Raw genomic sequence first — 72089 nt, 5'->3', positions numbered from 1 at the left:
ATAACACCACAGAAATCCATAAACTTTCCCATAGCTTTGCATTGGAAAATATGACCATTATAGTTTAATATAGGAGAACATAGAGTTCATGGAGAATTATATGATAGTTTCCTTATTTTTGTTAGTAAATGTGTATGTTAAGTCCTGGTTATACTTATATTAAATTATTCAAATCTTGAAATTCATCAAATGTTAGTTTAATATGTAATTAAATTGAATGAAATCAAATTCAATAAAATTTTATTAAATTGAATGAAATCAAATTCAATAAAATTTAACACAAAACATTGTATTTTTCAGTTAGATACAAATAAGCGTGCTTGTAAGAACCTTGTACTGACTGTAATCCAAACAAAGCAAAAAAAAATCCAACTGACAGACTGTAATAAAAAAAAAAAAAAAAAAAAAAAAAAAAAATATATATATATATATATATATATATATATATATATATATATATATATATATATGTTCAGTCCTAATGTTTTGTTACAATTCTTTTAAAACATGGAAGAGCATACACTGTGTGTGAGCGTGTGTCTGCAGGTGTAAATTCCTTCCTGCCCCTTATCATCTTGCTTTGTCAGGACCTCACCCAAAAGACAGAAAGTGACACTTGTATTGTTCCACACCAAAATGTACGATGCCGTCCCGGCTCAGCGAAGCTCGTGGGCGACTGTCTGCATTTCTCTGAGCGCTCCATTTCTCCTGAGTTTCAGCCAGGGTGTGGGGGTGTGAGCAGTGTGTAATACAGGTATTCAAACTGATTGCTCAGCAGGTGTCCGCAGCTGAAGTGTGCAGCTTGCTTTTGTAGGCCGCATACCATTGGGTCAATTTAATGTTGGCCATTTTCACCGCCTCTTATGACTCATGTGTGGGGTTATGTAGTTCTGTAATCATACCGGAGGTCAGTGTGAGGCCTCACAGTTTTGATGCATTTCGCATGAAAAGAACACAAAATGTCAGTTAGACAGTTATTAATTCCTCCAGGATTGGGCTGCAGAGCTGTGGAATTGCATTCTCCAGAGTGATGGGGCTTCAGCCAATACTCTGGACTCCTCTGTAAGGAGGAAGCATGGTGTACGTAATTCGAACTAATCAGAACTAATTATCAAACATCAGTATCTGACCTCACAAGTTCTTTTGTGGATGAATGTAATCAAACCTATATTTGATGTAGTATTTAATGTTGTAGAATTCCAGAAGTGCAGAATTTTTAGGCCATGCTCAGCTACTCCACTACAAAATCTGCATTTGTTCATTTTACTGCATTGGTATTATTATTATTTTTTTTTATTTTCATTTATTTATTTTACATTTCACCATATTGATAATCCAGGTATTTATACTCCCAATTTGGATGCAAATTTTGGCATCTACCTAAATTCCCATATTGGTGCTTCCCTATTGTTAACTATAGTTCCATCTAATGTAATGTCTTTTCAGAGAAGCATTGCTGTTGCTGCGACAAAGGGAGCAAATTTCCTATTAATAATAGCATTAATACCCTTGATTTGCGGAAGTGCTGAAGTGTCTATAAACTTTTGAACATATGGACAATGTTTGGACAGTTTCTTCAAACCCCCATTATGGCTAAGTCTGTACAAAACATAATTTACACAGTGAAACATTGTTTGCATCGCAGTTAAGATCCAACATAGCATAGCTTGTCATATCTCCAAAAGGGCAACTTTCCAGAAGAAGGACAAAATCTTAGTTAAGTTTTATTTCTATGGGTCCATTCATTATGAAATTGTGAACTTCCAGATCCAAGATACATATACTTAACTGGAAAACTGTTCTAAAATGGTACACTGTGTTAGGGATTCAGTGGAATGTACATATACAGTAGTTGGAGACAAAACAGTAGATTATGTTTGTATGTATAGTCTGTTGGATGGCTGAATGAAGGTAATGTAACCTGAAAAACCGGAAGCCTCCAGAGGACATGTACTGTTCTGAGAGAGAGTGAGGGAGTGACAGTGGGAGGAGAAAGAAAAACCTTTCACTTCCAATAACAGCCTGAGGTAACGTGCTTACACTAGTACAACATGCTCACACATTAGCAGATACATTAATGCTGAAGTAATGCATGTAGACAGGAGTGTTGTGTTAGTCACAAGGTACCAGTCTTATAGACAATTACACAGTGCTTTTAAGACAGATGCATTTTAATCAACATTTCATCTCAAAACACCATACTGGAAGTCACCTATTTTCACTATTTCTTGATGGGATTTGTGTTGTGGTCACATGCAGATACTGTAGCACAGTAGCGTAGTGTCATCATATCACTGGCACCGTAAGGGGTATTCCATACCATAGTTTTATAGACATACCGGTATATACTTTTTTCAATCACATGACGTTGATTAAATGAGCTTTTGGAGGGGTGAGGGATTGAACAAACAAAAGTGTTGACTTTTGACAATTTGTTTTATTGTTTATAAGCCATAACAACAAGATACTATAAAATGCTTAATATTTCAAAAGCGCAGCATTCAAACTGTTGGTTTTTAGGTTGTAAACCTCTCTATTTGAAATGCAATTGCTGTTCCAACTTCTTACCATTACTTTTCTGTGCCAGGTTGCTAATTAGCACGCTAAAGGCTACAACAACAAAAATAGCTGTGGCCAGGCAAAGTTTCATTTATGTGATGTTAAAACAGCCTGGAAAATGTGACATTGCACGTTTTGCTTGGCTAGCTGATTTGCAAAGTGAGGCTAATCTAGCTGAGGGTCAGTGTATTTCAGTTAAACTCCTCCTATTGTGAAAACAATATATTGATTATCTTGATCCACAGTGGCATCTGTCAAGGAGTGGATATATTAGGCAGCGAGTGAACAGTCAGTTCTTGAAGGTGATGAGGTGTTAAAAGCTGGAAAAATGGGCAAGCAGAAGAATCTGAGCCACTTTGACTAATGATGGCTAGACGACTGGGTCAGAACATCTCCAAAACATCATGCCGGGCTTATGGGGTTTTTCTGGTATGCAATAGTCAGTACCTACCAAAAGCCAAAGAAGTCCAAAGACGTCTGGTGAACAAAGTGTCATGGGCACCCTAGGCTCATTGATGTGATCCACGGAGACACATTGACAAGATCTGCTGCCAATGTCTTGGTGCCAGATATCACAGGATGCCATCAGAACACCATCGGTTTTGGTGGCACAGGGGTACCTTCTCAACATAAGTCAGGTGGTGTTAATGTTATGACTCATGGGTGCAATTTGAAGATTGGTTTACATTTGTTGTTTACTTTCCTGCAAAATAGCCAGTGTGTTTATTTCCTTTCTGTTAGTTCAAGATTCTCAATATAACGCTCCTATAAACCAGCGGGTCGTTTTTGTGACTTTGGTGTGAGAGTGTTGTTCACGTGTCTTGGAATGATCCACTTTTGGTCACTTGGTGTAGTGAGAAGCATTTCAGCGGTTGCTCTTGCACAAACTTATGTATGGTAGATGTTTACGCTACGCCGTGGGCCGATGTCCATCCAGGGCCTCGCTGCTTGACCACACGCAGTGTCCCCGGCGAGAGGGCTTGAGGTATGTATGCTATGGGAGATGCTTTGAAATAAACGAGTGGAAAACTTGACGACTCTTCAGCCCCTTTTCCGCCCGTCCATAACTGGCGTGATTCAGTGAATCAGAATCTTGACATTTAAACCTTGGGTCAGCTCTCAGTGTTATGTACACACGTTATGCTTACACGGCAAAAGGACTAGGATATTGCTCACAGTTTCGAAATATTAAAAGAAAAGGTTATGTGAGGAAGGGTGATGTAAGTTCACCGGGAGTAACACACATACAGACATATACACGTGCACTTGCTGCGTAGGTTTTGGAGCCCTACCTGCGGCTACCATTGTCAATTTCCCATCAAGGCGTCGAGGCAGGATAGACCCGTCTTGCGCTTCGCTGGAAGTGACTGAGTGAAATCAGACATATTCCATCTTTGGCTCAAATCCCTCACCGAACTGCATGCCAACGTCCCTGCCACACCCGCTTTCCAAACGTGTGCTGCACTAGCTCTTTCATCAGGGGGAGTTGTGACATAGACCTGATTTATATAACTCTGACCTGGTGATGCAAGTAGGTTCAAAAACTCCCTGTTGGAAAAAGGAAATGTACAGGCAAAAAAAGACGGAAATCCAGTAATCCAGTCTCCTCAAGTAACATGTTTAAACTTGTGCCAATGCTAAAACTCTCTGGGTTGTTGTAACTCTTTAGAAGACTAGTGCTATTTCTATCTTTTTGCTGTAGTGGAGAGCAGACCATTGCACATTTTGTTGTTTGCTGAATAATTTCAAAAGAATTTGTGCTACATTAAAAATATTTTAACTTATTTCTTTATATATTTTTAAACACAAGACACTTCACATCTCTGCTGCAAATTAAAATGTAATCATTGTTTTCAGCACTAAAGCCCATAGATGAGATTAATTGTAATAAACAGAGGAGACACAGTGCAGTGCTATATTATTGGAACTAGGTGAGCTTTCCAAGCTTAATACAAAAACATACATACATCAAAATAAATATGACCAGCAAAAAGAGGCTCAATTGTTGTGCATGTAAAATTTCTTTGTGGATTGGCTAAAATCTGATCGATAAAAATGTAATATTTTATTAATATAGTGTGTTTTTTAATGAATATGTACATAAACACCAACATTTAACTGTTTTTAACTGTTTAGAGGAATCTTGTCACTGTCACACAAAAACCTTGTATCCATATGCAATATTTCATGATGAATGGACCAATAGGACAATAGTTTTTTTTTAATTACAAAATCATATTTACATTGACTTCTGCTAAAAGCTAAGAATTCTTTTCTCCTGCTTCTGTAAAGTTGCCAGTGTGAAGATACAAGGTTTTTGCATGAAAGAGATGATTAAAATGTATACTGCTTACAAATTACATCTCTCTGCTAATCTCAATGAGCTATTGTTGCTGAAATGATCATATTTAAAAATAAATAGTCATATTTATGTCAGTAACTTTAAGCTAAACTTACATTGTTGTTTAATATACAGCAAGATTTACTTCTAAACTCTGATTGGTCCAGTCCATTCAGATTTTCTTAGTTGTACAGCTACCCCCACCTTAAAGGATTTTTTAGGCACTAATAATACTAAAGGCATAGCTAGCTTTCACTGTAAGTTGTTTATTAGCTTTACAACTCAGCTGTATTTCAGCAACAAAATAGGAGATTAAACATACTGGAGTGAATTCTGGTACTGGTATACATAGCTTAGGTACTGAAAAACATTTTTGGAGAAAAAGATAATGAGTAAATCTAGAGAAATATCTGTTTGAGTGCGGTGAGAATTTAGAAATGATTGTGCTATGGGAATACCCCATGGTATTTTTTTCTGACCTTGTGTACAATGCAGATTTATTTGTAATTTGTACATTGTTATATAATAAAGTAGATTTTCATTCAGATGACATTTCATATTTGCAGATTCTGTTCATCTGACCTTTTGAATGTTTCTGACTGTTTAAAAGTTTCAGTGTCAGCAAATTATAAAAACATAAAAAACAGCTGCAATCAAACTACATTAACATTTCTGCTGCTTACAAACAACATTTCTCAGCTAATTTCAGTAAACAATGAATGAGAAAAACTTATATAACTCATATAACGTTAATATTGACTTTGAAACTGATAGTAAATTCACAGCTACATTTATTTCTAGGCTTACATTGTTGCTGAAATTACAGTCATATTTATGTCAGTAACTTCAAGCTAAATTTCTATCGAAACTTACATTGTTGTTTAATATACAGCAAAATTTCAAATACAGCTACATTTTAATCTGAATGACATTATTTGTTATCCCTTAAGGCAGTGGGAACCCTCCTGATTGGTCCAGTCCATTCAGATTTTCATAAATACCATCAAAGGGACACCCATATTCCCAGATATTAGCACACTTTTGTAAAGGTGAAAGGGAACATGTGCGTGCAAACACAGACACACACACTTGACATGTAGACAAGCAGACATACATTTAAACACTCAAATAAAGAATAAATAGTTTAACGCCCTCGGTTTACAGATGACTCAGCAGATAAGACTGCTTTTGAAAGAGGGATTCCCCAGAGTATACTACTCACCCACCCACACACTCATGTAGCACCACTCACTGATTTGTGATAAAGGAAAGGTTACCTTTACAAGACAGTCATCTTTTGAAATAAAAGGCTCGCAAAATACCAGACCAGGTTCCATCAAATTCATTACGGTGTAATTTTGAATGAATTAGAAAGCTTATTAGATGCCAGTACAGACATTCAAGATTTTTACTTCATGTTGTAATGTGAATGTGGTAAAAGGATTAAACTCAAATTTGCTCTTGTTTTCTTAACCTGTATTATCTTGTTCTGGAACTGTCCTGAGATGTTTCATGTGATGTCTGTCTTGGCTGACTCAGACAGCTTTTTCTTGTGGCTGGTGAAGATGTAAAGCCGTCCAACACCATGCAATTTGTTCTATTAACTTTGTACTCGCCCAAAAGTGCCCGAGGGTTTTCTCAGAAACGGAGTGATTTGAGCACTTCCAAAGAAGCATCTAAGTGACAATAGGAATTTTAATAGATAATTAGAGTATTATTTGTCTACTTACGTGCTGATCATGTGCGTGTGAAACTCATTTTTTAGATGACTTTAGGTTCACTTAATTAACAGCTTTTGATGTTTGTGGGGTGCTGATGTAGTTCAGTGACTGGAAGTTGGTAATCAGTCTCAATGAGTGGCACTAACAGTAAACCAAGCACATTAGTTATGTAATATAACAAGTTCTCTGGAAAAGTATCGTAAGGTTATGGGCAGTGTTGTTTTACCATTAGTCTGACAGTTTAGATGTGTCTTCAGGTGAGAGTTGTGTGATAGTGTACAAGTATATATACAAGTACACATTAAGATGTAAATGTGGGGACCAAATTATTAGGTAATTGTAAATGTAAATTTAGCTACAAGTAAGATTAACATGTAAATTTGTGAATAATTTAATCTAAACTTATAACTAAATTTACTGCTATAAATACTCACTAAATCTATAAAAACTATCATCAATCTATAGACACTGTCATTAAATGTGTTGCTACAATTATATCTACATTTATATTGTCACAAAGTTTACTGCAAAAAAAAGCATATAGAATTGTCACTACATGTACACCTAAAGTTTTAGTGTCGCTAAAATAACAATTTATAAACTGTAAAATATTTATATACTTATACTTATTTTGTCACCAAATTTACAGATAAATCTGTATCTAAACTTGCTACATATGTAGCTTAATTTACATCTAAACTTGTATTGCTATTAAATTTAAAGCCAATTTAAATACACGGATGGCTTAGTTTGTTTGTAAACTGCATCTATAAAACATGTAAACCTCCATTGCCACTATGTTTACAGCTACATGTGTAGCTGTAGCTTTTGCTAAATGTGTAGCTCAATCTACCACTAAACTTACATTACAGTATTAAATCTACAAATGTAGCATTCTCACTAACATTGCTGTTAAATATACACTTACATTTAAATGTATGCTTAAATTTACATCTAAAAATCTTCAAAACTGACTGCCACTAAATTTTCAGCTAAATTTGACAGTGTAAATTTAGCAGTAAGGTCAATTTAGATATATAAATGATTAATGGACTTGTAAATGTGCATGAGTGAATATGTATGAGACAGTGTGTGTGTGTGTGTGTGTGTGTGTGTGTGTGTGTGGAACTGTGCATGTCTATGTATATGTGTTCACATTCTCTCAGGATATGATTCAGAAGTTGTGAACAGCGAGCCATGTGGCGTTTCTCTTATCTAAATGTTTGGACATAGAGGTTTTTTTGTGTAATAAATAATCTCATTAAGCGTGACCCAGGCATGCTGCGAGATTCCCCCGCCCGGACATACACTCACACATACACACACACAGGCCCGGCACTGGCCTCTCTCACCCTAAGTTCCAGCATGTGGTACAGTGCACTAATGAAGTCCATGAGCCATTACAAATGTTATGGTCACTACAGACCATTCATGTTTTGGTTCTCCCAGTATGGTACTAGATAACACAGCAGTATTACTGTATACGTGTCTTGAATGTGTAGTTTTAGTTTAGCTGACGTGTCCTTTGCTTTCATATACTTCCATTTCTAATGTTTAAATAAAGTTTTTTCATTAAATCTTCAATATCAGCCGCCTGAGTCTGAAGCTTCTTTACCATCCTTCAGAGCCTTGCCATAAGCTCTGAAAACCATCACAAAAACCCAGTGTTTCCCTTTCATGATAGAATACTTTGATAAAGCTTTAAATTTTCAGTTTTCCTGAGAGAAACCAGACACAGCCGCAATGAAATGGTAACAGATGCTTTGAAATAGCAAAAGGAAAGAGGCGTTTTTAATATTAACAGTCAAAATGACCGCTTTGGCTTTTCTAGGTAGAAATGCTGCATCTTTTTTTTTGCTTTGAAATGTTACTTTGGCATTATTTTAAACATTAAACATATATTAAACATTGGCAGACAAAAATGCATTAATATAGTAAATGTCAGAGATGTGCAGGAAGGTGGTAGTTAATTAGATGTTAAAAAATAAAAATAGCTATTAAACAATAAAAAGGCCTATACAGAGCCAAATCAAAAGCTATACCAGCTCACAAACAAGGGATTCCAAATTACAAGGACTCAAAGATCCCAGTCAAGCCCCCAAATGTGATCGTAACACTTTTTCAATTTCTCCCACTCAGACTGTGTTATATTTTGCTTTCCTTTATCTTGTCTTCTTGTTTCTTTTTGTGAAAGTTTAATAAAAATCATTGTTTAACCCTTTTACAAGTACAGATCCACCTACAAAATCCGAATGGTTAGCCATGATTAGCTTTAAATCCACTGATTTATTCCTTCTGTCTAAGGTAAGATTGGATAAAATCCTTAATTAGTGGGGAAATTCACAATTAGTCAATTAGTCTACTAATTAGTCTTCCGGCAACATACTCCGCATCCCTAAAAAACAGTAATTTTCCATCCCACCCTAAATTGTCATTGTGTCCTGTCAAACTCATTTCTTTCTCCCTGTCTCTCTTCACCCCTTTCCTTTCCCTCCCTCTCTGTCTTTCTTCCTGGTTCTCTCTTTCTCTCATCCTGTGTTTATTTCTCCTTCTGTCTGTCTTTGTCACAATCTCTCTCTCTTATTTCTCTCTGTCAGTCTTGCTGTCTGTCTCTCTCTCTATCTGTCAGACTCTCACACACACATCTACAGTTGTGAGTCTGGGAAATGAGCCTTCTGCTAAAGTGGCTAGCTGGCTTATCTGTGAGAGCTTGTCTCGGAGCTTTAAAGAGAGCGTGAGGTATTGAGTTCGCCTTAAAACACAAAACACTTACTCACAGCAACAGGGAGAAGTTGGGAAAAAAAGGAAAGAGGGAAGAAAAAGAGAAAGCCCTCGCACTCAGCTCTCTCGTGTTTCCTGTGTTGAGGTCTGGAGGCCGCGGGCCGTTGCCGTATCACCGGAGAAGTGGCTGCGTGCCGGTGTGGAACAGAGCGAGCAGATTACAGTGTGTGTATCAAAGCCATCTCCACACACTCTCAGGGTAGAGGGACTTTCCCAGCCTCTGCTCTTTTGCCATGGTCCTCATTAAACCCCAGTTTATTATTCAGTTATTAATCCTAAGCCCTACTGCTACCTCTACCTTTAAGTAATGTTCTGAACATCACAGCCATGTGCTAGTCTTAGGCTGTGTTGACAACATTCAAAATCATTTTCAGAATGTATCAACCTATCGTTGGATCAACTGATGCTATTCAAAATATTAATGGCACTGTACTGCTACGTCTATGTCAAAACAACATCATATAAACTGGGTATAGACGATTCTGTGTTCTTCACTTAAGATGAAACCAAAGGGCACCTTTCAAAGTACTGTCAGCCTTATTTAGACAGCAAACTGATTTCCAGAAAGGAAACATAATATATTTTGATGTATTTTGAGCTTTCAAATCAATCTGAAGCTTTTAAGTGACTTTAAAATTGATACCTTCAGCACCTTGGGCAAACCATGCTGGATGTTTTTTCATGGGAGCAGGGGTGGCACCACACCGTCAAAAGAGGTAGGGCACATTTTTTGTCTCCACCAAAAAAGAACCAAGGAAAAAAATCCTCTAAGACAACTTTCTTCGGCTGACACTGACAAACACACATATAACAAGTCCTTGAACAGGCAGAAAGAGAACTTGTTGCCGTGTTGAAAGCAGTGTTGGAAGCATAAAAAAAAGGTCAAGCATGAGGATCTGAGGAACTTTGACAAAGGCCGAATTGTGATAGCTAGAGAGTTGGGTCAGAACATCTCCAAAACATCAGGCAGGTCTTGTGGGGTGTTAAGCAGTGGTCAGTACCTACCAAAAGTGATCCGACAACAGGGTCATGGTCTCAACAGACTCATAGATGCAATCTATGGAGGATGTGAAAGATCTGCTGTTAATGTTTTTGTGTCCAATACCAAAAGACAGGCATATAGCTGTAACATCATGCGCATTTGTAAATTCCATCCCACACAGCAATCAGATTTCAGTTTCACTAACCTGCGACACATTTGAGTACCAATTTGAGTGTGAATGCATGTGGCAATAATTTAATCAGGAATACAAACACTAGTCATGTAAAGTGACCAGGTGTATGCAGGATCTAATATGTACATTATGTAGTTATGAGATTGAGGAATTGAAACGTAGGCCATTATACATACCTTTTAAATTTAAAAAAAGGTTAACCCTATCATTCCATGTGTGACACATTCACAGACTTTCTCTTTGTTTCTTTTTAATTATTTAAAACCTGTCCTCTGGGCAGTTAGGCTGGCTGCATGACCACGTTGCATGACATGACCACAGGATCAGCATTGGAATTTGTCTGTCATTTTTACTAGCTACAGCATCAACATCACTGAAATCATATTACTAAAGGGAGAGTAGATTAAAAAGCAAAACTACACACCTCTTCTTGGCATTACATGGTTAACAGCTAAACAGGGCTATGCAGCTACTTTTTTTTTTTACATAAGTAAGAGACAGGAAATATGGCCACTATGTAAGGCAATAAGTCTCTAAATATGCCAAAGTGGCCTGCTCAATATGAATTAGGACACCTAATGTGGTCACGGCTGTGGATTCACACACGTTGGCCCGCTTAAAGGGGTTTGGGGTCAGTCTCGGGGTCAAACTCATCTCTCTTTGCCCTCAGACTTACCAGACTGGAGCCTGATTGGAAGCCTCCCTGCCGCCCTGGGGTCTGATTGGCTGAGAGGCCGTCTCCTATCTCATCAGTCCTCAAGTCAAGCCTGATATCAAGTGCCAGTGCTGCCACACACTCTAGACTCAAAGGCTTTTCTCTTTTTTTGCTCTCTCTTTTTTCTCTCTCATTTCCTCATCTCTTCTAGCACTGTTGCTGGTTCACTGGTTGTCTTTTCTTGGACCACATTTGGTAGATACTGACTACTGCATACTGGGGAGACTCCACAAGACCCAGCTGATGTTTTGGAGATGCTCAGACCCGGTCGTCTAGCCATCACAATTTGGCCCTTGCCAAAGTGGCTCAGATTTTTATGCCTGCCTATTGTTCACATTGACTTCAGAAATTGACTGTTCATTTGGTAATAATATGTAGATCCCACCCCTTGACAGGTGCAATCGGCACCAGATAATCAATGCTATTCACTTAAGTTATGGCCAATTGGTGTATTTGCCTTATACTGCATAATTACCAGTCATATTAGAATATTATGACCACTTGTATTGGGAATAACCACCCTTGGCTCTAAAGACACTAGCGGGACAGAAGATGTTCATTATAGAGGTTATCTGCTCCACAGTGGTCCACAATTGCTCTGTACCCCTTGTCCAAATTGTCTGTCCCCTCTGGTATCAGTGATTCGTGGGGTACCACTGTTATGTTGTTGGGAGGCACTCCATGTACATAAAGTCAGTTTTCTGTACACCTTCACTACGGCGGCTCTAAAACATCCCATGAAGTTATCCCACCTTTGCCCACTCTGCTACAACTGACAATTGTGTTCGCTTATTTATACATGCAGCAAACCCTGTCACATGGCATCTGCAAGTGCCAAAAAATGCAAGTGTAAATGCGCCCAAGACTTATTTAGACACAAATCTGACTTCAGGAGGTGGCCTGAGACACATTTGCGCCACATTATAGCAGTGTTAACGTCCAAAACCCCTCCCAGTACAACCAAACCACCAGTAATAATTGCAGTGCAACAAGCAAATGTTCAAATTCCGTCTCACACAGTGATCAGATTTCACTATGTCTGACTGGATACATACTTGACTACCAGTGTAAATGCTTTAAAATTTTACCAGGATACAATCCAGAGACTAGTCACCAGACCCAGGCCAAGCCCTAAGTAGCAATGATAGAGATGCTATTCCTAATACCGCAGGTCAATTAAGCATCACAATGATGTTTAAGATAAAAGCGCTACATAGTGTTGCTTTAATACTTGGTAGAACAAACCATATACCCAAGATTATGATCACTCAATTAGGGTGCCATTATACCATTATTCATACTTTGTTTCTCGCTGATTTATTCTTTTAAGCTACACAGTATTTTGGCACCTCGTTCACTCATGCTTTTACACCTTTCACTGTATTACACAAGAGCTCACACTCACTCACAAATACAGACAGGAAACAGGCCACAGTGGAGCTTTTGTCAGCGCTGAGGCTCCAGTGATTTTGAAGTGTGGTCCGAGAGCTGCTCTATCGTGCCTGAGCACCTTTGCCAAACACACAGAAACAACACGGCTTTCCTCTCGCTCCATTTTTATCCCTCCTTTGCCCTCTATTCCTCGTGCTGCTTATCTGATTTCCATTGTATTTGAAAAGTGGACGGCTCTCTAATGACCCTTCCCATTTAACGGATTGAATGCAGCCAGCCAGCGCACTATTCAACAGCCTCTCATCATACACACTCTCATTCTCCCTCTCTCTCTCTCACTCACTCCCTCGCCCGCTCTCTCTCTGAAGTGTATTTTAGGGCATCAGAACAGCTCTCACTCTCTTTTATATATTATTTTTTAGGCTCAAATATTTCTTCACAGACACAAATGCACACTACGTTTTGTCAGTTTAGCGAAGACACACAAATGGAAGGTGACAATCAGTAGAATGTATGATAAATGAAACGCTGGCTTACAGGTCCAAAAACTCAATGTGCCTAGTTTATGATGAATTGTGGGGGCAGGGAGGCATTGTGTGCCTCGTATTGTTAAGGGATAGTGGAGGCTAATTCAGCTAATATGATTTAGTGTTGTTTTAAGCAGTAAGTGTTTTGCTAACCCTGTTAAACTGCAGGCTAATTTTTCTATTATTAACACTGAGATGTATTATTCGCTAAACAATATAAGTCATTTGTTTTAATGTGCATAAATGACAAAAACATGTCAAAGATGTTTCTCTTCCACAAAACAGAACATATGAAACTGAAGGTAGCTGCTCACGCTGTCTTAAAAAGTCAGTAGTGATGAAGGTACCTGTAGTCGAATCGCATTCGAGACACATTTTGAAGGAAGGAGTATTGTTGCTTTACAACTGGCTAAAAAGAAATGAACCGGGGCTCATACATTATATGGACAAAAGTATTGGGACACCTACACATTACACCTACACCTACCTACAGGTTTTAATGTGGAGTTGCTCTCCCCTTTGCAGCTCTAACAGCTGGTTTGTTGGCGATTTTGTATGCACTCTGCTCCTCAACACTCACAACACTGTGACTCTGCTCTGTAGCTTTACATGGTCTGACACTTCATGGCTGGTTTGCTGTGGTTTCTAAGCACTTTCACTTTTCAATAATCATTGAAATGTCTATCAACTGTGATGGTGAAATTTCTAGGAGGGAAGAAATTTCACCAACTGACTTGTTGTTGCAACTGTGTCATCCTATTACAGAACCACGCTGGAGTTCAGTGAGCTCTGGAGAATCACCCATTCTTTCTCTAATGTGTGTAAAGGCAGACTGCATGGCTAGGAGCTTGATTTTATACACCTGTGGCAATGGGACTGAATGCAACACCTGAATTTAATGATTAAGAGGTGTGTCCCAGTACTTTTGTCAACATAGTGAAATCCTGCACCTAAAAACTCAGCTTACACATAGGGACCAGACCATCTCCTCCCCTCATACTCTAATTACTCACTACATCTCAAGCTCTATTAGGTAGTCAGTCACCTCCTTTTCTATGTTGCTGTGGTCATTAATGATTTCCTGTCATTACACATTTAGCTTTTTGAAGTGAAATAATATGCAAAAGTAACAATATCCTGCCCCTACAAGTTAAGGCTGCTGTGGATGTTTATGATCTGATCAACAAAACCTCCACTGGTGTATTTATGACTTTTATTTTCTATAACACATCCATGGAGGCTGCTGTTGATAACTTTAACAGTTATGAGTTTTGTGGTTTTATTTTTTATTTTATGGTTTGTATTGATTTAACCATGTACTGTGTCTACATGTTGACTGGTCTGATGGACTGCTGCAGGAATCCTGCTTAAAAGCATAGTAGTGGTACAATACATACTATTGACAGTGTGAACAACCTTATTTATTTGTACTGACTATCATTTATTTGTACTGACTATCATTCACTGAGGTTGGAGTTCACATCCTGACTTTCCAAGTAGGGATTCCAAATTAAGGGGGCATTATTTTTATCTTTTCCTTGTGAAGCCCTATTTGGACAGGGTTAGTTTTACCAGCGTTTCTCAGTGATTTTTTGTGTCGTCTGAATCCATCAAGTCAGTCATTTTTGTGGATTGCGAGTCTCTGCATCAGTAGAGATTGTGGTGCCTTTTTACCTAAAAAGTTATTACTAGAAAACAACTCATAAAGACCAACCCCAGGATATATTTATCCTGTGCAAATTCTCAAGTTAGTAATAATTGATTGAATTTTGTGGTGTTTCTCAAGTACGGAGTTGCTTGAGTAGGCAAGTGAAAGTAAATGAAACCTGCAACATTCAGCATAAATCAAGTGTGTTACTGTTTGTGGTAAATGAGGAAAACCTCAAACACTGTATCAATCAAATCTTAAAGAACTACACTTCTGGCAGATTTAGTAAAAATGTAGTCTGCTGCACTAAGTTAGAAGGGTACAAAACTGCCAAATGGGCTTTTTTGGCGAGCTGGTTATAAATCAAGGAGCCCCTCCTGCCATTTATGTGAGAATTTCTTTTACCTTTACATTTACATTTAAGGCATTTATCAAACGCTCTTATTTAGAGTAGCTTACATAAGTGCTTCACTTTTCACTCGGAAAATGTTTGTAGTTAGTTCGTAGTTATCGGCTAGAATCCAAAAGATCCCTCTAAGCTTAGAGACTATTAAATGCAAAAGTTAGTATGGAGACCACAATAATCAGCACTACACTTTGCCCAGGTACTCTTGGAAGAGGAGGGTCTTCCGTCAGATGAGACACCCAGGGGAAGTTCGTTCCAGCACTTCGGTGCCAGAACAGAAAAAAGTCTGGATGTATTCTGTGTAACTTGGAGGATGGTGTGGTCAAGCCGAGCTGTACTTGAAGCTCGAAGGGCTTCTGACTCATTTCAGATGTCCTTTAGTAAAATTACCCTGACTTCCCTGTGTAACAATATTCCAGAGGGTTTCAGAGGCTGAAAAGCTGAAAAGGTTACACGGTCCACACAAATACTGCTAGCTGTTCACCAGTGGTAGCATTAGACAGGTGGAATACTGGGTTTATTAGGCTAGCATTAGCTTACTTTCAACTTTCACCTCAGCCTAATCATAAAGAGTCTGGAAAATGGTTTGTACCTTGTCAGTTATATATATGATTTATGAATATATGTTTATTATTCAACAAAACACTTGTGGCATTGATTAAAGATTTACTCTTTAAATTGTAGACAATTTAAGAGATTCAGTAAATGTAATCTTTCTCGCTATACAGTTCCTTTTCTGTTACCTTTTCATCTCTCTGCACCGGACTCCTTTTTAAGCCCCTTAAATGAGTCTAGTATAAAGAGACACCACTAGAGTATGTTTGAGTAAAGCAAGAAGAAAAAGGAGAGCAATTTAGTTCTACTGTGGGAAGCGAGTGGCCAGGCCGTGGTGATGTGGCTGCGGTCGGGGTAAGGGTTGATTGGCGGCTGGTGAAAGAGCTCACTCCAGGGCAGGTCAGCAGCCCTTCTTGCCTGAATCCTGTCTGAATGACAGCATAGCATTTTGCCGAGAACAGGCTGGGCTAAATGGTTCCGGAAAAGTCTGTTTCTCCATAGGAAGAGGGAACGGGCCAGTGGGACATGCGGCTAATGGACCAATACAGTCAGCCGGTGGAAGGAGTCAGTGCTTTCCAAACTGGGACCCAACCCGGCCGTGAAGGGTAAAATAAACTGCACAGCCCTTTATATCCCATGATTTTACAGTTTGGTTTTTATATGGTGTCAGGACAAGGGGTCATACATGTAAATGTGAATTAATTATAGTGTATCTAATCTAAATTACCTTTAAGCCTAAACTTAACCCTAGTCTGAATTAACAAAACAGACACTTACATCTTGAGCATGTATTTAAACAAACACAGGCATATACACAGTCAGAATGGACAATCCACTGGGTAGATTTAGCATATGGACGGACATACGGACAACTAGGATCGGGTTCACTTTTCATGAAGGGCTTGATTGCACCTTAGAGTACAAGAGAAGGAGAACATGAACAATATCTGACAATACAATAGTATGTGTGTGTGTGTGTGTGTGTATGTGTGTGTGTGTGTAAGTAAGTGTAAGCGTGGCACTTTCTTTGGTTCCTCTGTCTTCCATTTAGGAACTTCCATGACCCAGAATAAGGCTCCACTTGGAAAATAAGCGGACAAGCTGCTTCTGCCGTTCCATTCACACTCACGCAAAAGATCAGTGTCAGTGAGAACTCAAAGGAGGACAAACGAGAGCTAAAGGGGAAAAAAGAAAGAGAAAGGCTGGAAAGTAAAAGACTCAAAGATGGTCTGGGGGAGTCTTATGCCTACAAGAAACCTAAGAAAAGACAAAGGCTGAAAGAGAAAGCACACTTTGTTGACTTTTCAGACACATCCTATATATTAGTTTAGTTTCCCACTGTTTGTAGCCTGTCCGCTACTGTAGCTTTATATGGGACATTTTCAGCTATGTTAACTGTGCTGGTTGTGTACAGTGTACAGGTGTACACTTTTTAGCCTGGCTGTTTGGTTAGCTTATGTATAATTACATAACTAGCAAATAAGTTTACTGTTTGTGTTAGTCTCTCTTGCTTATGTTAGATTGTGTTAGCTAGGGTGACCATAGTTTGGTTTTCATTAAATAGGACATGCGGACGTCCAGTGTCTTTGGAATGTTGTGGCTGGAGGTTTTGGGACCATGGCAATGTGTATGTGTAAGGGAGGGAGTGAGTTAAATACCTCAAACATCATGCAGCTATGATAATGAACATTAACACACTAACATTTACTCACTGTTTAAGACATAAAAATAGCATTATAATATATATAGACAAAAAATCTCTTTTCACTTCCAATCAACAGTGTTAATTTTACATAACTAGATAGGTCAGAAATTCATTTCTGAATATTTAGTCCATCTGGTTCCACTATATAAGAAGAAACCACAGATTTCTTTCTTTTTTATTTTTTGAATAGTGTTTTACAGTAGCATTGAATCATCTTAGGTTGTGGTAAACAGTGGGAAACCAATGCTTGTGTAGGTACATGTAGACCACTTGTGGTGGGTGAGAAGGCAGGATTTGTTTAAAGCTGTATAAATCTGCACACATAATGTTTGATGTGTGCATGACTGTGGAAAGAAACGCAGACGTGAAATCAAGGCGAAAACCAAGATATTTGGCACTTAAATCCTGACTGGACATGTTTTTTAGATACGAAAACGTTTTTATTATTAGCATTAATTCAGAAAATGTTTCAATAATTTCCCAATTCTTAAGTTGATGTTACATACGATTTATTTCTACATCTTATTTATCAGTGTGATTATCAGTTTAATCGGTGTTTTTATGTATTGTATTTAATTTCTTGTATTTTTAGTATAGGGAAAGTTACATCAGATGTTTCCATAATGTTGTTTTTTTTCATTAACTGGGATTGTTGTCTAAGAAACATTCTAATAGCATTATAATGCAAACCATTATTACACCACACGTTTTCAAAACGGTCCTGGAACATTATTTCTGTAAAGTTTCCTGGAACCTTTTAAAAACATTGCTGAATGTTCCTGTAATGTTCTCTGCTAGTTGGGATGTCTGGGAAAAAGAGGAAACCTGGCCGTTCTGGTGTTAGTCTCTCTGTTTTATTAACATGGCTGTGTTCACGTACATGACTAGCAAAGATCTATGCTTTTTTGTTAGCCTGTCTGTCGTATTAGCTTTTGTTCAAGTACATAGCTGGTAAAGCTATCTTGGTTATATATGTATATTACCATTACCATAGGACTTGTTTAGCTACATGAATCGCACAGATCTTTGCTTTTTGTGTTGATCTGTCAGTGGTATAAGGTTGATTGTGAGTGTACAGAACTTTTTCAGGTATTTAACTAATGCAGAAGTTCAGCCTTTTGTGTTCCTTGGTCAGTTTAGGATGGTTGTGTTTTCAGCTGTGTAAGTTTCTAATAAGATTCCAGTAAGAATCTTTTGTAAATTTGTGTAAATTTCTGTAGTTTACCTTAGGTTACTACATAAGTATTAAATATTGCTATGGAGGTAAAAGTAGTATTACTGTAGTTTAGTACAATAAGACTTATTCAGCTAGCTAAGAACTTTGCCACAATGTTAGTCTTTAAATTTCAGCAGCTTGGCCGCCTGTAAACCAGATATTCAGACTCACTCAGCTGCTGAACTAGTGAAAAAGCTGGCCACTGTTACTGTTGATTTGTTGGTCTGTTACACCGACTGTACGTATACAGTATTTGTTCAGCCACAGAAGAAGTAAACACGTTTGTCACAGTTTATGCTATCCTCTCAAGTTACATTAGCTTGGCTGTGTGTGCACTGTAATGAAACAGGACTCAGCCAACTCTGGAACTTCCAGTAATCGGTTCCCTTGCAGTCTGCAGTGGAATATTCAAATCAGCTGCTCCGCACACGCTACCTCACTGTACGCTCCCACTTTATCTGCCCGTCCGCCATGAGACGCAGTCCCATTCAAATTGGATCCCTTAAACGCTACTGATTACCTGGCGCTATTTTTGGCTGCCTCTTTCTGACCGACCGTCAGGTAGAATGACCCTCAGGCTGCGTTTACGTGCTGATAACCGACCAGCGGCCTACGCAACACAGCCCGCACAGGCCTATTACTGGGCCTCGGCATTCAAATCACCAGGAATGTCCAGCAGCTATTAGATCAGAGGTGCGCTGACATCACCAGCAGGTTACTTTAACCACTGGAATGGCATTTCATTCAAAGGTTCAGATTGTGAGCATACTCTGTTACATCACCAGGCCATGACATCACGCCTTCTCCTTCGCGCCGCATAGCTAACCAAGCACCCACTGTAACGGGTCAGCCGGGCTCTAAATATTCCTCTACTCGTGTTCCGCTCCAGCCGTGCCGGGTATATATTAGGAATCTAATGTTTGTTACAAGGAGAGTAAATGAACTCGGTTTGTTTATCTTTGCTGGAAAGGAGGAGAGAGAGCGAGAGAGAGAGCGAGCGCGAGAGGTTTCTGTATTTAAGCACCGTTTCATCAGTGGGAAATGTGTGGAATGTATTAAGGGATCCGTCTCTCTAGAACTTACTTCGGCCTACTAGAAACAGACGTAGTGTCTCGTTCTAGTGCTCTCTCACTCTCTCCCACCCACACACACACACACACACACACACCCCGACACAATCACACATGGGTCAAAGTCTCTTTTTACCAGCCTGACGTACACACACATATTAAATCACTCATTGTTTACTACACGCTCTGTGTGTGTGTGTGTGTGTTTGTGTGTGTGCGCAAGGGAAGTAAATCTAGGGTAGAAATCATCCAAAAATCACTTCATTTATGTAGCAGCTTTTGTACTTTTAAAGTATTGACTTTACAAAGTATAAAACATTAAGTATTCACTTGTAAATTCAATAGGCAGAAGAGTATGAATATGATTGCAGTGACAGGGGGCAGGACAAGTGGACAGGACAGGATTTGACCAGCAGACAGGGCAGTTTTGGCCGGCATTTGACATCTGGACAGCCTGTCTGACAAGGCAGATTTTAATGTGTGGACAGGGCTGGTTTTGACCACTGGGCTGTCTTTCCAGCAGGGCAGATTTTGACCGGTGGACTGGCTGTCCAGCAGGTCAGTTTTGACCACTGGACAGAGTAGGCTGGGTATACAGGACAGGGTTTGACCCTGCTTGTCCAAGAAGGATTTGTTTGGGTGAACTGGCTGTGAACTGACTGTCTGACAAAGCAGATTTTGACCAGTGAACAGGGCAGGTTTTGACTGGTGGACTAACTATGCAACAGGATAGTTATTGAGCGGTGGACAGGGCACAGTTTGACCACTACACAGTGCAGGTTTTAATCAGTGGACAGGGTACAGTTTGACCACTACACAGTGCAGGTTTTAATCAGTGGACAGGGTACAGTTTGACCACTACACAGCGCAGGTTTTAATCAGTGGACAGGGTACAGTTTGACCACTACACAGCGCAGGTTTTAATCAGTGGACAGGGTACAGTTTGACCACTACACAGCGCAGGTTTTAATCAGTGGACAGGGTACAGTTTGACCACTACACAGCGCAGGTTTTAATCAGTGCATAGGGCAGATTTTGACTGATGGACAGTGCAGATTTTGATCAGGGCAGGACTGGTGGACTTAATATCCAACAGGGCGATTGTTGATGAGTCAACAGGGCAGATTTTGAGCAGTAAACAGGGACGACTTTGATCAGTGGAGAGGGGAGGTTTTAACCAGTGCCCTGGCTGTCTGACAGAGCAGATTTTGACTACTGGCCTGGGCATCCAACAGGGCAGTTCTTGACCTGCAGACAGTCTGGGATGTGAGTGGTGGACAGGACAGGTTTTGAATCTACCCCAACTGGGCAGTTTTGCTTAAAAGAGGAAGATTTCTTTCTGAAGATCTATCCTTTTTTGCACTGATGAAGGATCATCCATTATTAAATTGTTTCCCTTAACTTTTCCCTCCATTTTAGGAGGAGCTTAACAGCCCTAATATAGAGAGCTACATTAGAAAATGATGAGATCACTTTTCCTTTTAAAATAATTATTCAGCTAAGATGAATCAGGCACAAAATAGTCATCTGTGAGACAATATTGTGATTGATGTTGCTCAGAAATACAGAAAAGTTAGTTCAAGGGGAATTTCAGTGAAAATAATGATAATAATTTAGTCATTATGATTGGTTCAGTCACTGGCTTGATATGAAATGGTTTCAGTGGACAGGACAGATTTTGCTCTTTGGGCAGGGTGGTTTCATGCACCAAGGGCACCATAATGCTGCCGCCTGAAGGCCTCCTTTGTTACAGTGCCAAGACAAAAAGCGTAGGTACACTGTGTTCATGGAACTCTTCGAATCACCTTATTTTTAAAGCAGTGCAGCCTTGGCAAGTTTCACCACATTGTAACGTGGGTAATGTAGTTGTTTGTGCTTTCGTCCTTTTCAGATTCTATCTCGCTCTTTCTCTCTCTAATCCTTCTCTTTTTCTCTCATCCAACATTAGTCGCTATGGTGAATCAACCCATCATCTCCATGACAACTCAGGTTCTCAACAGCCGCGTTCGGCACCAAACACGCAACAGTCTCCTACGCACGGCTGCCTAAAACACGGCCGTGTGTGTGTATGTGTGTGTGTGTGTGTTGTTAATACACAAGGGGTGTTAGAGAAACAACCTAATTACAGATCTGTGATTTATGCAATAGCAGGGCCTTGTTTACAAATGCTACGTACTTCTGTATTTATATGAGACATAATAATAGCCGTATCCGTTTTGCGACCTTTCTGCTTCGGTCGTATAATTAGCTGGGCTTCTGCTGCCACATGCAAAATCTTTCCTTATTGAGAACCATCGGAAATGTTTGATAACTGCGATGTACGGAAGCTAATCTTAGAAACGGATGGAACCGAAAGTAGGCCGCAGACTTGGGCTGAGAAATCAGCAAGTGTAGCTGAAGTTGAACTGGTCCCTGTTCCTCAAAACAGGTACTCCTGCGGTGGGTAGTGGGTTCACACTATGACATACAGTAGGATGGGGGGTGGGGGGGGTGTAAAAACAGAGGTTATGTAATATGCTATAGGTTATCATCAAATCAACTGATGTTCTGAAATCAGACAGGTGAGCCACTGTTTAAAGCTAGCAGCAGTGTTGCTAGTATGTTAACCTCCGTTTCTGCAAGCTCGTTTTGTAGGAGAAAAATAGCACACAAAAATAGACTCTGTACAAAGACAAAAATGTGTTTTCCTGTGGAAATTAGTTTACAGTTATCAGTTAAAGTTGTAATTCATTTGTTTCTTTTAAAGCTCCTGTCTACTGTATACTACAACACATTTTAATACTAAAGCTATGCCACAGAATGAGCCATTACCAATATTACATTCAGTATATATTTATATGTTAATGCAGTTAAATTGTAGTTGAACTCATAAAAATCGTGACTTGCAGCCCGTTCTGAACTGTGAGAGTGTGTCACAGAACGATTGGTGGTGGCTGTTTTTGCATGTTTTAATTAAGTGGTGGTTCTTCATGACTCCCATTCATGTATTCACTGGATCTGACCGATATAAAATGTTATAAATAAACAACACTAAAAGTTTGCAGTGCTCTTATCTTGTAGCATGAAGCTGAAATTTCACCTTAAAACAGTGCTGCAGTTACAGTCTGCCTCCATTTAAGGTTCTGCTCCACTTAAAATCGAAGAGGAAATTCCTGTAAAAAGCTGGAGAATAACTCCAGCCTCGTTGGTGCAGCCATGTTGGTTTACATAAATCACCGCCTCCTGAATTTAAATGTTTGACTGAGGTTATGAGACAAGAGAATGGTTAAATTTCCAGTAGCACGGCCATTATCACAGAACAGGTCTACGGTGGGAGGTGGGAAACACATCACAGGAGATTGGGAGGGGAAAATTTAGGCCCACCCAACTTAGATTCAACAGAGGAAAACTTTGGAAAAACAGAAGGAAAAAGTCTAAATGTTGGCAGTGTGAAAATATATGAAGGTGGAAAATGAAATTTGAATATTTGCAGTGCTCATGTTTGTGTTGTGTTTGCTAGCTGACTAAGCAATCACGTAAAACATATTGCTGCATGTTATCAAAACCATGTACAAAATACCACCCCGTAACATTCCTTTCGCAAGTTTCAACTAATTTAAAGAAAACAAAACTGGCCAAAACTGTAAATACATAGTGACATTGTGCATATACTACACATGAAGGGATTAAACTAATTCAGTATAGTTCACGACTGAAGATATTCAGCCAACAATGGCCCTGTGGTCAAAAACTTGCCACTAATGATGGGCTGCAGGGCGACAGATGACAAACATTTAGACATTTAAGATTGTGTGCATTGTTTTGAAATGTTGGAGATTTGTAATGTCTTACAAAGGTATTAAATAAAAAGCTAAATTTAAATCAAAAATTATTTTTTACATTGTACGGCAGCCACTTCCTAATGAAATGCTAGTAAAAATTAACAAAGAGTTCACTCTAATAGGCACAGTTCACCACAACTCAATAGCCTTGCACTGTTTTTTTTTTCCAGCGCATCCTGGCTCTATCACTTTCCCAAAAAAATTGGGCCTTTGTCCATAGCTCCAGTTGCAACCCATAGGCCTAGTTGAAACACTCCTTTGTAGGTGGACAGGGGTTAGCATAGGCACTCTGACAGGTCTGAAGCTACTCAGCCCCATACAGAACATAATGGGAGGCACTGTGTGTTGTGACACAGTCCTCCATTAACCATCATTAAAAACGTCTGTAGTCTTTCTGTTGGTTTGGACCAGTTGGGATAGCCTTTGTTCCCCTCACACATAAATGAGAATTGGGTGCTCAACGTACTGGACCACTTCTCGGACCACTGGCTCTCACTACTGCTGACTGGAACAAGCCCCGACAAGCCTTCCTGTTTCTAACATGCTCCAACCCAAATATCTGACCTTACTGATCTGGCCTTAATGGTCTTCACCCACATCCAACACATCGATTACGAGAGCCAACTCTTTATTTAACAACAAATATGTCTCATCCCTTTACATGTGCCATAAACAGGAGATAAACAGAGTTATTTTCTTCATCTGTGAGTGGATCATCATGTAGGATTTAATATGGGGATAACTATTATGGCCTAGTAACCAGAATGTGGAAGGCATTGGATATCCATTTCCCTTGATTCATTTCTGCTCAGAAGGACATTTTAAATGATTGAGGATAGACTGTTCCAGGACTGTTCATGCTCATTACTTGTGGCGGATTTGCATTGCCTGACTTTACGTCCAAGAGAAGTGAGTGCTATGCTATGTGTGTATCTACCAGTGGTATATTTCCCCTTTTTAGAATAGTCTGAGTGCAATTGCTCAAATTGATTGCTGAAGATAAGACTACCAAGTGGCTCCATCCACCTGAATAAGCTTTACTCCATTACGTCTACCACAATACACACACACACGTACACACTCAGGCCCATCCGCATGCAAAGCCATGAGTGCATACCTGAGTGAGTAGCTCCATCTACGAGACACATCTAGAAAAAACGACAAACTGAAACTGACAGATGCAGACGGACTTGGGCACTCAGACCCCCTCTGATCCGTCCCTCCGCCAACACACACAGACACACACACACACAAGGAGGGCTAGATTAAGTTCATCTTGCATTTCAAGGCCGAGTTGAATACCGTGTCTTGATGAAAATCTCTCTGTAGTTTTCTCGTTTTCTCATACTGGTACAAAGACTTCCCCTTACACAAGACACACACACACACACACTTACACACACGTCACTGGGGACTCTGTTAGCTGTTACACAAGCCCCCATTGGAAACAGGATGCTGCTTTATCAACACACAGATTGACACAGTCAGTGAACACACTCACTCACACACACACACATGCTCACAAACTCTGAAAATCCTACTCAAAACTGTGTGTGTATGTCTGCAGATGCACCTGTGAGTGCACCTACATACGTGTGTTTCAGCAAATGTGTTAAAAGCTACACATGGAGGAGATTTTATTCAGAAGAGTGAATCAGCACAGGAAAAAAGAGAAGGAAATTGCTGTCTTGAGCACACACACACACACACACACACACACACACACACACACACACCACCACCACCATGCACACACATATACACACAGTGGGTTTTTATACAGTGTCAGGACATGGAGTCATGCATATGTCAAATTTGTATTTGTATTATATGTACAGTATATATATATATATATATATATATATATATATATATATATATATATGTATGTATTTTCGATAGATTATTAGTAATAGTATGATGTCCTGTGTGTATTATATTTACCATAAGCAAGCACATGTAATAATATGCTTCATTATGATACATGTAATGCAAAACAGTATTTAAGCATTGATATTATTAATATTAATATGATACAGTATTTCAGCACTGATATATATATATAAGCTTTGTGTATTTATAATAATGACCCATATGTATTATACATATACACAGTATTTATGTACTTTAATAACACTTTAAGTACACAACAATAATGTTGTGTAGTATTTTAGCATTTAAGCTGTCGAATGTTATCCATCATTGCTATATTCCATATGTATAATATGTCAAATGTATATGTAATAAAAATTAAGCCATATGTATTTTATATGTATAACTACCTATTTGTAATAAAAACTTTTCTAAGCCTAACCATAACATTACCTTTATTAACCAAAAGAAAAAGTGTTTTTATTTTTTACTTTTTACTTTTTTTTGTTTTTTAATTTTTTACTTTTGTTAAGGAAACACTTTTCAAAGTGAGGACCTTTTTGTTGATTCCTTTTTTGCACTTGGACCTTACTTTTCTGTGCACTTTCAACAAAATGAGTCCAGAATATGTACGAAAACAAACACACACACACACAGGAACCACACACATGCACAGGAATAGCAACATCAGAGTAAACAAGGAGTTTCATTCATAAAAAGCACCACAGTCTCCGCCCAGACATGGCCTGTCATCATCAGCCTGTCATGTGACCCCGAGAGAGCGAGAGAGAGAAAGAGAGAGAGATTGAGAGATGAGGATGTCGTTAGATCTCGTCATCATTGGTTCCAGTTCCTCGGTTTGTGAAAGTTGGAAACACCAGCGAACGTCACGTGGACACTTCACTTCACTTTCCATTGTGCGTAACCCACCCCCTCACCCACACACGCACACACACACACACACACTCACACACGCAGACACTGCATGTAAAGTACAGTGGAGTCACCAGCTGCCATCCTATCCACCCACAAAGTGCACCATTGCAACAAACATCTTTCCATTTTTTTTCTGCAACAAACACACAGACAATAAGAGAATGACAGCTGCATTCACGATGCGGGAGGAAAAAAGGAAAAAGAGGCGGGTGGGGGGAGGTGTTAGAGCGAGAGAGAGTGAGAGAGAAACTGGTGTGTTCGCTTGTGGTCATTATTTCTGTGCCGAGTTTATTTCAGTTTGAGGAAGCAAAGCCTTTTTTGTGCTCACTTCACTTTCTTCATTCAAACTCATATTGACATCAGGCCTATTTACAGGCAGTTACGTACACTGAAAAAGTCATTTGATGAACCTGCTTGTATTGTTTTATGCTATATAAAATCTCTAGCTGCTCTTTACATTGTGTAAATGTAAATTAATGATTAATGACTAACAGAAATTTAGAATTTTGTCATGCATTTAACATGCATTAAAGATAAGAACATGGACTCCTAAGTGGGGCTACTGTCTAAGTGTTGGCCGCCCTATCATTCAGAGGTAGTGAATTTGATTCCTCCATCTGTGGCTGGAGCCACACTTTCAGATGTAACAGAACTAGTGGTTAGTGTTCTCCTCAAAGCCTGTTCAGCTGGCTGGCTTCATATAGGGGGATGAAGCACATGCTAACCTTCACCATCTCAGCACTGGTAGCATAGTTGGGTGGAAATCGGAAATGACTAAATTAAGAAAGGAAAAAGGCAAACTAACTCGAGACAGATGGATAGCATGTAGTTGGGATAGCAAGCATGCTTGGTAAGAGACACAAGACTCAGCTTGGACTCCAAAGAATCAAAACTCAAGTCTTGACTTGGAATCACACCACAGACACTTGAGACTCGCAGAGACTTGAGATTTAACTCACACTTTCACTCCACAGATTTGAGACTCGACTTAGAGATTTGACTCTGTAGAAACTTAGACTACTGAGACTACTTAGACTCTGAAGTCTAAGAAACTTAGACTTGCACTCCAGAGACTTAAAACTTGACTCAGACTCAACACCTGAGGCTCGACTGACTCACACTACAGACTTAAAATCTCAGACTCAGACTCACACTCCAAAAAACAGAGACTGTACTCTGACTCACCCCACAGACTCGATGCTCACAACTCAGACTTGGACTAACATGGCAGAGACTTGAGACTCGAGTCATTCTTACAACGCAGAGCTTCAAGACTCAGTTTCACACTACACAGACTTAAGACTTGACTTGAACTCTGTGCTCAGTTGCCAGTAATTGTGTTGTAATATCCCAGATAGCAAAGGGTTATTCAACCCACATACTGCAGTGGAATGGTAATGATGCCTGTCAGACCGCAGTCACAGCAGGCTACAGTTGGGTCAGTTTTGTCCCAATTTAAAAACAATGACATTTCACATAGTAGGCTGCATGCTGGCCACATATGACACATAATGCCAAAATGAACCTTAATTAAAAATGGCTTGTAAAGCTAGGCCTCAGTCTTTTGACTCACTTGCCATTGCCATAACTGACCTGAAGGTCAGCAAAGTCTTGTGGAAATGTAAGTAAAATGTATGAATGAGCGATTTACTGTACTGCACAGTGATATTTCCATGTGCTTTGTGTTCTTTTGTAATTGATGAGGTCCAGAATTTTAGGAGGAAACACCAATATCATGGAATTACTAAGTTTAACTGTCATTGTCTTTGTCAAACTTGCAGTGTGTGTATGTGTGTGTGTAGTAATTTCAGTTCCATTCAATCCTGTGGAGGAGACTGAAAATGTGTAGGTGTGTCTCTGTCTGTGTGTGTGTGTATGTGTCTCACAATAGACTCATGACCTGCTACTTCCCTTTTGCCCAGGTATATCAGGCCCAGTCACATGAATGTGGTCAGATGGTGAACCATTTTGGACTATCTCCAAATAAGGACACTCTCAGGAAAACACACACAGATTTGTTTTTTTACAATGTCGGGACATGTAGCCAAAAATATGGTATATATGTATATACCATACATACTATATATAGTATGTATGTAAGCTCTTGTGCAGAAAAGACTACTATAGCTAGATATGAATTTTTAAAATTAATTCTCATAATAATATTAAGAATGTTAAGCATATTAAATAATCCACATTCTTAGTATACCACATGGTTACCTTTATTGTTTAGCATAAAACACTAACCATATGATGGTTTGGGTGGTATGAACAGAGCCCCACCTCTCCACCCTCCCAAGCTTGAAGTGGATATTAAATATATTTAAGTTACATTTTTTAAGCTTAGTTTAATTATTGATGCTGTACATCTTAGAGGATACATCTGTGTGTATTAATCTAACTATTTTTATGCTGTAAATTTATTCTGTAAATATATTCTTAATTTATAATAAACTATAGATGGCAACTGCTAGAGGTGTTATACAAGGCCACTCTTTGTTTAGTTTAGTGCTGGAGAATATTTGTATGATATACATACATACATACATACATACATATATATATATATATATATTTATATATATAATTTATTTACTTGCATTTTTTATTTCATTTTTTCTTAAACAAGAATAAAAACTTGTTTTAATAAATTATTTTGTGTATATCAGTCGTACAGATATATGATTTGATGTTGGAGCTCAGTAAAGCAGTCTTCAGATCAGGCTACTAGAGCAAACTGCTGAAGGCTAACTGCATCTGAATACTACCTGTATGCCCAACGCTACAACGCACAGATGCATGAGGCTGTGTGGGGTGGCTGAGGTTAATCCTTAGTCCTTCAGGCAAAGCAGTAGAAGTAATACGGAGCTCAACTGCCACATTAGCCTCAATATGGAGACTCACCTGTACTCTCTCTCTCTCTCTCTCTCTCTCTCTCTCTCTCTCTCTCTCCATCTCTCTTTTTTGTCTCTGAGATTGCGCGGCAACCAGCCAGGAAACCGACTCAGACGGAAAGGTCAAAGGTCAAAGCTATGATATGAATATGAGTTTGAGACTGACCTAGATTTGCCGTTACCATGAAGACGTGCTGAGCACAGACTTCAGTTCAGAAAACATGGGATTTTATCTTCTTGCATGTCTATAAGTATTTAAACAGTAACATTTTTTGTAACTTTGCTTTTGTTCAGCACCTTAGTGGATTTGAAATGAAGCAGTCAAGCTGGGACACAGGTCTAGACTTTAATTCAGTGGGTTTAACCGAACAAAAACAAGAAATCTCTTTAAACACCAAATGCTGGGCTTCCTCCATTTAGATGCTTTGCAAGGCATTTACTGTAGCTGCATTTAAGGGTTTTGATCTACTTTTTTATCCATAAGTATTTGGACAGTGAATATTTTTTGTAATTGTGCTCCTGTACACCACCTCGGTGGATTTGAAATGAAACAGTCAAAATGGGACCGAAGTGTACTTTCAGCTTTAATATAATGGGTTTAACAAATATATATATATATATATATATATATATATATATATATATATATATATATATATATATATATATATATATAATCATTTTCACAGGCTCAAAAGTAATTGGACAGACTAACACAATTAAGGTCAGATAATTTGACTTAATCTCAGCCAAAATGACTTCAGAGCTCTTTGTACTTCAGAATTTAGCTTACTACATTTTTCAGTTACATGATCAATAAAAGCCAGTGACCTAGTTTCATTGGCAGCCATACATGCTGATGCCACAACGCTGACTCCACTATGTTTGACAGATGATGTGGTATCCTTCAGATATGAACCCTTACTCTTCATACTCCACCCTAACCTCCTTTCAAATATATACACAATAAGAGTCTATTGAAATTAGTTACACAGTCTGTGAGGCCCCATTCGGATGCGATTTATGTTACATGGGGAGGTGGGGTAATGTAATTATTACTAAAGTTTCTCAGTGATTTTAGTCTTGTCTTTCTAACTGTGCATTCAAAGTTTCTGGTGCCCTTTTACCTTCTGTAAAATAACCCCTAAAGCTAACCTCAGGTTATATTAATTCTTTAATTAATCCTGTGTAATCGACATGTGGGTAAATATTCCAACAAATCCTGTGGAAAAGCAGTTTTTCACAGTCTTTCTCATGTATGGATGTGCTCAAAGAGCAATTGGCATAGAAACCTCTGGTTTTTAAAATCTGTGGCAAACCTCAGATGTTGTACAATGTACAACACTCAAATCCAAAAGCTGAGCCAAAGGTCTCCTCAGAGGATTGATTGCATTCAGCGACAAGAGCGTTAGTGAGGTCAGGAAGATAGATGATCACCACACCACCTCGTCCCCAACTTCTCAAACTCATCCTGAAAGCACTGGATGGAGCATCATCATTCCAGAGAACACAGTTCCACTGCTCCACAGCTCAATGCTGGGGCATTATACTCCTCCAAATCCATGCCTGGCATTAGACTCAGTGCCAATAGGTTCATGTTTATCTTCTACAGAGTCTTGTTCTAATGGCAACACTTTACTCTCTATAGGGACTAATCAAGCTGTGTTTGTGTGTATTTGAACATCTGCATCAGCTATGGGTGCAACTAAAAAGTAGCTGAATACATTTATTAGATGGGTGTCTACAAACATTTGGACATATAGTGTAGTGGCACATACATGAAGCAGTGTTTTAGGGATAAACAATCTAAGTATGTAAAGCAGAAAAATGACTTGTGCTCTGTGTGTTTGTGTGTGTGTGTGTGTGTGTGTGTGTGTGTGTTAGGAGCTGGAAGAAGAGAGGGGTGCACTGTTCTTTTTGTCTTTCATTGTGTCATTTTTTTCCGGTGGAAAGACTCTTGTCGTCAGAATTATGACTCACATATTCACAAAGACCAGCTCTCTGAATGGAGTTACTGAGACCCCTCACTCTCTCTCTCTCTCTCTCTGTTACACACACACATATACACATACTCAAAAACGGATAAAAGCTCAGCCAGATGCCTTGGAAAAAAAACAATTTATTTATGTGCTGCCATGGTAGCTCATTTCTACACACTTCTTATAGAACATGAAAATGCAGCTGTAGTGAAAAGCTGCATATGCTTTACATACTGTACATGTGTTTTAGTCCTGGAATTAAGCCACTCTGTAATATGTTTTGTCATTTTAAAGGAACATTTATCCTTAAATAGACAGTCACACACAGTGGAATTTATAAGACAATGGGCAGTACATAGTAGATTTTTGTATTTTTGTAAATGGAACTACTATAAAAGATAAACCACACAGGAATCACTGCCCTTTACACATAGTCCAGCACCAACGCTGTGAGCACTGGAAAAATATATGTTTGTGTATGAAACATCTTAAAACTAGGGATCATATCTAATATTTCTAATTTTTATATTATTGTAAGACTATGGTCATGTAAATGGCTTTATTACTACAGAACCATTTCTAAGGTTCTCGGATCCCAGCAAACTACAGAGCCTTTATCAAATGGAGAAAACATGAAATAAGGACAGAAGTAAAGCTTGCCAGAAGTGGCCAGCCTACCAAAATTCCTCCAGCAGCACTGTGACAACTAGTCCAAGAAGTCACAAAAGATCCAGATGAACATCAAAGGAACTGCAAGTTTCTGGACAACCACTGCTAACCCAGAAGAACATCATGGCTCATGTCAGATTTGCCTTTTGGCTTATTGTTCTGTGGACAGATTTGCCCAAACATCATACAGTTAAACATGGAGGGATCAAAAACTGGAAGAACCAAAATTCCTCCGTGAAAAGTGCTGTACAAGACTGATCTCCAGTTATATAAAATGTTTGGTTGATTATCTATAGGGGCAAAAACCTTTACATAAGCTTTTTAATAGATCAGACTTAATTTTATGTTTTTCCCAGGGTTCTCCTTGTCTTATATTACACTATAGAAGAAATTGAAAGGGGGCAGAGACTGACATTGGCCCACATTGCTAGCATAAAGTTTGAGACAGTAGCCTATTGACTTTTGACATACAACCTGCTGCTCCTACAGTTTTTCATTGTCCTCCCCAGTTTTAGAGAGCCAATTCCTTAACCCACTCATTAGAACCCTCCCCTTATCACATGTAAGGGGTGAGGACTTACACATGCACAACTAGTCACCGCCTCTATTCGAAGCCAAATTTTCCGCCACAACATCACCGGCAACCAATATCGTCTAGTAGATGCCGTGCTGGCCAGCAACACACCGAACCATCTGCACACCTGGAGAGAGCAAGGCCAATTGTGCTCTCTCTGGCTCTAGCTGCTGATGACAGGCAGCATCAAACCAGAGATCCTTGTGTCATAGTGGCAGTGCCTTAGTCTGCTGGACCACTTGGTCCTGCAGCTTTTCTACCAGGCCTAGTTCCTGACCACAGAACCACTCTTATGCTGGACAGCAATGACACTGACATTTGTTTGGTCCACAACAGTCTTTTTAGAAACTGACCAGGGATTAATAGTGGGTTTCTGAAGTAGGCAAATTGTGCATTACAGGAGATTTAACAGTCAGCAACAGTCTGTAATTTTACACCTCTGCAGTGAACCTAGGTCAGTGTTTATTACACAGTAGACAGTGAGTGGAAATTCTGTGCTTTTAACAAAGAGTTTACACCATATGTCCAAATGTTTATGGACACCCCTTTTAATGTATGCATTCAGCTACTTTAAGTTCCATCCATTGCCTAGACAGATGCACAAATACGCACACACAGCTTGTCTAGTCCCTGTAGAGAAGCACTACCAGTTGAACAGGACTCTCTGGAGCAGATAAACATGAACATATTGGCACTGTGCCTAATGCCAGGCATGGGCTAGAGGGGTATTAAGTCCCCCAGCATTGAGCTGTGAAGCAGTGGAACTATGTTGTCTGGAGGATGGATGATGCTCCATCCAATACTTTTGGGATGAATTGGGGAATTGGGGATGAGGTAGAGTGATAATAATCCAACATCCTGACCTCACAAACGCTCTTGTCACTAAACAGTCCAAACAGCAATGTTTCAACATCTAGTACAAAGCCTTTCCTGGACAGTAGAGACAGTTACTTCAACAAAAGCAGGATAAACTTATTTTTAATACCCTTGAATTCAGAAGAAATATTTATATATATTTACCTGTGGTTCAGGTTTTAAGAGCAAAGATTCTCAGGCCTCTTTTCACCACTGGAACGCACATGATGAAGTTACGCAGCGAGTGCTGCCAAACTGTCCGCATGGGCATTGTCCAGTGAAAAGGGCCTGAGTACAGTCCGTTAAATGTTTCAGGATACGCGGGCACAAAGCCTGGGAGTGGAGCAGTGACTGGAGCTTCCACAGCCTAACAGTCTGCAGCCTGCATTCTCACATGACCTTTACCAAATGCCAGCCTGAACAGATAAGAAACGCTTGCCAAATGTTAGCGGAAGTGACGTTCTGCGCACATTGAGCTAGCCACCGCCGGGATAGACGTACCGACGCACGTTAAAGGGTAGTATTTCAGGGTTTTTGTGTTTTTTATATAATACTGTAAAGTCCCTTTCTATTTCTGTGAGGACAGACAAATACACCTGTTCCCTCTGCTGTCTTTGTGCTGATCACTGGACAGTCAGCAGCACCATACCATACCATTTCATTTAGCATGTACAGCAGCAGCAAAGACCTATGGCTCCATATACAATTTACGGACAAAGGTATTGGGACACCTAAAAAGAGTTTATCATGCTTTTGTTGGAATAACTGTCTCTACTGTCTAGGGAAAACCTTCTACTAGATTTTGGAGCATTGTTGTGAGGTTGGTTGCATTCATTTGGTTGCATTCAGCAAGAAAAGCGTTAGTGAGGCCAGGATGTTGGATGATTGCCACCCCAAGTCATCCCCAGCTCATCCCAAAAGAATTGGATGGAGCACCATCCATCATTCCAGAGAACACAGTTCCACTGCTCTACAGTTCAATACTGGGGGCTTTATACCCCTCTAGCCCACTCCTGGCATTAGACAGCATTGGTGCCAGTCGGTTCATGTTTACATATGTACTGTTTTTAGTATATATATATATATATATATATATATATGTGTGTGTGTGTGTGTGTGTGTGTGTGTGTGTATGTATGTTTATTGTTAGCAGCTTAGGCAACAGTGGAGCTTATTACATCCATACCAATAAAACAACATTCAGACGCAAAAGATAAAAAAGAAAAAGAGAGAGGAGAGAGAGTGTATGAAAGAGGAAATATACAGAGCAAGGAATGGGAATGGAGAGAGGATTGCAAAGTGCAAGAAAGTGAAAGAAGCAGGTGGGCAAAACAGAGAGATGGGGAAAAGATAACAAATGGGGTGGGGGGCTGTGGAAAAGGAAAAAGAGAGGAAAAAAAGACAGTGAGCGAGTCAGGTATAGAAACAGAGAGAGAGAGAGAGAGAGAGAGAGAGAGAGAGAGAGAAGAGGCAGAGAAGGTGAGGAGTAAGAGAAGTACTAGTGAGAGAGAGCAAGGGAAGGAAACAGGAGAGAGGGTGTGTGAGGAAAGAGAGAGCAAGGAATGAGAAGTGAGAGAAAGCAAAGAGAGAGAGAAAGAGAGAGAGAGTGGTGAAAGACAGGAAAGAAAAGAGAAGGAGAGGGGAGAGAGCAAGGAGTGAGAGGGAGCAAGAAGTGAGAGAGAAAAGAGAAAGGAGGAAGATCAAAGAGAGAGATGAAATAATAGACAGTGAGCGAGCGAGATAGAGAGAGACAGATAGCGAGTGTGTTCTGTCTGGGTTGAGTTTGATTGTGTTTCTTCTTCAGTGCATCTCCTCAGCCAGACCATGCTATCGCTGCGGAAACGTCAATGTGTGTTATAGACTTACATTCCCTGCTCCCTTGATGCTGGCACTCTGATCTAGCTCAGTGCACAAGGGACAGCGCACATACACATACACACACACACACAGAGGACAGAGCCACAGGGTGACAGAGATGAGTCCAACATGACTGCACATGAAATACGAGAGAGATAGAAAGCAGAGTGAGGCAGAAACACAGCCGTCAAATTAAAACTTTATTCAGTTCCTCAGGAGAGCTGCCGAAGAGCAAACGCTTAGCAGAGAAATAAGAATGGGGAGACAGAGGCAGTCTTAGCAGAGACTCTTACTTTTGGGGCCACAAAAGGCCTCTTGGCTATGGTTTTTATACACACACACTAGACAGACAAAAGTATTGGGACACTTAATCATTGAATTCAGGTGTTTCATTCAGTCCTATCGCCATAGATGTAAAAACAAGTACAGCAGAGTGCTGAGCTCAGCATACAGTGCATAAAAGTCTCCAGTACTCTGCTGACTCAATAACTGCAATAGCTCCAAACCTGCTGTCAGAGCTGCAAAGGGGGGACCAGCTCCATATGAATCCTTATGGATTATGGAATGTAGGTGTCCCAATACTTTTGTCAATATAGTGTTACCCTAATATACCCTGTTCCAAATTTCTGTTACTGTGAATAGCTAAGTGATCTTCAAGATCTTCAAAAGGCATAAGGTCAAAGGTCAAACATTATTTTTAATAATTTTAGGCATTCTTTAAAAATAGGGTTCCACAATAGATTCAAGCTCTCATAACCTCTGCCAGGGTCTCTGACCTTAATTTGCTTGTTAGGGCTATGGCTTGTTCACAGTCATCATTAGGAAAGGCAGGTAATGCTAATTTCAAAGCTTTATAGATATTCTATAAAGAGCAGCTGCCTAGCACACTGACAATTCTAAAAATTGATGCCCACAAAGCAGGAGAGGGCTGTTAAAAAGATAGCAAAGCATTTTCAGCTTTCTGTTTTTCATGAAAAGAACACCTCTCCAACTGTTAAGCAAGGGTGGATCGATCATGCTATAGGTTTGTGTTGCAGCCAGTGGCATGGGGTTTCACTGGTAGAGGGATGAATGGATTGAATTAAATACCAGCAAATTCTGGAAGCAAACATCACACTGCCCCACCCAGTAGTTTTTCCTGCCCACACAGCAGTCACACCACTGATCCTAATTATAACTAGCACAACAGCATAATTGAATATTGGTGTGTTTTTTGAGCACTACCTAAAATAAACCCTAAAATTCCCCAAATTGAAGAATCCCCCTGCTAAAACTGCCAATAGACTTTGTATAAGACACACGTAACCTATCCTGACTCGACACTTTTATAATCGGCATAAAAGCAGATTATGGAACATTCCCAGCCTGGTTTGTGTGTGTGTGTGTGTGTGTTTGCCAAAGGAACTCAGCCCAGCTCTACCAACACATTGGTCATGCTGGAGGCTAGAATGAATCTTTGTGTCTGTCCAGGCCTCTCGGAAACAAACACACACACACACAAGCACTCACGCACAAGGCATTCTCAGAAGCTTTGCGTAAGTGTCCGCTGGCCGGCCGGCATTGGTCACACTGTTATTTTAGAGTCGAATCACCAGTCAGCACCGTACTAACATGACCATGAGACCTACATATCCGAACTGCGATCTCTCTTTCTCTCTCCTTCACACACGTACACATTGCACATACAATCAGGGCTGCTTTTGAAGGCCCTAAGCCACATCCTACTGGGCCACCTCGGCCCCTCCTGACCCATCCTAATCAGGTGTTATTTTGTAAGATTTTAAAAAATCGGATTTTGTTTTTGGGTCAGGACACTAAAGCAATGAGTGCTAACGCTAAATGCTAAAAAAGATGCCATTAACCAATAAATTATTCTAAAGGAAAATATTGAATATTTTCCTTTAAATATGAATATTTAAACAATGGCTTTGTTTATGTAAAAATAAATAAGTACATAAACTCAATACAAATAAATTACAAGAAGTCAGATGCTTAAAACTGTAGCCCTTTAACAAAATATGTGGCATGGTATTTTTCTCAGTAACAGCAAGCCCCAAGCCATCAGACTCCTCAACACAACTCAACTCCTGAACTGATATCTTACACTCTTCCTCTCTCTCTCTCTCTCTCTCTCTCTCCCTCTCTCTCTCTTTCCAACCATTTATCCCAGATAACATGGGAAGCATTTTTTGCACAAGCATTTGCACTGATAACTTTACTACCTCACTGGACTCTATTTATCGCACATTGCACAACTTGCACACTACAGTCATTATTTATTATCCTCTGTCTGTGTTGTGTTGTCTGTCCGCACTTGTTTGTTTGTGTTGCACTTATGTCTTGTATGCACTGTCTATGTTGCACCATGGTCCGGGAGGAACGTTGTTTCGTTTCACTGTGTACTCTGTATGTAGTTGAAATGACAATAAACCCACTTGACTTGACTTGACTTGACTTGAAGTACAAATTGGCATACTACTGGCCAACCCTGCGCCTATTTGGGTGCCAAATGGACCAAAAACCTCAGAATCATAAATCAAGAATCATAAACCTACTGTGGGAAAATACAAAGTTTGATATATGCATCACTTTGTTGTACTTTAAAATAATTACATTTTCCATGAAAACAGGCAATGGAAAATCATCTGGACAGGGAAGGCCTTCAGGGAAGACCTGGTGGAGTATGGGAATAAGCCTACTGTTTAATACTGTTTACTGGTTAATAATGCCTACTTTTAGGTGTTAACATTTAAACTCAAGTATATAAAAGTATGAGGTAAAAAAATTTATTTAAAATATTATTATTATTTTAAATATTTGTTATATGTATATCAGTACAATTAACTCTGGATACCAGCTGTTCACCCCCTGTGTACCCCAGACTAGATATAGTCTAGGTGATATTCATTTTACTGTTGAAAGTAAAAGTACAAGAATTTGGCTTTAATACTACTTGCGAATTGTTGTAGTACAAATAATCTAAATGCATAATTAGGTACATGAATAATATTGATAATGACAATAAAGTTATAATACGAATAAGGTCAACTTAAAATGGCATGAAATGTCCTTAAAGGGCTCTTAACCTACACTTATAAATTTTACATTCCAAAATAATTTTAACCATTTTCAGCCTCTCTTTAACCCTTAGAATTAAAGGTGCTGTATACACACTTCTGCTTGCATGATAGTACATAAACACGTCAGCATAGCGCTGAAAGACATGAGGATAAGAGACACAGACACACACACACAAACACTCACACACGCACACAGAAATGAAAACGTAGTTTGGTAAATGATAGTGATCTCATTAGGTCAGGCTAGCCCAGTAATTCAGTGAATGTGGCCTAGCAGTTTGCTAGATCTCTGGTCTGTTTTCACACTGGTAAAAAATACCTGGTGTTCATACTCAACCCTGGCTTTTTAAATGGGATAAAAAACAGAGTGGCTCAGGTCGAGCCACAACTTTACTCCAGCCAATCAGCAATACGGGTCATTCGTGCTCGTGCACAAGACGTGGGAAGACCTCAGAATGTTGAAAGACATGAGAGGGGATGAGGATGTTGCTCCTTTTCTGCTCAGTCAGTGTGTAACTGATATATTTGTGCTGTTTTATGTAAGTATGTTTATAATAAACAATTACAACTGGTTCTGAGTTCAAATATCAACAGTTGTTCTCCAGAATTGCATACAGCACCTTTAATATGGGCTTATTTGGACTTGAACAGCATCTATCGTAATATTGAACAGTGTTTACATATTATTTCAAACTGGAGCGAGCAAAATCCAGTTTTCCATGACATGGGCCCTTTCAACATCAAGGGAATGAGGATTGGTAAAGCTGGGTAAACCCATTGGCAGAATGTTTGTGTGTGTGTGTGTAATGCGTAATGTGTGTGACACCTCAGGTGAGCTGATGGAACCCTGCTGCTTGGTCAGCAGGAGGAAAAACATGGTTATCCTGAGGTGGCAGTGGTAACAGTTGGGCGTGACGACACAGGACACACTCCGTTCTCTGACGTAGCATTTGGATTAGGATTAGCCCGGCTTCGGATTTACTAATGGAGGGAATTCCGTCAAGGATGAACGCACTTACTCATACAGAAATACACACCCTCACACACACTTCTGCTTGCATGATAGTACATAAACACGTCAGCATAGCGCTGAAAGACATGAGGATAAGAGACACAGACACACACACACAAACACTCACACATGCACACAGAAATGAAAACGTAGTTTGCTAAATGATAGTGATCTCATTAGGTCAGGCTAGCCCAGTAAGCCGCTTAACAGTCAGACGCAGGCTGTCCCGCCCCTCGTGGCTATTTGTGGCATGGTCCACTACGCTCAGTTACTGAGTCAGGGGAAGGCCAGGAGGCAGCAGGATGGAGGGGGCCGGAAATGTTTAGCCAGTTTTAGCCAGGACTACCCTAAGATGCTAAGACGCTTTATCCGTTCGTACGTCACGCTTACACACGCTCGTGCTCAAGGCCAGCTTAAGAGTCTTTCCCCGTCCAAACCTAAAAGTGGACACCTCGTAGGAGGGGATTTGCTGTTGGAAAGTGTGGTAGTGTGGAAATAGAAAAGCGGAAGAGAAGGATGAGAGGATGAGTGCTGATGGAGGAATATGAGTCGAATTGCCTGCATCATCAGCGGCTACGGCTTCAGACTGTCCAGGTCAGGGGTGTAACAATGGCCAGGGCATGGACAGTGTGTGTGTATAAGTGTGTATGTACTATGCTGGTAGTGATAGCTAAAATACTTTTATTATAATTCCCATTAAAGTACACTTGTGCACTCTTTATTAGAAACACCATGTATTCCCATTTAGCGTTTTTTTGTGTTCTTGCCAGGTTGCCACCTTCTACCACATCGTATCGTATCTGATGTTTTTTGACCAGATATGATTTGTTGGGGAGGGATATTGGGAGGATATGGCTTACAGTTCAGTATTTAAACATAAAACTAGGTGAAGTGTTAAGTTCAACACATATGTCAGGTTGTCAGTCATATCTAATTCTGTTTATTATATTTTTATAGATTTTTTTTTTCATTTCACTGAAATTCTGCAAAATCCCAATAAATACCAATAAGGAAATGAAAGGGATCTTAACTACTGCTACTGCCTGCCCTCATGTTCCCACACAATTGCTGTTCTTAAGTATTTGGCAAAGTGGAGGGGTTACACTTTTGACCCCCTTGATACACAAGAGATACAGCCAAGAGCATTGAAGTGCTAGCCCAGCGGTCAGTGGGCACAACCTCAACAATGGCAGGCTGGCAACTTAGGGAGGTAAAGGCCTTTTCTCTTTTTTGATAATAATGATGTGTCAAATATTTTGCCAGGTGTTGCCACTAAAGTCGCTGAATGGAGTGATCTTTTAAGCCTACTTTAGATTTTTTTAGAATATTTTATAGCTCATAATTTCCAGAAATTCCAGTAGGATTTATGAGTGAATTGAATGAATTCAATAGATAATTAAACAACACAAAGAAAAAAATATGTAAGGAATTTCAGGGTGCAGGTCATTCATTATTTCTTAAGAAAGATGTGATTTGGGTCATTATTCATCTGTATTGTAAAATTCAGACAGAAATTTGAGCAGAAACTTTAGCTCTGTACACTTCAGAATTCATCCTGTTTCTTCTATGAACAGCCTTATTGACAGCCATACATGCCCATGCCATAGCACTGCCTCCACCATGTTCAAGTCACTACTTCATTCAGCAGTCCAAATAATGTGTTCCAGATCTGTTTAGGCTTGATTAGATGTTTTTTTCGGATTGAGTCTAATCTGACCTTTCTGAGTTTTATCGGTGGTTTGGCATCCTGAAGTAAAACTTCTGTATTTACATTCATGAAGGCGTTTTTTGATTGTAGATACTGATAATGATACGCCCACCTGCTCAAGAGTGTTCTTGACTTGACTAGGTTTTACTTCACCAAAAACCAGATTCTGTAATCATCTCCTTTAGTTGTCATCTGTGGTCTTCAAGGCCTTTGGTGACCACTTATCAAATATTGGAAATAACCATGTCTGGCTCGGATGACACTAGCGAGGCCTGGTCTGCATTCGGTGATGGAGGTGTTCATTTTAGAGGTTAACTGCTCCACTGTGCCGTGTCAATTGCCCTGTACTGCTCACTGGAGTCATCTCTCCCCTCTGGCATCAATGGCCTGTAGGGCTTCACTGTTATGCTGTTGGGATGCACTTAGTGTGTGAGTACATTCTCAGTACACCTTCACTATGGCTGCTCTAAAACATCCCTCAAAGTTAGCAGTTTCAGAGATACTACTGCCCATTGCCCTCTGTCACACTCGTATCAGAATATTATGACCACCCACTGACCACAGATGCCACGTGACAGGGTTTGCTGCATGTATAAATAAGCAAGCACACCTGTCAGTTGTTGCAGAATGCTAAATGATTTATGGGCAAATGGCAAATTCGACCGATGTACTGGGGCGAAGGGTGGTAGCATCTCGGAAACTGCTGTCTTCTTAGGATTTTCTAGAGCCAGTGTAGTTAAGGTGTGTCGAGAATGGACTTCTCGCACATTGAATGCCTCCCAATGCAGCATACCATTGGTGCCCCACGTGTCACTGATGCCAGAGAGGATTGATGACTCTGACAAGTGGTCCAGAGCAGGTGGACACCTTCCGTCACCTAATGCAGTGTATGCCATGATGTCTCGCTAGTAGCCAAGGGGGCCGAGCCAAGGGTGGTTATTCCCACTATTAGGTAGTGGGTCATAATATTCTGATATGACTGGACATCACATGCAAATCAGTGTGTTTTTTGTCACTGCTAATTCAATAACATTTTGGGGTTTTACAGACTATTTGTATATCTAATTTAATAAAATTTAATGTATAGATTTTTTTTTTTACCAGATTCTACGGGTGTAATGAAGTCATAATGCCTCCATAAATGTAAATGTGAACTACTGAACTAGAGAACAGCTAACACAACTTGCACAGCACAATAGACAACAAGCCACTAGAGTGGCTAACTGTATACCCGCAAAGTGGGCCTGCAAGATTGCTGTTTCTAATAAAGTGGCCAGTGTACAGCTTATGCCCACTGTACACACTTGTCGCCTTGCTGCACATGCACTTCCGGACCCACGTAGGGTACAACAGAAGTGTGCTAAGTGTCCCATCCTTCTGTCCATATGCTGTCTGTCTGGCCGGTAATCAACTTAGTCTCGCACCGTCCCGTTGACTCACCCTGCTGCTCTCCTTAGTTCCTGCCTCCGATGACCCATGGCCTTGACCACACAGCCACTGCCGGGGCATCATACCTACGATCCGCTGATTGACTCTCTTGAATTTAATGAATATGCCTGAGAGATTTCTGCATGTGTGTGTGTGTGTGTGTGTGTGTGTGTGTGTGTGTGTGTGTGTGTGTAACAGTGCTGCAGGACGGACCCTGACCTACACAACGTCTGGGTGTGTGTGATAAGGGAATGGGCTTAAAGGCCCCCCTTAGTGGCAGGGTTGAACCACCGGACCCCCCGGTCCCTCTGTTCACCACTCTGAGTCACAGTTTTAATAAAGGGACTCTCTTACTTTCTCTCCCTCTCTCTCGCTCTCCCAGCCATCTGTTCTCTTAATCACATCAGTCCGACCTACCAGCGCTGAGGATTTCCTATACCGCTAATTAACGAAGAGAGCGCTCCTTTCCTCCCTGGAGCCTCTGGGTTTTTTTTTCCAGGTCTGAAACTTTCATTTGAATCTTCATACCTGTCAGCTTTGACTACTTAAGCTGCAGGCTTATTATTCAGTTATTCATCTTAAGACTCAAATATTCAGTAACTACCATAAATGATTTGATAACTGGAAGTTAGGTTGTTATGAGAGCTGATGTGTGGATCCACACACAGGCCTTCATAGATTAATGAGGAATTTAACTAACTTCAGTGTAAGCCAAAATGTAAACAAAGAGGGGTTTGAAAAATGCTCAGTTCTGTACCAAATTGGAACTGTTCACAGTGGTGGTGAAAACAACCAGACATCTGAAGGCTTCTAGCTTCTTTCCAGAGGCCCCCTATTGGCTTGAAGATCATCTGGTTGGATTTTTGTACTAGTTTAATTCTTAAATTAAGCTGCGTGCATGTTCACTCTGCCCCTAGTAAAAAGAATTAGTATGTAGAATCAGTGCTTTCTGAGAGCTTACCAGGGTTTTAACTGCTGTGTAAAAGATGTACAAGGCTTTACATGTTTTTTTTTTGCAACTTCATTGGGAGCATGGATTGGAGTACCAATAAAATGTGAGTGTGGTTTATATTCCCATGTGTTTTTCCTATTAAAAATGAGAGATTCTGTGACAAAAGGTCTGTGATTTATTGGATTTTTTGGAATTTCTGTCAAATCACACTGATTGTATATCAAGTAAATGCCAAAAACTGCAAAAACAATTGGACAAAATGTTACCACCTGTTACCACATTACTTTAATTCAGTGGGGATCAGGTGAGGGCAATCACATCGCTTTCTAATTTGCTTCTTGTGCAGTTGACAGTGGACTGCTAATGCGCCCTTATTTTTGTCTTGAAAGCACCCTGAAATGAACAGCATGCTTCAGAAGGCAAATGCTGGGGGCCTGCTGATCTGCAAAGTGCATGCTGGTTGCATTATAATGGCGGGATCTGCAACAGAAAGGTTCAGAAGTTTTTTACTTTGTGCTGATGAGTCCACCAGCTGCAATGTGTAATGAATGGACAGATGTTCACTAGAGCAGACATCAGCATTCTTCCTTTTCACTGCAAAAGGCCAACAACAGCTACGGTATCCTTCTCTACTCAAAATCCATGACAATGATCATTTCTGATTGTATGCAGAACTGTTGACTGTTGCTCCATCCATGAATGTCTTGTTTGTTTGATATTATTGAATACAGTGTGTAAGATTAACGAAGTACAAACAGTGACTCCAGCAGGCCTTGCTGTAACAGATTAGCTCAAAAAGGGGGTGTGCCTGACAGAAACACAGACGTGAGGGCTCTCTGAGACGTCATCTCCTCTCCGCCCCATCATCAACAGTTCTGTGAGTGAGGGTGTGAGAGCAGCGAGACAGCGTCACTAACATAACCAAAAATCTCTGTTTATGAACCCCCAGATCTGCACCTTTGTTTCTAATAGGACCAAACAAGCAGAAACTTGACTAAACGAGTAGATGTCCAGCCTAGACTTCAAATCTGCCAATTTAACAGTCCTGAACTATGACTGGAAGGTTGTTCCAAAGCTGGGGGCACTGTATGACAAAATATGTCCTGTATCTGTAAGGTAACAGAAAATATGAGCATTTTCAATAAAATCCAAACTCGTTGGAACTCACTATGTGTACCCATCCATACAGCAATACTGGGCATATAGACATCTATACTTTTTAATAATAATCATAAGTATCTCCCATCTCTTCCTCTCTCTCTCTCTCTCTCTCTCTCTCTCTCTCTCTCTCTCTCTTTCTTGTGTGCTCTCGCTCTCAGTATCCCTGAGGAGGGTGAATGAGGTGATGGGTTCTGACAGGCTCTCACTCTGAGCTGGGGGGTTGGGGGTGGGAGTCTGAGGGGATGGGGAGCACCGCTGCCGGTGATTCACCAATTCGAGTGGCACGTTCTCCCTTAGGAAAACACCCTCTGCTGCTTTCTCTCTCTCTCTCTCTCTATCTCTCTCTCTCTCACACACACATATACTTAGATATGGATGGTCACCCCACCACCCCAGCTTTCCCTGTGTAACATCTACAGTTCTTCTTCATTCACTATATACACATTGACTTGATTTCAGTTCTCTTCATTTTCAGTTGCTCTACAGTCCATGCTTAACACATGACACTGTGTTTTTACACCTTATTATCATTTAGAAATCATTTAGTAATTTAGAAATCTCGGCACAGTTTCTTTTCATGCGTGACTTATTTCTCAGTGAAACACAATATCAGGGAGGTCTTGGAGGAGAAGACCAACCACCAATTCTGTTATGCCAATTAATAGACGCTTACACTGGCTACCATCTCCCTGAATGATAGGGGACTCCCGATCATGGGTGGCTGTGACATCACCGGTGATCAAACCAGCACTTAGACAGCAGTGCCACCGAGGACCTCATAAACCTGCATTTTAAGGCAACATCAGCACTAAAATTGGGCCCAGCTGGACTAGGCCCACTCATTTAGATCAGAATGTCTCCTCCAGTTTACCTTTAAAATGAACTTCTTGTGAATACATCAAATATATATACAAAATGTATTTGCTACATAAACGGCAATCAAAAGTGCCTTTTCAACACCAGCCAGTCAAAATCCAAGTAACCAGTATGGATACAGTATGCTAAGTGAGTCCAGAGCCACCAACACCCTCTCACACACCCAGCTGCAGTTTTCACTTCACTACAGTTTCTCTTCATGCAGGTACAAGAGGAAATATATGGAGTACCACATTATCAGCAATGCTGTCAGTATTTTGAAGACAAATATGAGAAGGACTATAGCAAATAATAAAGAGGGGAATATGAGCACAGTGTGTTTTAGGCATGATAGTAGGATTACATAAATGCAGCTATCCAATTCTATTCTATTCTACTTGATTCTTTCCTGAATAGAAATGAATAAATAACTGAATACATATGGTGTATTATTTAAATGCAAATAAATTGTTGTTTCAAAATGAAATAGATACATATTGATTAATTGGACAGTGAATATTGAAGAAATGGATACAATATTGTAAAACTAGTATAAAAATGTTATATATAGTTCTTTTAGCTTTTTTCTAATTCATTGAATAAACAACAAATAAAAAAAAAACCAGGGAAAAACCTGGGTGCATCGTCCCTCACAGGGGATTTATTTATATTCTTTGATTGGCTGGTCCTCAAAAAGAGTCATTCAGAAAGTGGTTCAGGCTAAAAAAAAAAAAGAAAGCTCCTTATAACTTTAGTGTTAATGTGTGGGGCTACGCTGCACTAGAATGAATGAATAGGTAGATATACTGTGTGTAAATGTGTTGGTTTGTGTGACATCACAAAATCAATGATTACAAAATGGGCAGTTTTTTGCAACTCAGTTGTCTTATATGGGACTCTATGTATGGACTGTGAGTGAACAGTACTTTCTAAAACTCATACGGGCCCTCATAAGTTCTCATTCAACTATAACCTCACTCGAATCCAAACGTTCTGTGGCTGCACATTTGGGCCTTTTCAAGCCAGATTAGAAAAATTTAGCACGGACTATGCAGAGACTGACCGGCTTGTGCATAAATTCAGGCTTAGTTAATAATGATAGATAAATCTTCAGTAGGTTTTTCTTCTGTAAACCTTTAAAATAACCATTCATATTATGCAGTCACACATGCACAGCTCGTGTGTGTGTGTGTGTGTGTGTGTGCTCCTGGTCAGCGATGAGGCCTGAGGTCACTGGAATTAGTCAGACATTAAAATATGAGTAAAATTTGTTTAAGTCATCAGAGCTTCATTTGAATCAGTCTAACGCGGCTGTATGCCCCCACTCCAATACTCATTATAACACTGCTGCGAGCCAGTGTGTGTGTGTGTGTGTGTGTGTGTATATGTGTCTGAGATAGTATGAATGGCAAAGTTCCAAATGCATATCAATCATATGGGCAGGTTTTATATGGATGTTTTTAAGCTTTCAGTTTTAAATGTCTAGCGCTGTCTATGTGTGTGTGTGATATTTGTTTACATCAGTGCAGTGTCTGTGTGTGTGTGTGTGTATGTGTATGTGTGTGTGTGCGTGCGCGCATCGATGTAACTATAATGAGATTATGTTTAGTTGGCAGCAGCAGTACAATGCCACCGGGCCAAATGAGGCAATCAGATGCACTGAGACACACAACGTCTGGGAGTGTTTAAGGGACAATTACACACACACACACACAGAAAAAGATGCCACTGTCATTTATTTAGATTCAGTGCCACAATTATTTGGACAGTGACAGAATTTTACTTTACTCCCTGATGTCTAGAACCCATACACATTGCCAAATACCAAGTTCCCTCCCTTGAGATTCTTTGCCAGGCCTTCACTGCAGCAGTCTTGTCTTCAGTAATTGAGAAACATTGATCAAATGGGTTGAGGTCAGGTAATTAATAATGTGATTTTGGATCCATCTGTATTGTAAGGAGCCATCGGTATGCTACACTATATGTCTAGCATGTAAATGTTTGCAGACACCCTAATGAATGCATTCAGCCACTTTAACTCACACCCACTGCTGACCCAGATGTGAAAATGCACATACACAACATTCCTAGTCCCTGTTGAGGAGGACTGCCAATAGTATAGGACTCTCTTGAGTGGATAAACATAAACCTATTGGCACCGTGCCTAATGCCAGGTGTGGACTAGAGGGGTATAAAGCCTCCCTGCATTGAGCTGTGGAGCAGTGGAACTGTGTTCTCTGGAATGACAATGCTCCATCCAATATTTTTGAGATGAGTTGGGAATTGGGGATGAGGTGGGATGGTGATCATCCAACATCCTGACCTCACTAATGCTGTTATCACTGAATACAATCAAATTCTTAAAGCAATTCTCTAGAATTCTGTAGAAACCCTTTCCTGGACAGTAGAGACAGTTATGCCCAGTTGTTTTGTCCATTTAGTGTCTGACTGAAATACACTGGCTACAAACAGTGGAGTAGACTGTGGACTGTGTGTGTGTGTGTGTGTGTGTGTGTGTGTGTGTGTGTGTGATGGAATTATATGTGCTTACTTACTATATGTGCTCAAGTTAATTTGGTCTGTGTTTGTGTATGCTTCTTTTGTTCCAGCTCACTTTCATTCACCTACGTGTGACTAAACAGGCCAAAAGCGCCTGGTCTGGGCTGTGCAGCACAAGTGTGTGTGTGTGTGTGTGTGAGTATTGTGTATGTATGAGTTCTTGCCCCCTCACTGCACGTCTTATATTATCTCTGTTAAGCCGAAGAGTGTGCTGCTATGCCGCATGCCGCACACGCTGCACTCATGCTCAGAGTGGGCGTGCTTCTGCTAAAGGAAAAAAAATATATTGCCGGGCTGTTGAGGTTGGCAGCCCTCTGTCTTGTTTGTCTTGTCTTGGTTCTTTCCAGTAGCTCTCAGTGGCTCTCACGTAAAGTTTAGAACAACTAGACCCAGAACAGACAGACCGATGCAAAACATGGTCTTCTGTATAACACATACAAGAGTAGGGGTTTGTTAGTGTGGGCTTGGCATAATTTTCCCTAGAACTAGATCTGGTAATACTTCACATTAAAGGCCTTTATACGCTTTATTGACTCATGCACTAAAATACTTCAAACATGTACAATATCACCCCCTGTTTGATGTTTGCAACCTCTGCAGGTGACATCAACTTTCTGCATCATTCAATGGGCCTCACGCAACAATATTTTTCTTAGAATCTTCTTAATTAGTTCTTGAGAAAAAAGTCCTAACAGAAAGCCTACATCAGATTCACCATGTCCTTGATGTAATGTAGTCCTCCATTGTCCTGGTAAACTAAACATTGGTAAATGTCAGAATCCTTGTGAAAACTGTGTAAGTGGGTTTTAAGAAAAGCATTCTTTATAAGAATGGTGAAGAAAGGCCCATTGTTTCTGGTACTGACATGGCAACAACCAAGGTGCCCCAGCTGTGTCCAAGCAACCACGCTTCTTAATAAACATCAGAAGGATAGTGTGTCTTCATCATGTGTGGTGGTCCGAAAGGTATCTCTGGATATTTGAGCTGTGTGGAAGCACTCATAAAGTTTAATCTGCTGAATGAGGTGATGAAGCTCCTTGTTCTCTGCTGTGTCCAGATAGGCTACTTACATGAACCTCCTTTTCCTGTCTATCAGAACTAACTAGCCAGTGGACCCACACTACTACCAGATCAGGCACTATGTGTCCAAATGTTTGTGGACTCCTCTTCTAGTGAATGCATTCAGCTACTTTAAGGCTGCGATCACATTACGACCCACGCTACTACCAGATCAGGCACTATGTGTCCAAATGTTTGTGGACTCCTCTTCTAGTGAATGCATTCAGCTACTTTAAGGCTACGATCACATTACCAGGCTGAGGTAACTGATGTGACCGTCTTTTTAATCAGATTTGAGTCGATGTCATATGTGGTCTTAGCTGGACAAATGCCCACAAACAGCTTGTAGAGAGGAATTGCCAATAGAATAGGACTAGAATAGATCAACATTAACCTACTAGCACCAAACCAACTTTTTTGTGTCTGAATGCAACTTCAGACTTCAGACAGTAATGCTCGCATATCTCATGGAAAGCCTTCCCTGGACAGCAGAGACAGTTATTCCAACAAAAGCAGGATCAACTTTTTTTTCATGCCTGTGATTTTAGAAGAGTCAATGAATTAGCAGGTGTCCCAATACTTTTGTCCTTATAGTGTAGGTCTCCTGTCCCTTTTTCAGAGTGAACCGTATCTGAGCATGTTACTGATTTACCTGTTTTGTGGGAATTAAGGAAATCTGTTGGCACATTCTGCTCATTTGTTTGTTCTGAGGCTTGATTCCTTGGTTTCTTAAGGTTTCTTCCTCTCGCTCTAAAGGTTAGAGAAGGGGGCTTGGAACCAGAAGGTTGCTGGTTCAGCAGTGAATGGGGATGGGGGGAATACAGGAACAGCCTCGATCTTAATGGCTGAAGTGCCGTTGAGCAAAGAACCAAACTCCCAATTGCTCCATGGACACTAAAGTGCTAGCTAATGCTATCTCACTGGTGAACTAGTCTTTGTCTTCTGCTCGAGACTACTATCCAGACTGTCCTGTGGAACTTTGGGGAATGTGCTTGGCTTTTTCCGTGGTCTGCATACTGCAAAACACACTTTCACATTTCACACACATTCACACACACAGACACATTCTCTTTCTTAGGTCATATCTATAACAGTGTGTGAATAATAGCAGTACTCACATGAAGATACACATACACAGAAGATCACTGTTGTTATAAAATTCTTCTGTTGGAATTCTAATGGCCCAAGCTGAAACTTGGCCTAGGCTGAAAAGCTGAGCTGGAGGCCATTTCAACTGTTTATCATTAGGTTTTACTTTATTGTAAACCATGACAACTCAAAGAACCGTTTTAATGCTGAAATGTTTCTTTGCCTGGTTGAATGGGTCTTCATGCACAACAGAGATCCTCTTGTAGATGGTTCTTTAATAAATATTTCTATAAAGCAAGTGTCAAAAAGAGTTAGAGTATTGTTATAAGAACATTTACAACACTGTATAGAGTCCCTTTTGCCTAGGGTTGGTTAATGCTGCTTAAAAGTCAACTATGCTTACATTTGTACGATGTCAAATCAGAGTTTTACTTATCCATTTTAAAATAATGAAGATTATTCACTTTAAAAGACAGTGAGCCTCGTTAGTGTACCTTAATACATTGGCATGCAGATGTTGTACTTCAATATATGCCTTCAGAGTAATTCCAATAGTGAGATTTCTATATATAATGCAGCTAACAGACACATTAAAAAGACAATTAGAATTAAATGTAGATTATTTTATTCTTTTTTTCTTACATGTTAGTTATTTTTCAATGGAAATCTATTTGACATCTTACATACTAACACACGTCTTTCATTTTTGAAAAAAAAGAAAGAAAATGAGGTTTTCCATAATATGGGCCTCTTAAAATGAGCATCATGAATATTCATCCTTAAGACTCAGACACTTTACACAGTGAGCCTCATTGGTGTACCTTACACAATAATTCAAATAGGGAGATTTTTATTTAATGCTAGCAGTTAGCCTTATTTAATATATCCTTAAATATATTCATAAAAATAAATATTTGACAGTGAACCTCCCTGGTGTTTGTTATTACTCAAGTTTATGGTCAAAAGAGAAGGAGTACAACATTCCTTTAGACTGAGTTAGATTGAGTTTGATAGTGAGATTTATATGGTTAATGCTAGCAGTTAGCTTTGAGTATTAAAAGTATATAAAATGCAAATAAAAAATGTTAAAAGGCACATATCATAAAGTTTTTGGTGTTTTTTTTTACCCTTATGTCTACTTGTCCACTGACATTTGAATTAATTTATGTACCAAAAATTGTCCTCGTTTTTTATTTTTTATATATTTTATATTTTTTATATTTTAAAAAATATATAAAACATTTATTTATTTATATATATATATATATAATAAGTGTAAAGTATTTATTAGAATTATTAGCAGTATATACACTACATTTACATAATATAGAAATGAAACACTAATGTGCAATATAGAGATGAGTTGTTAAGTGCAAAACAGTGCAAAATGTGCAAAAGTGAAAGTGTAACATTATGCTCGGAGCAAAAGGTATTAATACTAATAGGTGATATATACAGTGAAAAGTCCTGTGTATGATGTGATGTGTGTGTGCAGTAATCCTAGTTCCGAATGGTTTGTGGGAAGAAACTCCTCCTCATCCTCTCTGTGTTTGCCTTCAGGGAGTAAAAGTGCTTCCCTGACTGCAACAAAGAGAACAGACCACTGTTTGGATGTCGGTGGTCCTTTTTTATCTTTCTTGCCATGGATGGCAAGATGGACTGCAGGTCAGGAAGTACACACAGGCAGTAATGCACACAGCTAAACGCACCACCCTCTGCCCAAAGCCTGCCTGTCCTGCTTGATGCTGTTTCCAAACCAGGCTGTGATGTTCCCTATCAGTGAACTGGGTAGTGACTGGGGTTAGTGAGCACACACCTCCAAAGGAGTGGGCAGCCACCTCGGCGCCCAGGGAGCAACTGGGGTTTAAGAGTCTTGCTCATCCAAAACCCAGCTCCGCTTCCTTCCAGTCCAGTGGACTGAACCAGCGACCTTCGGGTCGCATACTATGCACACATTACTTAAAGTAAATACTTTCAAATAAATACCTTGAATATTCATCATTAGGATACAGATATTTTAAACAGTGAACTTCAGTGGTGTGCCTAATTATGTACATATTCGTAGGAGGAGAGTACAGAGTGCCTTTAGACTGAGTAACATCTGATAGAAGTCAGAACATAACTAGATGCGCTCATCTGCTGAAACCAAGCCTGGGGTTCACCCTTTAGGAACGCTCAGGGGCTAGTACAGTCTAGAGCAATGAGCATCAGCCGGAATGATCAAACGGCTGTATATCTGCCTGGGGATCACTATCACTGTGCATGTAATGGCTCACTTCTTCATACCATACTAGGTGTTCTTGGCTCAGAAGGCCAGAGGATCTCCAAGCGTGTGTTTGCGTGTGTGGGATGCACCCGTTACTCTGACCTAGCTGAGCATAGAGGGAATTCCTGCCGCAATACCTTTGGAATCCAGTGTGTCCAGACTTCCTGGTTTCTTCTTTGGCTCATGTGACCAGGATGTCTGATACCCAGTAGACTCCAGCTTCCAACTAGGAATGGAATTGAATGTGAAAGAAATTCAAGGAATGCAGCAGGCCAGGTGCAGAATGTGATCGGAACACCCGGAGCAGTGTGTGTATGTGAGTGCGTGTGTGTGTGAGGATGATGATGATGTGCTGGAGGTGTGGGAGGCTTTCTCACTGATAAGGCTGCTTTGGAGAAGAGCTGACAGAGTAGTCTGAATTCCGAAGGGATATTTACAATGGCAGAAACCAATGGAATTTGTCTGGGATCACTCGGACCACAATATATGTATGTCTGACAGAATTCCCCCGTCCTGCTTTCGCTGAGCTGTTATCAGCTTATTCATAGTGATGAATCTTCAGGTAAAGGCCTACTAGTTAGGCCTAATGACTTTCCTTTTTGGGAATTCAAAAATATATGATTTTGGTTGGCAACAAAAGAGGTAAATATGTGAAATATCAAACAGAACATGTCCATTCATTTTTCCTCAGTGATTTCTAGGTAGATACAACTAAACAAGATTTGCCATTAGATGGGACTTCAGTGGTAGAACTGAAGACCTATCCACCAACACAGTTAGCAACTGCCAGAGAATCAACCTATCATGCTGTGATTTCCAATGAGTAGAACCAGATTTATCAAAAAAAGACTTCCAAGAAGTCCTAGATATTTCAGTGAGGGTGATAATAGCAGTATCCTAACCAGGACTCAATATTTGGATAACTACTGTGTCAACTCATTTCCATGGTCTTTTACTGAGGAATACAAGGAATACAAAATACATTGTAGTGACCCAAAAATGTTTAACTGTATTGCAGCTAACACACTGCTAGAATCACTTGTTTAGCCTGATCCAATAAGTGTGCTAAATGTTAATAGCTGGCATTGCCATTTCTTGCTCCTGGGTTCCCCCTTCAGTCGGGAAGTGGAATTTGTGCTTTGAGCCACCTCTAAAGGACACACTTTTCTGGACATGCTGAGAGAAACAGAACCATGACTGAAAATGAAAGAAGCATGTAGAGTAATCGTACAGAGAGTGTTGTCATGCCCGCTTCACCAAAGATACACAGTGCTGTTAGCAGTGTGCAGAGCCTAGAGTGGTAATTACAGCGATGCTACTCTCCCTATTATATTTCAGTGGACTCTTTAGTTTAAGGTACGACAAGACAACCATAATTACCTTTAGTGTTTAACCTCTGTGCAGTGATCACATACATACACACTAGTGAGCAAACACACACAGCGGCAGTGAGCACGCAGGCACCCGGCGGGTTAAGGTCTTGCTCAAGGGCCCAACACTGGCAGCTTGCCAAGCCCAGGTGTCATACCCACAAAACTGCCATCAGTAGCCTGGTGCTGTAATCGCTGAGCCACCACTGCCCTTGCTTTAAAAAATATTTATTTTAAAAATTATTCTTTTTATATGAGTATATGGCCTAAACCTCCACGTATCCCACACAGACCACATGATCTGCGTGGGAGGGGGTCCTCCAATAAATAAATAAACAAATAAATAATACATTTAAATATATATATTAATGGGAATGCTCAGGAACATGCAGGTTTCTCAATGTTTTTCATTATTCTTAAATCATACGGGCATGTTAAAATAATACTTGATATGTCAAATGTAAACTTCATGACCACAGTTGAATGATTTTCAGCTTGGTTTCAAAATCCAGACTGTACAATCTTAGACATGAACAGCATGTTTTAAAACTTTAACAGCCATCAGATGTATCTGTATTGGGACCTCTCCTATGTTGTCTCCTCAACTCATAAAATCATTTTTATCTGTGTGTGTGTGTGTGTGTGTGTGTGTGTGTGTCAGGCTCTGAAAGAGAGAACGAGGAGGGGGAGGGGGAGAGAACTTTCCCTTGACAGTGTCCCTACAGTCACTGGGTAAATTACAGCGTCCTGCTCAGTGCCAGAATTACAGTCTTAAAAAAGACGGCTGCATATAATGTACTGTAACTATATCCCCCACGTGTGTGTGTGTGTGTGTACGGGAGTAGTTGGCCTGCTGATATATCTGGCTCTTTTTTCATCTCACTGCATGGTGTAGCAGCACCTGATTCTTCCCCCCAGGGTGGAAGGTGGTGGGGGGTGGTGAACTAATCCTACTTAACCTCACAGAGCTGAGACATTCCTTCTGGAGGTCTCGGGGTGTGTGTGAGTGTGTATGAAGGTGGGGGGTTAGAGGGAACATATCAAGTGTGAATCTTCATGCCACTGAGGGTATTCCAGTAGCTTGCCATGCTTTGGAGATGCAGAGTCACCTCTCTCTCCCTCTCTCTCCCTATCTCTCTCTCTCTCTCTCTCTCTCTCACTCACACACACTGTTTTTTTAGTGTTTTAATTGAATACTAATTTAATTAGTAGGGAAAGTAGTAGTATAATAAGCTTTTGTTCATATAAATCATCCATTTTTTAACTCATGCATGTGCACTGTGGCTTATGGCATTTGACAGACACCAACAATAGACTTAAGCAGGTTGATACACGATGTAAGGTGTGTGTTTGATACAATGTGTGATTAAATATATAAATCCACACTGACATTTCAATAGTGTAGCTAAACTACAGCTTGAATGTAGTTTGAGGAGCAGAAATGAAAACTGGAAACAAACGGTGCCATTGACTGACATCACCCCCGTGACTGTCTATAGCAATGCAGTCTGTTGGCCGTGGTCCAAATCATATCATATGTTCTGTTGGATACCGGGTAGCCAGCTAGATAACATCCATCTATACGATGACTGTAGCCCCAGGGCTCGTTCTGCTTGGAGAAACCATGGATCGTTTATAATAATAAACTGATTTAAATATTTTTACAATATTTAAAAATAAATAAAAACTAAATACAGGTTAGGTAGTTAGCTAGCAATTAACTAGTTACCTTACATCAATGCATTTCATAAGTGGGAGACCTTTTGAGTATAATGTGGATAGCAGTGGTTTGCTAGTTTACTTACATGTCAGCTAGTTCTCATACATCATTCCACATGAAGATCATAGCACCAGGGCCTATTCATTTAACGAGTAGGGGGACCATGGGTATGTGGATGGCAGTGGTTAACTGAGGAATGTAGCCTCAGGGCAAAAACGTTACATGGGGGACCATCCGATCAAGGCAAGCTAAGGGTAAACTGTATATATAGGGACCACTTTACTCTGTGATGATTTCATACTATTACCCTATTTTAAGGTATGGATAAATAGTTAGTAGGGCATGACCTTAAAGGTCGCATGACCTTGTGTAGTTTGTCACTGTTAATCACTATGATTAATCTGGAGGTTGACCTGGCCATTATTTGGAGTGTGGTTTGCCATATATTATTAGAGCTAATGCTATACATAGCCTTAGTTTTCCGCCACCTAGAAACGTTTTCTCCAGGCCGTTCTCCATTGCTCACAGACTTAAAGAACGAAGAGCGACTTCTAATTAAATCTGGTTCACTTTAAGGCTAGAATGGCTAAATTCATAGGGTCAAAAAGGGCCTGCGTTAATGGAGCTAATTTTGTTTAACTGCATTAAAGTGAGTCTGCGTTAATGTGTTATTACTGTGTTAACTTTGACAGCCCTAATAGTTAGCTGTCAAAGGCTGTCATTGCTCATAGCTTAAAAACAAGTAGCCTATGACAGAATCTTTTACGGAGTCCTTTTACAAGGGTAAACCTTCTGGGCAGTGGAGGCCTATTCTTTTTCCTGAGCGTCTTGCTAGGGTTAAAAAAGATTCCAAAAAACGAGGTGTCCTCAAACGCTTTAGATGGTTTGCATCAGCAGACGGATTTTCAGACCAAACCTCATGGAATACAACACAGAACCTGATATTAAACCAGTTTGGACATATAATCGCCCAAACTCAAGAGAGTAGAAGTAGGTCTTTCCACGTATGCGTGTGTGTTTATTTGTCTGCGTGTTACGCAATATGACACAACTGTTCCGTCATGAGGTGGTGGCTTTGTGGAACATGCTGCCTGGGCCTCGGCCAAAGCGCATTGTGGCCCGTCGCGCTCAGATGTTTTTCCCATCCGAGTTCACTCGGGGTTCACCGTCCCAGTTCCTCGGAGAGGGGAGTGTGTGCATGTGTGTGTGCGTATATGCATGCGCGTTAGTGTTTTGTGTGTAAAAAAAAAAAGGGGGCCCGTATTCCCCAGACGGCAGTGTAACGTATCGCTAATGCTGGCCGCACAGTTCGCCAAACTCTTCCCTCCTGCTTTTATTTTTAACTCCAGCGCCGAAACAAAGGGTCCAGTCAGTTTCTGCCTCTGAGAACCAGGCCATGGGAGCCTGACCAAGCCCAGCTGCGTCACACACTCCCTGTGTGTGTGCAAGAGCAGACGCGAGGACGGGCCGGAGCGGAGGAGTGGAAAAAGGGAGAGAGAGAGAGAGAGAGAGAGGAAGAGAGAGAGAGAGACAAGAGAGCAAGGCCTGGCGCAGAGTCACCACTTCGGTGACAGCATCAGGGGCAGTGGGCCATCTTTGATGATGTCACTGAAGGAGGAAGTGGTTTGAGGGCCATGTGATAGGAGAGAGGGGAAAGCACTCACAAAAAGCGGCCTGTGCCAGAGAACACACGCTCCTCGTTTAACTCCCTAAACTCTCCTCCGATGTCATAACGTGCCTGGTAGTGTGATAGTAGTGAGTAATCCCCAGTAGTAGTGAGTAACACACCCCAGAATAACCACTGAGTAACACACCTAGACGCCCAGGAGTTAACCAGAGTCAGACCTGGAGAACAACCAAGATGTGAATGGCATGAGTGGGCGAGGGAGTAATAGAGAGTTGGGGATGGGGGGGGGGGGGGGTGTTGTTGGGCTACGTACACCTTCTTATATAATCCATACAGAGGAGTACATTGATGTAGAGACTCTCTCACTCTCTTTACACACACACACACACATACACACACACACCAAGCCCTTTGTAAGGTGAACCCAGGTAATGCACTCTAAATTAGAGAAAGACAGAGAGAGAGAGAGAGAGAGAGAGAGAGAGAGAGAGAGAGAATGAAAGACATGGAGGGAGAAGTAAGGGCGAGTAAGAAAGGAAATAAGAGCGAGGCAAGGGAGAGAAAGAGAGACATAGAGGGAGAGAGAGAGAGAGACAGGAAACATAGAAAGACAGGAAAAGAAGGATGGAGAGAGTCAGACAGACAGAGTGAGTGAGAGAGAGATAGACAAAAGAGAGAGACTGCAACTTAGAGTGAGAGATGGTGAGTGAGTGAGAAAGAAACAGAGAGAGAGAGAGAGAGAGAGAGAGAGAGGAGATGAAGACAGAAAGACAGAGAGGGTGGAGGAAAGAAAAGGAGAGAGACAGAGAGACACTTAGGGAGTGTGAGGAAGAGAGACAAATGGAGAGAGTCAGAGGAAAGAGGGAATGAGAGAGAGAGGAAAGGAAAGGAAACTCACGCTACATACAATACACCATCTTACATAATCAGCCGAGAGCCAGCCCTTTAATATACAGTATACACTCACTCTCTACACACACAGTGAGTCTAGGCCTCTTGTATGTCGAACCCCAGTAATCCCCTCTGGTAACAGTTCCCCTGCCAACTACTCCCTCCCTCTATTTCTTTCCCTCCCTTTCTTTCTTTTTCCCTCCTTTTTGTCCTAGTTTTTTCCCCCTTCTTTTTTTCCAGCTAGTAGTGACGCACTCGGCACATAATGAAACTGTTAAACAAGAGGACAGGCCGACTGTACCCTATGCTTTCCCTCCTTCCCTCCCTCCTTTTCTAGTCTTCCTCTCTCTCTTTTTTTCAGAGGAGTAAAGTGATAGGGCGGCTGTGTAGAAGCTGCTTTTTTTTTAGACCGGGCCTATTTTTAGCCTCGCCAGCTCTATTTGGAGGCGCTACTTGTGTCATCTGCACCATGCCACGCGCTCGGCCATCATATGGCCCGCATTTTCACACTGAGAGCGCTTACAAATGTTCACACACATTTAGACTCTGCGCTGCCAGTGAAGAGTTTTAAAGAGACAGTTTGGCTCACTCACCTTAAGAGTAGCAGAAGAGCCAAGGCATGTGTGGTGTCTGAAGTTCGCTTCTCTAGTTTTGCATGGCAGCTACGAGACTTATGCTGCTGACAAGTAATGGATGCTTCTGACAGTGGGTATTACAAACTGCAGACCTGAGCTAAATCATCTCCTACTTGCTTTAAACCAGGTTGGGCTGTAAAGTAATCCCAAACTGACCACACTAAAACTGAGCAGGGCCTCATTTTACTCCTAAAACAGCCTCAATTCTGTGTGGCATGGATTCCACTAGATGTCGGAAGCATCCCTTTGAGATCCTGGTTCATGTTGGCTTTATGGCATCATGCAGTTCCTGCAGAACGTTCGGGGGCACTTTCATGCAGTGAATCTGACGTTTTGCCACATCTCGAAGATGTTCTATTGAACTCAGATGAGGTGGCTGGGAAGGCCACTGAAGAACACTGAACTCACCATCATGTTCATGAAAGCAGTTTGAGATGACATTGCTGGATTGATGCTGGAAGTAGCCATTAGAAGATGGGCAAATTGTGCTCATGAAGGGATGCACATGGTTAGCAACAATTCTCAAATAATCTGTGGCATTCAAATGATGATGATTAATTGGTATTAACAGGCCCAAAGTATGCCAAGAAAACATTGCTCACCCCATTAGACCACCTCCACTAGTCTGGACTGTTGAGCCTGTGTTCACTGCAGCCTCAGCTTTCTGTTCTGGGCTGACAGAAGTGGAACCCGACATGCTCTTCTGCTGTTGCAGCCCATCCGCCTCCAGGTTGGACATGTTGGGCATTCTGAGATTGCTTTTGTGCATCAATAAGGTGTTTCTGACGCCAGACTGTATGTTTTTTTTCATCATTAGATGAAAATCTCAGGAAATGACCAGTTCTAGAAATACTCAGACCAGCTCATCTGGTCGCAACAGTCTTGTCATGTTAATGTTTCTGATAAAGTGGACAATGAGTGCATGTGAAACTGTATGACCTTGTTTAACACAGTATAGTTGTTTGGGTTTTAACTGTCATCATTTTAGAAGCCAAATTAATGAAAATATTTGACGCTCTGTCCATAAGGGGAAGAAACAAAACCTGGGGTGATTCCCAAGCCAGAACTGTGAGACAGTGCTGTAATACTATATGTTGATTTATGTAACACATAAGAGGCTCTGTGTGTGAGTGTGTGTGTGTGTGTGTGTGTGTGTGTGTGTGTGTGTGTGTGTGTGTGTTTGTGTATCAGGTAACAGGATGCAGGTGTCGCATTTTATGGCAGACAGCTCCGGCAGACGGCCTAACATGAAAAGTACATTTGAGAGGATTTGTTTGACACAGAATCTCAGCTACAGATCCATTATGGATGAGAAAGTTAGCAGAGCAATGAGCACACACTCAACACACACACTCACATACACACCCACACAACGGCCTGTCTCTATTTAAAAACGTTTAAAGCAATAAGTCAATATTTTTCCAATGAAATTGAACCGATGCATCTTCTGTCTGAAGGTTAATTCTTTCACATACATTATTACAATAGATTTCTGTAGACTCTTTTTATGCTAGAGGCAGGATGCTAGGATGGTTGATGTGGCACAATGGATAACCCTGCTACGAGCCAGTGAGCCACGTATTTGACTACTTGGACAAGACTCTTAACACTATAGGGGCCCACCTCTGTAACCTTGTATTTCACTCTGATGAAAAGCATCAGCTAAATGCTGTAAATGTAATGTAGTTAACAAGTTCTGAAAAATTAAACCAAAATCAGTTAGCCCCAAAATACTAAAGTTTTTTTAGTAAAGCAAAGAATAAATCTGCTCATTTTAGACACAATCCATATATATTTATGTAATTTAACACACTGAACGAAAAACATATTAAGTATACCGTTATATTTGCACCCATACATCTTTTGTGCAATATGTTCAATTGAGGAAGTAAAGCATAATTAGGCTTTAGAATGTGCAGAAGTTTTTTCTTACAAAATCAACAACACATAGAATTTTACCAGGACCTCCCAAACTTTTGCAAAAAAAAAAAAAAGACTGTAGCTTTTAACTATATGAACACTGTATTTACCTGAACCTGATGATGCATTTTAAAGTGATCCTGGAATCCATGGATCCATGGAAAACTGTGTTTACACTGTTGTTTCTGCATTTGAATGTAAATCCAGCAGAACCAGAATAGAGCTGAAAAACAGGCCAAATTTCCAAATTCCAAAACTCCAAAACTGTTACATAACAGTCTTGACTCATCATATTTATGCCCTCACATACATTTACATTCACATTTAAGGCATTTAGCAGAAACTCTTATCTTAACACCTTAACAGAACTGGACTTAACACCTTAGCTAGTTTTTATAGATCCAAAGAGACCTTTAAGCATCTATTAAACACAAAAGTCAGCATGGAGACCACAATTCTCAACTCTACACTTCGCCCAAGTAATCTTAGAAGAGGAGGGTCTTCAGTCTGCGTTTGAAGACAGTGAGTGACTCTGTTGTTCGGCCACCCAGAGGAAGTTGGTTCCACCACTTTGGTGCCAGGACAGAAAAAAGCCTGGACACATGGCTGAATTTAGAAACGTTGATGACGACCCGCACCACTGCATCCAGGGGCCTGATGGTGCACAAAGGACGACCAGACAGAAGGGAGTTGCAGTAGTCAAATCTTGAAGTGACGAGGGACTGAACGAGCACCTGGGCGACTCTTTAGAGAGGAAGGGTCGAATTCTCTGGATGTTGTACAGGAGAAATCTGTAGTCCGATTTGCAACATGACATAGACAAACAGTATGACCAAGCTGGTTGACTAGCATGACACACTTAAACCACACTGGTCAACCAGCATTACCAGGCTGCTTGACCAGCAAGACCAGCATGACCAAGCTGGTTGACCAGCTTTACCAAACTAGCCCATCAGTTTTTCAGGCTTTCCCTTGAAGTTGGTGATGCTGCCAGATCATTTAGTTCATCAAACACATATGAAACATGGTCAAGAACTGCTTAATCAGCAGGCTTACCAGTGAAGGGTAGGTTTTTTTCACGAATGACCACCTTTCCAACCACCTGACCATCATCAAAAACCACCTTAGACCCCTAAGGCTCTCTTTCTTTTCTCATCCACTGCAGTATTTAGAGATTCTTGTCTGAGCACACAGCTTTGGGTGTTCATGGTGGCAAGTAGATGATCCACCAGACTCAATGCTGTTGTGTGTGTGTGTTTGTATGCATGTGTGTGTGTGTTGCTCACTTTATGGCCAAAACTGATATTTTGCTGTTAAGCTCTGTCCTCCAGACAGAGGAAACCCCATGACCTGATATGGGTTTGTTTGTGTGTATGTGTGTGTAGCAGTGTTTGGATGAGGATTGCTTATGAGGAATATACATTTGAGGGGTTTTATGGCAGCCCAGGGTCTCTCATTTAGTTGCTATGTTCTGTCATGACTTACACTTGTTTCCCTTGGGCTGTGTTTTGAGGGACAATCAAGTGTGTATGTGTGTGTGTGTGTGTGTGTGTGTGTGTGTGTGTGTATTTATGTGCTCACTTTATGCCCCAGACTGACTTTTGCTTTCAGACTCTTTCTGTCAGATCACATTTATTATAGCCAACTTCTCAGGCACCAAAAACATAGACTCACAGGCTCTCTCTCTCTCTCTCTCTCTCTCTCTCTCTCTCTCTCTCACACACACACACACACACACATACACACAAACACATATGTGAAGGCATATTGGGTAACTCTCTTATAATGTGTTCAATATGCTCCAATTATTACTCACATCATTATGTAATCCAAATTTATATGCTGGGGGGGGGGGGGGGGGGGGGGGCTTTATACCCATCTAGCCCACGTATGGCATTGGGCACGGTGCCAAAAGATTTTTATCTGCTCCAAAGAGTCCTATTCTATTGGCAATACGTCTCTACAGGGACTGAACAAGCTGTGTGTATGCATTTGCACATCTGTGTCAGCAATGGGTGTAACTTAAAGTAGCTGAATACATTCATTAGAAGGGGTGTCCACAAACTTTTGGGCATATGTGAGCGTAAAGAACCGTTAAATTGCTAGAGAACTGTTATAACACACTCTCTCACATCTCTACTACAAACATGGTTCTTCACTGGAAACAAAGCTGGTTCCTCTATGGCATTGCAGGTTCAGGGAGATGAGGTTTTCAGGCTATGGGCTCTTTAAATTGCACAAATCAGCACAGTGCAACAGAAGATAACAGAAAGATTTATTTGAAGTGTAAGTGAGTGCTGACACACTTTTCGTTTATCCGTCCTGTCCAGATTGCTCACAGTGGTCAGCCACCACAATACCCTTGAAAGGCCTTTTTGGTGTTTTTTTTTACTTCCCAGTTTCCTGTAGTCAGGTGGACTCTTGCCCAGATTGTGGTCTGCAGGCCGTAAGCCCAGTGGCCCACTGTCTGTGGTGCATGCGTATGTGTGTACGTGTGTGTGTGTGAATGTGTGAGTGGATCGCGATGACGAAGTGAAAGTCAAGCGGAGGAGAGAAAAGAAAGCGCGGGCCGGCCAACGTCAGCCGTAGTGGCCCTTGCGTGAGCATCCTTTCTTTAAGCTGTTTGTGTGGTTTAAGTGTGTTTGAAGGCCTCTGTACTTAAAGGCCTGCATGTGTGTGTGAGTGTGGGTGTGTGTGTGTGTGTGTGTGCACACAAGTGCGTGTGTGAGGGTAAGAACTTTTCCCATTTGTCTTTTTCCCATTTGTCTCGGGGGTCTGTGGGTAAGAACTTACTGCTCAGCAAAACTGTGACATCACAGGCCCGCGTAGTTTGGGATAGTGAGGCAAACTCACACACTTACATAAACACACACTCTCACACACATCCTGATACACACACACACTCAAAGGAAATTCTGGCACAATATGTACATTCCTTTGATCCCTGATGCGCAATAGTCAGGCCCTGTCTGGGTCAGAGGTCAAGCGTCTGCAGAGATGTGGTCAGTGCTCGACGCTGATCCGTGCGTGCAGGGCGCTGATGAGGTCACCCGGATTGGGACGTCCCATGCAGATGAGATCATCACATATGTAAGCAGTTGCATCGCACAGATGTGATGAACTGTGGGAGGGTCCGAGAGCCTGGAGATTACATAATACCGACTTGGACTCTCTCTCTCTCTCTCTCTCTCTCTCTCTCTCTCTCTCTCTCTCTCACACACACACACAGATTTCCCACAGAAGGAAACTCATTACTGCAGTCTGGACGCAGTCTTCAACAGACAAAGCGTAGCAGCGACGTAACATCAGCCGTATCTGACCTTATCTAATTACAGTCATCTGGAGTTTACGTGTTGTAGGCTTCTATATGTTTATATTAAGGTTTATATCCACTGCCACATAGAAACTGTAACATATACACCATATGGACAAAAGTATTGGGACACCTACACATTCCCTCTTTCTTCTGAAATCCGGAGTATTACAGGAGTTTATCCTGCTTTTGTTGGAGTATTTTTCTCTACTGTCCAGAGCAGACTTCCTACTAGATTTTGAAGCAATGCTGTGAGGATTTGATTGCATTCAGCAACAAAAGGATTAGTCAGGTCGGGATGTTGGATGACCACCTCACAGTTCCACTGCTCCACAGCTCAATGCTGTTATTGGCCCACGCCTGACATTAATCATGGCACCAATAGGTTTTCGTTTATCTGCTCCAGAGGGTCTGTTCAGTGCATTAGCACAACTGTGTCAGCAATGGGTGCAGCTTAGCATAGCTGAATGCATTCATTAGAAGGGGTGTCCACAAACATTTGGACATGTAGTGTATGTGTAATAACAGTATAGTGTATGGAATTTGGCATCCTCCTTCAACCCATCCATGCAGTATAGACACACATACACACTAGTGATCAAATACACCCCGGGACAGTGAGCACACATGCCCAAAGCGGGGGGCAGCTATCACTGTGGTGCCCACTCAAGGGCCCAACAGTGGCAGCTTGCCGAACCGCTGTTGGGCCATCCAGCAGAGGCAGTAGACCTGTGGTGGCTTCACTTTTGAGGCATGCTGCGCTGTCCTGAAGATGTTTTACACAGTCATTGGTCTGGAGTATAATAGGGAGGCCTTCCCCCGTGGTCCTAACCTGTATATGGAAATAAAAAGGGACGGAAACATCATACAAAATATTGAAGAAATTTCAGTTGAGGCTTATTTACTAAGATTTACTCAGCATGTATGTAATCCTCTGTAATCCATCAGTGTATCACTTTAAGTTGGTTTTTGACAGTGTTGAAATGGGAAATGAAAGGCAAAATTACAACTTCATTTGCAACTTCTAAGGGTTAATTGGCACCTAGTAGATTTCATTCATTATTAGCGAGCTACGTTTTGTGTGTGCTCCTAAGTGCGTCTAATGGAATATTCCATCATTCTTATTCATCTATGCACATCCAGCGGATCCATGTACACACACATAGTGAGGATTAAGAGGTATTTGAAAAGGCATCATGTTACGGGCTCAGTGAGACAGTGTCCCCGTCTTTATCTTCTTTAAAGTAATGGATACTGCAAATCAAGATAGACAGATATGCTCTGTGTAGAGTCACACTTGTGTGACTTGTGTGTGTGTGTGTGCGTCTGTCTGTGTGGACGTGTGTGTCTTGCACCGCTGCACTGCTTCCATGTTATTCTGTAAGTAATACATATTTGATTAGTGGGGAGACCCCAGCGTGAGGCTACACGTTCCGGACGCATGCACAGATAAACTCAGCATGACGGCCAGCGTTCAGCACAGAGCCTTAAACAGCCCAGGACACACACACACACACACACGTATCCAACGCACCCAGATTCACAAACACTCATAGTGCGCTAACCCAACAGGCAATCTTTGCAGGATTTGTGTCATTTTACTTTGCCGAACTAGTAACAGTCACATTCACACTATATGTCCAAATATTTGTGGACACCTCTTCTAATGAATGCTTTCAGGTACTTTAGCTGCACCCATTGCTGACACAGATGTGCACTGTCGAGAAGTATTGCCACTACATTAGGACTCTCTGGAGCAGATAAGAATGAACTTACTGGCACCATGCCTATTGCCAGGCATCCATTCGACACTTTTGGGATGATTTGAGAAGTTGTGGACAAAAGTATTGGGACACTTTCTCATTCATTGTTTCTTCTGAAATCAAGGGTATTTTAAAAGAGTTGATCCTGCTTTTGATGGGGTAACTGTCTCTACTGTCCAAAGAAGGCCTTCTGCTAGATTTTGGAGCATTGCTGTGAGGATCTGATTGTATTCAGTGACAACAGTGTTACTGGGGTCAGGATGTTGGATTTTCAACGCCCCACCTCATCCCCAATTCCCAACTCATCCCAAAAGTATTGGATGGAGCTCCATCCGTCATTCCAGAGAACACAGTTCCACTGCTCCCCAGCTCAATACTGGGGTGCTTTATACCTATCTAACCCATGCCTGGTATTAGGCATGGTGCCAGTAGGTTCATGATTCTCTTCTCTACAGGGACTAGACAATCTGTTTATGTGCATTTGTACATGTGTGTCAGCAATGGGTGAAATTTATAGTAGCTGGATCTTAGCATGATAGAACATTCTGAGTCTGAACTCAGCTGTTTTAAGAAAAGGCCAGTTAGTTATTAAAAATGATAAAGGAGATATTCATCTTGTTCTTGCAGGTCTGTAGAAGATCAGGTCTGCCCCATACGAATATCTGACTTACAAACAACGAAGAGAGCAACCATTAAAATGTCAGTAAGTGACCCTAATTTATTTAATGTGAGGATAAATCAGACTGTTTAAGGGATGGTGGGAGGAAGCTCATTATTCTGCTTTAGTTGAGGCATCTTTTTTTCCCTCCCCAGGGGTACAAATCACGGAATGACTCTAAACTGCAGATTTATTAATATGTAATAATCTCCACTGTACCTTGTACTCCCAACAGCTCAATTATACATGGATGCACACACACACACACACACACACACACACATACACATACTCATAAAGCCTGTTAGCCTCTCACACATGGCAGCTTGCAAATTCTATAAAAAAAGAAAAAAAGAAATAGCCGCAATTTATGGGTGCCAAGCACCATTTAACCAGTATGTATTGCACTGTAGTGTTAATGCTTTTAAATGTGGATACTTAGTAACCAAATATACTCGTTTATAAAGCAGTTTAGACTGCAATAAGGATTTATTAAATATTCTATTTAAAATCAAATGCCATGCTGGTCTGTCTGTTACTCTACACATCGAATAAGCACCAGTTTATGTTAGAAATGCTAGGCTGGAGTTGGACAGAAAGAAAAATATACCAGAATATTATAAACAGCTTATTTGAAGTGTTCACACACATATAAAATAAAGACAGGAGTAACAAACACACACACACACACCACTGCTCACCCAGTTCTCTGTCTGCCTCCATGTCATCAATCATTAAAATAAACAAATTTCTGTGTGAAAAATCTGCAAGCTTGTATTTTTCCGAGCCATGAATCATTCATGTGTGGTCAGGGCAACATCCCTGTTCAGTGCAGTGCTTTCCCCTCTCTGCCAGGCCTGAGACAACTTAAATGACTGCTGTCCCATCCGCTACAAAATAAAAAAATTAAAAGCTAAAACGAGGGCAGCTAATAAGTGCTTTATTTAGAAGTTTATAAGTGCTGGTATTTTTATCTGGTATTTGGGCCACTTTCATACGTGGTATTGAAATCAGATACATCCGATATGCAGTGTTGCGACTCAGTCTGAACAGCCAGATCGGAATTGGAGAGCAGGCCAGTTTAGGATTGTAAACTATTTTGATGAATAACGGATATACGCCACATACGTGTGTGTGAAAAGCCCAAAATAAAAATGTAGTAGGAAAATGTGGGCCACTTTAGCTGCTGTTTACATAGACTTAAACAAATCGATTTGTGAACATCTTATGTTGGACATTTTTCACTAGGAAAGATTAGAAGCACAGATTGGACACTCTTAGAATAGAGGCGCTAAAAAGGGTTATTTGAGCGATGTCATACAAGAACCATTTTTGGTTCCATGAAGAAGCATTTTTGGTAAAGAGAGGTCAGTCATTACATCTGTTAGTAGTACCTGTATTTTAGAGAGGGTGGTCCACATTTTGGTTACGTATTTCTTAATGCGTTTGCTTCAGTTATTGAGATATTGTACTTTTAGATAGCCATCATAAGTGAACTTATCAGCTTATCAGCATCAGTATCTATCAGCATCAGTATCAGCTTTCTTTTTACAGGGCACTATACGCTGATGAGCCATAACATTAGTACTGGTGTGTATGACCAAGTGGGTAGTACCACCAGCCAAAGGCATGGACTCCACAAGGCTTCTGCAAGGCCTGCCTGATGTTTTGGAGATACCAGTAGATCAACAGATACCTGTAGATAATCATCTGGGGCAGTGGTGGCTCAGCGGATAGAGCACTGAGGCTATTGATGACAGGGTTGTGGGTGTTTTATTACCCGGGCTCGGCAAGGTGCCACTGTTGGGCCCCCCAGGTGCTGCAGCGATGGCTGCCCACCGCTCCAGGCACATGTGCTAACTGTCACTGTGAGTGTTTGATCACTAGTCTGTGTGTGTGTGTTTTCACTGCATGGATGGATTAAAGGAGGCCAAATTCCTTCTGTGTCCGACACTAATGATGAATATGGTGGTCTTGTCTTGTCTTGTCAATGTCAGTGGTACTAATGTTAATGTTATGGCTGAGCCGTGTATGTAATACAAATGTATATTGATAATTTAAGTGTCATCACTGTCGCACAAAAACCTCATATCTCTAAAATGGCAACTTTACAGGAGAAGGAAAAAACCTTCTATGGAAGGCAGTGGAAGAAGGTTTTCAAGTCACTTTGGAACTGTTTCTTTCATCAATTGACCTTAAAGTGACCACCAGCCGTTCTTTGATCATCAGCATGTTTCGGCGGCAGCTATCACCATGAAGTGGTTTACGCAGCTGCATGTGACTGCATCTTGACTGCAGCTGTGAGAACTTGCAGTAGCACTGCTGAGCTGTGCTGGTTCCTAGCATGGGTTGCTGTTTACCTAGCTCTATTGAGCTCTATTGTGTCTGGGACAATAATGCTTCCTAGCTGGCCCCCTCAACCTGTAACCAGACCCACCCTAAAATGAAACTGGATCTGCGCCGCTGGTGTGCAGTCTTGTTTTGCGTCTTTTCAACATGTTTGCTCTTTTCTTTATACTGTAGAAGCAGCAAACCCAATTTGGAGGTGCAGACTGAAACCTGTCGATGTGTAATGCCCATCGTCTGTAAATCGAGTTCTGTGTGTAATGTGATTATAGTCTGCGGAACAATGATTTAGCACCATGTCAACCACCTGGTATACCATAGAAACTGCCTAGCAACCACGTAGTGACACCATTGCAAACACCTAACAACTACTAAACAACTCCATAGTGACCATCTAGCAGCACCATACCAACCACCTAGGATACCATTGCAACTGCCTATCAACACCCTATGAACCACTTAGATGCCATTTAGCAACATCATAGCAACCACATAACAACACCTCAGCCACCTTCTAGCAACACCATTGCAAACACCTAGCAACTACTAAACAATTCCATAGTGACCTTTTAGCAGCACCAAACCAACCACCTGGTATACCATAACAACTGCCTAGTAACACCCTAGCAACCACCTAGAAGCCATTTAGCAACACCATAGCAACCACATGGGATACCATAGCAACATCATAACAACATCTTAGCAACCACCTAGTGACACCATTGTAAACACCTTTCAACTACTAAACAACTCCACACCTGGGATTTAAAGCAACTACCTAGCAACACCATAGCACTCACACAGCACCCAGCTTGCAGCACCATAGCAACAATGTAAAATATCACAGCAACCACCTAGCAACATCAAATGAAGTGGGAATCACTTAAGCTGTGCAACCATTCTGTGTTTCCTTGAGGAAAAGCATGTGTTATGTAATGATGTAATCCTCCTCCTTCTGGGTAGTCCTAGATACTGGGAGGCAATTGGAAAGGACTAAAAGTAGGATGAAAATTGGGCTAAAACAACTACTTCAAAGAGTTAAAGAGCTCTAAAATGACAGAATGGTGGGAGGGGGCTGTTGTGCTGTACTACAGAAGGACAGAGGAAGTGTGGACACTGGAACGGAGTGGGGGGGTTGAGGGTGGGCTAGTGTGCTGTACTGTTGAAGGACAGATTAAATGTAGACACTGGAACAGAGTGTGTGAGAGTGTGTATGTGGGACGTGACAGGGACACCCTCTGTCACGCCACCCCCTCTTCTTTCTTTACGTCCACCTCTTCACATCATGACGGTGGATGGGAGGTCCATGACATCCACACACACAAATACACTCTCACACACTGTAACCCTCGTGGCCCCAGTTCCCCTGGGAGCACTTAGAGGATTTCTCATGTCACGTCTACTGCTGGAGAGAGTGAGAGAACTACAGCGAGAGAGAGAGAGATGAATGTTTGCAGTATCTGTGATGCAAAAATAATAATTAAAAATAATGATTTGTTATTGATAATGTTATTTGGGCAACTTTATTGTTATTCGATTTATGTTCATCATCTTCTTCCCATTCTTCTTATTTTTCTGCCAAATGTTTTCCACTTATTTTGTCCCACACTTTCTGAGATATTGACCCGTCCAACTCCAGATTAATCAGTCTGATTCAGGCTTGTGTACAGCTTTGTTGATCAGATGTACGGTTCCTGGATTTTTAGCAGAACTTTTTTCCATAGGAATCAGTGGGGTACAAAAATGGGGTGCAGCCTTCTTCTATCACAATAAAACAAATACACTAGGAACAGCCAACCAACCACAGCATCTACTTGACCACAACTGAACAACCACCTGGAATACCATAGCACCTGCTTAGCAACCACTATGAAGCATCATAGCAACCACTCGAAATGCTGTAGTGAACACCTTGCAACACTGAAGCACCCATCTAGCAACCATTTAGCAATACCATAGCAATCATTTTAAATACTATAGTAATCACCTTGCAGCACTAAAGCACTCATCTAGTAAGGTAACCATGTAGCGACACCATAGCAACCACTTGGTAACACCATAGCAACCAACTAGCAACCACTTAGCAACGCCCTATTAACCACATGGGAGACCAAGGCAGCCACCTAACAACACCATATGAACCACTTAGCAACATCATAGCAGCCACCTAGCAACCATTTAGAAACCTTGTAGTGACCATCTAGGACACCATAGAAACAACCTTAGCAAATACCTGGAATACCATAGCAACCACTAAGCAACTCCATAGCAACCAGCTAGCAGCACTATAGGAGTCACCTGCAATACTATACAGTTTTAACAACATGGCGACAGCTTAGCAACTGCCTAAAAGTGGGAACCAATTAAGCTATGCAACCATTTGATGTTTTACTTTTATTATATTGTGTTGTTGTTATTATTATTATTATTGTTGTTGTTGTTGTTATAACTGCTTTGTTCTTCCATTCACTAGCCACATTATTAGAACCACCTACAACCTACCTATACATCCACAATATAATGTAGGTGTACTGTTTTTGGCTAGTGGACGTCTAACACAAACTGTGGACTAACTGATGGGCTACAGTCTCTAACTGCACACCAGCACGTCAGCAATGGTTGGCTGGCTAAATGTGACTAGGAGGAAGCGCATGCCAGCCTTCATTCTTTCATTGTTTGGTGGGAGGAGTCTTAGCTAGTGGGTGGGAATTGTCCATGACTGAATAAAGGAGAAAATGACAGGAACATACCTAATCAATCCTAACAGCATGACCAGGATATGAGCAGTATGGAGAGGACAACCGTCTGCAAATTTAGACAAGCCAATAGGCAAATTAAGCATGGTCTAATACTTCACCTGACTCAGTCTGAGCTCAAGCCTGGAAGACTGCTTTCTCAGTTGTTCTGGTGTGTATAATTAGGAAGGTGTGATACTGTTACTGTCATGTGCTGGGTTATGTTGTGTGTGTTTTTTGGCAGAGGATTCGTTACATACCCTGCATCTCTGTTTCATAAGGCAGGCCCCTCTTACATCTCGCCTCCTGACCAGGCTCCTCAAGTGTACCGATGCAGTAGTGGAAAAAGACACTAAAAATAACGTACACACTTGCTCTCACCTCGGGCTGGGACAGGCCATGCCAGCGAAGTGGAGGGGACGGGGAGGGGGAGGGGGTTAATATTAGAAAGCACAGACAGTAATAGCAGTTTGGGGAGACCAGCTGCTCCCCTCCCTCCACCCCACCACTGTCCATGTCTAAACTGTCCTAGGCAGGATTAAGCTGCAGCTCGGGGTCTCCTCGTGCCCTTCGCGTCACACAAGAAGCACATACCGCCGCTGGTCACACACCCACGGCATCTCTCTCTCTTAGACACACGCCCTCTGTGCCACATTCCAGTGGCAGTCACACGC

The sequence above is a fragment of the Salminus brasiliensis genome, chromosome 1, assembly GCF_030463535.1.
Source record: "Salminus brasiliensis chromosome 1, fSalBra1.hap2, whole genome shotgun sequence".
NCBI classification, from domain to species: Eukaryota; Metazoa; Chordata; class Actinopteri; order Characiformes; family Bryconidae; genus Salminus; species Salminus brasiliensis.
Note: the sequence above shows the minus strand (reverse complement) of the source record.